Source organism: Nicotiana sylvestris, chromosome 7 (genome assembly GCF_000393655.2).
Source record: "Nicotiana sylvestris chromosome 7, ASM39365v2, whole genome shotgun sequence".
In the NCBI taxonomy this organism is placed as follows: Eukaryota; Viridiplantae; Streptophyta; class Magnoliopsida; order Solanales; family Solanaceae; genus Nicotiana; species Nicotiana sylvestris.
In genome coordinates this window covers 10,472,303-10,544,391 of record NC_091063.1, presented here as the reverse complement: position 1 = coordinate 10,544,391, position 72,089 = coordinate 10,472,303, and the positions used below count along the sequence as shown (strand labels likewise).

General features: G+C 38.2%; 4 protein-coding genes across 4 annotated transcripts; 2 read left to right on the top strand and 2 right to left on the bottom strand.

Annotated features, from left to right (window-relative positions):
- Positions 1-760: 760 nt before the first annotated feature.
- On the top strand, positions 761-1,438 carry LOC138872740 (uncharacterized). Its single transcript, XM_070151155.1, has one exon. The coding sequence runs from the start codon at positions 761-763 to the stop codon at positions 1,436-1,438; it is 678 nt and encodes a 225-aa protein (XP_070007256.1).
- Positions 1,439-41,154: 39,716 nt separating this feature from the next.
- Positions 41,155-45,174, bottom strand: LOC104246241 (organic cation/carnitine transporter 7). Its single transcript, XM_009802010.2, has 5 exons — positions 44,774-45,174; positions 43,578-43,815; positions 41,990-42,476; positions 41,680-41,882; positions 41,155-41,576 (listed from the first exon to the last, which is right to left on the bottom strand). The coding sequence occupies exons 1-5, from the start codon at positions 45,064-45,066 to the stop codon at positions 41,352-41,354; spliced, it is 1,446 nt and encodes a 481-aa protein (XP_009800312.1). The 5' UTR covers positions 45,067-45,174; the 3' UTR covers positions 41,155-41,351.
- A 2,933-nt stretch (positions 45,175-48,107) lies between these two features.
- On the top strand, positions 48,108-53,399 carry LOC104246240 (organic cation/carnitine transporter 7-like). Its single transcript, XM_009802009.2, has 6 exons — positions 48,108-48,755; positions 49,592-49,900; positions 50,760-50,997; positions 51,542-52,025; positions 52,542-52,747; positions 53,026-53,399. Exons 2-6 carry the CDS (start codon positions 49,626-49,628, stop codon positions 53,248-53,250), a joined length of 1,428 nt encoding a protein of 475 aa, XP_009800311.1. The 5' UTR covers positions 48,108-48,755; positions 49,592-49,625; the 3' UTR covers positions 53,251-53,399.
- Positions 53,400-54,231: 832 nt separating this feature from the next.
- Positions 54,232-57,680, bottom strand: LOC104246239 (protein REPRESSOR OF SILENCING 3). The gene is made up of 5 exons (XM_009802008.2): positions 57,342-57,680; positions 56,588-56,839; positions 55,850-56,407; positions 54,457-55,744; positions 54,232-54,365 (listed from the first exon to the last, which is right to left on the bottom strand). The coding sequence occupies exons 1-4, from the start codon at positions 57,573-57,575 to the stop codon at positions 54,521-54,523; spliced, it is 2,268 nt and encodes a 755-aa protein (XP_009800310.1). The 5' UTR covers positions 57,576-57,680; the 3' UTR covers positions 54,232-54,365; positions 54,457-54,520.
- Between the last annotated feature and the right edge of the window lie 14,409 nt (positions 57,681-72,089).

Below are 72,089 nucleotides of genomic sequence, written 5' to 3'. Positions count from 1 at the left end.
CTGGGCAGCCCTTCAAAAAGGGTATAAAATCCTTACCAAAGGAATCTTGTGGCATCCGACCAAAAATTCAAATCTTGACATTTGGTCAAGTAGATGGATTCATAATGCTCCCAGCCTTAGAAATTGTATAGAAGGCCCTCTCCATAAATCTGATTACTTAATCTCTCTTAATCACCTGATTTTTAATGATCAATGGGATATGTCAAAAATTTCTTTTGACCTCCCCTCTTCTCTAATAAATAAGATCAGGGCTACTCCTATGTCGTTAGATTCAATAAGTAAGGATCGTATGTCCTGGGATTCGAATAGTAATGGCATATTTACATCCAAGTCCTGCTACAAACTTTTAGAGGATAATCACTTGATGATTCAGGATAAAGAGCCTGACTTTAATTGGATTTGGGATCTCCATTGTCCTACTAAAATCAAGTTCTTCATTTGGCAATGCATGCACAATAAAATCCCTTGTAGATATTACCTTCAATATATTGGTATAAATATTGATCCTATTTGCCCTATGTGCAAACAAGGACCTGAGGATGCCACTCACATTTTTCTCCTATGCCCTATAGCTACCCGTTATTGGTCCAGTATTGGTCTAATAATCAACCAAAATAATGTTCAATCAAACTGGTTAGCTATTTTAAGGAATGCTCATCGCCAAGTCAGTCATCAGCATTATGCTTGGAAAAGTATCCTCCCCTTTTCGATTTGGAATCTTTGGAAGAATAGAAACAATAATAATATAAACAATTTGAATATGGATATTAACCCTAGATATGGTTTTCGTCAAATATGGGAATTTCTCTTCTTTACTGATAAAAATCACATACAACAATCTTCAGTTAAGATTAAAATTTACTGGGAAAGACCTCTTCCAAACAAGATAAAACTTAACATTGATGGGGCATTCTTGAAAGAAAAAATTCATATAGGTATAGGAGGAGTTTTCAGAAATAGCTCTGGTAATTGGATCATGGGCTTTACAAAATCTTGCTACACATCATGCTCCATGCAGGCAGAACTATTAGCATTGGAGCAAGGCTTAAAATTAGCGGTGGAGATGCCATTTGCTGCTATAGAAATTGAATCAAATTCAATGGATATAATAAAGATGCTTATTGATGAAAATGGTAGCTCTAATGCATGTTTACTTAACTGCAGATCATTAATGCACCAACTGAAATTCCCCGTGATCAGGAACAATTTTAGGGAAGGAAATGCAGTAGCAGATTGCCTAGCTAAGGAAGCAGTCAAGAATTTCAAGTCGGATAAATGCTACCACCTTGCTTGTCCACCTCTTTTTGTTGAAGCCATCTTGGAAAAGGACATGCAAGGCCTTTATTTTGGTACTAAGCAACTAAGCACCAGTGTTTGTAATAGTTTAGTAACTTTAAACAATAGTAATGTCCTTCGGGGCTATGTAACTTCGGTGTAAGTTTTTGCGTATTAATATATATGCTTCCTTATCATTCAAAAAAAAACTAATATTCTTCTATCTAATTCGCAGAAGAAAGGGCTCATAATTTTGAATGAGACATGTACATGCAAATATGATTTATAAATATGAATCAAATTTATTGATTTCAATAATTATTATCTATCTCTATCACAATTAACCACTATTTCTATGCAGTTATACACCATAAAATTAACATTGACTTACTAGTCATCCTAAGGAATACATATGTTGATCGAATTTCTCTACGGTTTCTACAAAATTCTACTTTCATTCGACAACAACTTCTTGACATGTATGCGATTGTAAAAAAGAGGAGGCTATTGTTTCTTAAACATAAGGCACAAAGTTTAAGATGGATAGCACTTGCAACCATAGCCGACGTTGCTCATATTCATGTATAAAATGTGTTGTTGAAGCATAGTAGGTTCACCATTAATTAGTTTTGAGCTTACATTTTTCTTCTTCAAAATTTTTTTAACTTATTGCACGCTTATTCTAAGAATATCCATATTGCTTTAAAATATTTATACTAATTAGCATGGGATACACGTGCGTTGCACGTGTCCGATAGTTTTGTTGAAATGAAAGAAAATACCTTTTACTACTTCATTTTGTTGAAATGAAAGAAAATACTTTTTCTATATTATGAATAGAAAGTACTTTTTTAGTTAAAATGAAAAAAATACTTTTTTATATCATGAAAAGAAAATATTCAATTATTGAAATGAAAAAAAGTATCCTATCCATAACATGAAAAAAAAGTACTATTAATAATATTTCTATTTAGGGTGGGGTTGGGGAGGGGGGGCCGGGGTGCGGGTGGGTAGGTGGGGATGGGGAAAGGAAAAATATTTTCCTCCAATTGGATGAAAATGAGTTCATGAGGAAAATGTTTTCCAAAACATTTAATCCAACCAAACATGAGAAAATTAAAAAATATTTTTCGAAAAATATTTTCCTTCATGCCAAACACAGCCTTAATCTATATCCATTTTCCTTTATTCTTTTTAATTTTATCAGTTAATGTTGTTTAACCAGTATCGGCTTTACCTTTATCCTAATAACTATTCTTTTATGGTGGAATGGACCCGTGCCTAGCAAGAAAGGGAAAATATAGTACTATATACAAGGTTTTAAATAATATAAAATATTAAATGATACGAACAAAATAACCTAAGTTAGCCATAAAAAAAAATTGTAAGTAGCTTTTATAGCAGAAAATCTAAATCCTATTATCCTTAGTAATCTATATATTTATATCTACTAGTCAATATGCAATATCTATTTGTACAAAAGATGGTAAAACTTCACATTGCATATTTTTTCTACTTTTAAAATTTGTTAGAGTAATAAAATGGAAGTAATTAATGCATATAATAAATTGTCAATGTTAGTGAACTTGTCACGATCCGGATTTCTCACCCTCGGGAGTCGTGATGGCGCCTACTAATGAAAGCTAGGCAAGCCAACTGTTTGAACAAATTATCTTTTTTTCATTTTTAATCCTTTAACAATTACGAAACAATAGCTTATAAACAATGGAGTTTTAAACAAGCGGAAGAAACAATAAAACCATTGGATACATATCCAATACATCATCGTAAACGAAGTCTACCCAGAACTGGTGTCACAACTCCACAGACGGTCTAGAATTACTACAAACAAGGTCTGGAAAATAAATAATACACTATTTCTAAAATATGTAAATGAAACAGGATGAAGAGATAGAGGGAGATGTCAGGGCCTGCGGACGCCTGCAGGACTATCTCGGAATCTCTGACTGGACTGAAGGCAGCCATCCAAGCTAAGCTCTGAATGCTGCTGCTCCGGGATAGTATCAGCACAACCGACCCCATGTGCTGGTAAGTGCCTAGCCTAACCCCGGCGAAGTAGTGACGAGGCTAGAACTAGACTACCAAATAAACATGTGCAGTTATATCATATACAGCGGGAAAAAAAAACAAAAATACACAAATAAGGATAGGAGGGGGACATGCTGCGGGGGAATATCATTTACCAATAGTAACTCAGGAGAAAAGCATAAAGAACAATTTAAAATTTGCGGCAAAAAGAATAAGGAAACTGTAACTAATCAATAACCGCTTTTATCATTTATTATTGCAGCGCGCAACCCAATCCAAATCATAAAAACACTATTGCGGCGTGTAACCTGATCAATATCATTTATCATTGTTGTGGCGTGCAACCCGATCCAATTATAATGTTGTTGCGGTGTGCAACCCGATTCAATTATAATATTGTTGTGGCGTGCAACCTGATCCAAATATAATATTATTGCGGTGTGCAATCCGATCCCAATATACAATTCAACACCAATCACAAAAGAGTCCTAGCAAGGGAACAATAAGGAAACAACACTATCCCGGAAAGGGAATCGATAGTATAAATAAATATGTCCCAGCAAGGGAATAAGCTATAACCAAACGTGTTGTAACATTTAGCTTTACAAAAGAAACCTCAACTAGCACCAGTACTCAACCATAAGAACTTTCCATGAGAATAATCATAATTCTTGTCCAACACAGAGAAATCAACAACTTAAGCATTTGTAGTACTAAGACTCACGTGCATGCTTGACACCAACGTATAGATACTCGTCACTATACCTATAAGTCGTACTCAACAAATAACACATAGCAAATAGGACACAACTCCTAATCCCTCAAGCTAAGGTTAGACCAAATACTTACCTCAAACTTCCACGGCCACTCAAGCCTCAAACACCGCTTTTCCTTTAGAATTCGCCTCCAAACTACTCGTATCTAGTCCAAATTGATTTAATAACATCAATAAATGCTAAAGAATTCATACCCAATTCTTAATTATAGGTTTCCTATCATTTTTCCCAAAAAGTCAAAAATCGACCCCGGGCCCGCTTGGTCAAAACACAAGGTTCGGACCAAAACTCGATCACCCATTCACCCACGAGCCCAAATATGCAATTAGTTTCGGAATCTGACCCCAAAACGAGGTCTAAATCCCAACTAATCAAAAAGCTCTAACTCTACCCAAATTCCCAATTTTCTACCGTTAAAACCTTAGGATTTAAGATAAAAGTTGACGAAGTACATTAGAGAGTTGAAACAAATCAGTTAGTGGACACTTACTTATGATTTGGGAAGAAAATCTCTTGAGAAAATCGCCCTAGGCCTTCTATTTTTGGTGAAAATTTGAAAGAGAAAACGTTGTTATTTTAAAAGACTTCACTACCCGACTCTCGCTCCTGCGGAGCTTGGGTCTCACCTGCGCAAGCGCACGTGCCTAAAATTGACCGCTTCTGCGGAAATGACTAGGCCCGCTAGGGCCGCACCTGCGATAGGGGATTCGCTCCTGCGGAAGCTTGTCCGCATCTGCGAGAGGGCTGGACCGTACCTGCGGACCTATATGCGCACCTGCGAGCTCGCACATACGGTGCTTGACTCGCAGGTGCGGTTACACCAGAACTGATGAAACAATAGTGTTTTTCCTAAGTCTAAACACCTCGGAACCTACCCGAAACTCACCCGAGCCCTTGGGGCTCCAAACCAAATATGCATACTAACTCAAAAATATCTTATGAACTTATTCATGTGATCAAATTGCCAAACTAATACCTTTAACAACGAACTTAACATCAAATTCAAAGTAAAATCTCAAGAACACTTAAGTTCCAAATTTTACAACCGAGGGTTCGATTCACGTCATTTCACCTCCGTTTCTTACCAAACTTTACAGGTTCGGCTTAAATCACATATAAGACATGTATCAAGCTCCGGAACCAAAATACGGGCCCTATACCATCAACTTCCAAACATATTCCATTTCTAAAAACTCATATATATTCCTGAAAACAATTTTCTTTAAAAATTTATTTCTCGGGCTTGGGACCTTGGAATTCGATTCCAGGCATACTCCCAAGTCCCATATTTTCCTACGGACCCTCCGAGACTATCAAATCATGGGTCCGGGTCCGTTTACCCAAAATGTTGACCGAAGTCAACTTAAATTCATTTTAAAGGCAAATTTTATTATTTTCACAGATTTTCACATAATGGCTTTCTAGCTATATGCCCGAATTGCGCACGCAAAACGAGTTAAAGTAAAAAGGAGGTTTTAAGGCCTCATAACACAGAATTTATTTCTAAAACAAGTGATGACCTTTTGGATCATCACATTCTCCACCTCTAAAATAATCGTTCGTCCTCGAACGAACATAAGAAGGAAGTACCTGAGTCGGGGAAAAGATGGGGATAATGGCTCTGCATATCGGACTCGGACTCCCAGGTCGATGCCTCAGCAGGCTGACCTCTCCACTGAACACGAACAGAAGGAAAACTCTTTGATCTCAACTGACGAACCTGCCGGTCTAGAATAGCTATTGGCTCTTCCTCATAGGACAAGTCCTTGTCCAACTGGACAGTGCTGAAATCTAACACGTGGGATGGATCGCCGTGATACTTCCAAAGCATGGACACATGAAACACTGGATGCACGACTGATAAGCTCAGCGGCAACGCAAGTCTGTAAGCCACCTCTCCCACTCGATCAAGAATCTCAAACGGGCCAATGAACCTAGGGCTAAGCTTGCCCTTCTTTCCAAATCTCATCACGCCCTTCATAGGCGATACCCAAAGAAATACCCGTTCACCGACCATGAATGCCAAACCACGAACCTTACGGTCGGCATAACTCTTTTGCCTGGACTGAGTTGTACAGAGGCTATCCTGAATAATCCTGACCTTGTCCAAGGCATCCTGCACTAGATCCGTACCCAACAACTAAGCCTCTCCCAACTCAGACCATTTAATCGGTGACCAACACTGCCTACCATATAAAGTCTCATAAGGAGTCATCTGATTACTCGACTAGTAGCTGTTGTTATAGTCAAACTCTGCTCAAGGCAAAAACTGAAACCACGAGACTCCAAAGTCAATGACATAAGCTAGGATCATATCCTCCAAAATCTGAATGGTCCGCTCGGACTGCCCGTCCATCTGAGGATGAAATGCGGTACTCAACTCAACCCGTGTGCCCAACTCTTGCTGAACTGCTCCCCAAAAATGTGAGGTAAACGGCGTACCTCAATCCGGAATGATAGACACGGACACACCATGAAGGCGGACAATCTCCCGGATATAGCTCTCAACTAACCTCTCAGAAGAATAGGAGACTGCCACAGGAATGAAATGTGCTGACTTGGTCAGCCTATCAACAATAACTCACACTGCATCGAACTTCCTCTAAGTCTGTGGGAGTCCAACAACGAAGTCCATAGTGATACGCTCCCACTTCCACTCAGGAATCTCAATTTTCTGGAACAAACCATCGGGCCTCTGATGCTCATACTTAACCTACTGACAGTTCAAACACCGAGCCACATATGCAACAATGTCTTTCTTCATTCTCCTCCACCAATAATGCTGCCTCAAATCCTGATACATCTTAGCGGTGCCCGGATGAATAGATTACCGAGAACTATGGGCCTCCTCTAAAATCAACTCTCGGAGTCCATCCATATTAGGCACACAAACTCGACCCTACAATCTCAAGACTCCATCATCTCCTAAGGTAACCTACTTGGAACCTCTGTGGTGCACCGTGTCTCTATGGACACACATATGAGGATCATTATACTGCCGATCTCGAATACACGGATGGGCTCAGAAACATCCAACCTCACGAACTGATTGACCAAAGCCTGAACAACCAAAGCAAGAGGTCTCTCACCGATCAAAATATAAGCAAGACTACCCATACTGGTTGACTTCCTACTCAAAGCATCGGTCACCACATTGGCCTTTCCCAGATGATATAAGATGGTGATATCATAGTCTTTCAACAGCTCCAACCACCTTCTCTGCCTCAAATTTAGCTCCTTCTGCTTGAACAAGTACTGTATACTCTTGTGATCCGTGAACAACTCACATGACACGCCATACAAATAATGCCTCCAAATCTTCAACGCATATAATTGAAATACTAGCCCTTTTTAAGGTTTAATTAGGTTTTATATTCATAAAATTGGATCCTGTATTTTTAAATTATTATTTATGTGTTATAAATTATTTTAGCTTTTTAAATTAGTTTTCATAAATTATTTATTATTTTTATAAAATTAAAAGTGAAAAATTAGCTATTTAACTTATATCCAAAATTGGCTTTAAAATCTAGCCCAAATCGAATCCCCAATTCCAATTCAAATCCGACCCTAACCCAATTTTAACCCAATCCCAAACCGAATCCCTACCTACCCATTTGATCATGACCATTGATCATTCAGATCAATGGTCCCCTTTTCCTCTTACCATTTTTAACCCAAAACGACCCCTAACCTAATTCATTTGTTACGGTCCGCCGCCCTTGAATCCCCTCTCCTCTCAAACTCTCTCTGAAACCTAAATCCAACCCTAGCTGTCACCACCCAAACTAACTCTAATCCCCTTCGATCCTCACTCAATCCATGGACTATCATGGCTGTTTGAGATATATATCGGTCTCCTATGTCTACTGGTTGCCTGTTTTCGTGATTTTATGGAAATATCTCGAAGAGATATAGTCCAGACCTTGCTCAATTTCTATCCATGGTCTCTTTCCGGCCATCTATGGTTGTTCGAGTTAGATCCTTGACTTTTCCGGCTAGAACGGTAACTTTTCGAAGTCTTTCTCATTTTTCTGGGTTCTCCGAAACCCTAACTTTAAAGGCTTTCCAATTTTCTTTCAGATCTGTGTTAGATCTGTGTATGTTATGAACCTCTTAAGTGTTTTCCTTAAAGGTTTTACGATTTTTCAAAACAACTCTTTATCTTCAACGATTAGGGTTTTCTCAACCACTTTTAAAAAGATCTCTTCTCCAATTTACAGTGTTGTTTTATGATTTTACTATATTTAAACGATTTGTTATGTTTTCTTCTACATAGTTCATCGTTTCAAAACCCTGGGTATTTTTGTTTTTATTCGGGTTCTGAAACTATCTTTGTTTGTTTTGTATGTATACTTGTTTTGATTAATTTCTTTGTGTTTAGATCCTCTTCTTTGTTGACTGATTCAAAGTTCTTACAATTTTTGACTTGATTATTGTTAAAACCCTAATTTCCTAAAACTCTTCTCACTTGTTACTGTGAGTTCTTAAAGACTTCCTCTACTTATTTTCGTGTGTTGGTCTGATCTCCTTTACCTATTGCTATGTGTTAGACTGGTTTCTTCACTTTGGTTCTATGTGTGAGTGATGACTGTCACACCTCCTTTTTCCGCCCCGAGAGGGTGCAAGGGAGTTTTTTCCAATTAAAGGACAATCGAAACGGGATTTGTTTATTTATTTCAGAGTCGCCACTTGGGAGATTTAGGGTGTCCCAAGTCACCAATTTTAATCCCGAATTGAGGAAAAGAATGACTCCATATTACAGTCTGCGTACCAGAAATCCGGATAAGGAATTCTGTTAACCCGGGAGAAGGTGTTAGGCATTCCCGAGTTCCGTGGTTCTAGCACGGTCGCTCAACTGTCATATTTGGCTTATTTATCTGATTTTAATACAATTATGAACCGATGTGCCAATTTTAACTCTTTACCACTTTATTATTATTATTATTATTTTTAAAAAAAAATTGTGAACATCGTTTTAAAACATGTCTTTGGATTACGTCACATGAAATGCACCCGCAATCCGGAACACATTTTTATTCAATGTTTTAGGATTTAGATTTGGGTTGCATGAAATGCGCATCCGAGTTTAAAAAGGTAAAATTAATTAAATCGCGCCTAAAGAGTCTAGCGTATCATTATTTTGGGTAGGGCCGTGAAATTTGCTAAAACGGCTCCTCCCTAATTCTAAGCGATTAAATGTACATTTATTGAGGGCCCCGCAATCTATACATTTCATTAAGCGAGGCTCATCTCATTTATTTGGACAAATCTTAAAACGACTACATTTTTCTATAAAAATGAGTCTCTAAAATAAAGAAAGAAAATCCTAATTTATTACTAGCTTTTATTATTTTAAGAAGACATGACATGCTAATTGCTTGATTAATACAAATATTGATGAAAAAGGAATTTCACTCTTAATTTCGAAATTATAAATAAAATAAAAATTCAACAACTAATATTCAAAATAAACAAATATAGCTAGATTAAAACTCAGCATTGTTATTTTTTTTTAAAAAAAAATTATTGAGATTAATTATTCACAATCATTTGAAACTAGATTTAACCATAATTACTAAAGCTTATTAGAAACAAGAGCCTGATTAATATTTTATTTCGCTTCAAGCCGAGAGTGTACAATTGTGTACCTGGAAATGGAAGTACAAGAACAAAAGAAGGAGAAGTCAGCAGCAATAATAACACAGCAACAGCAGATTCAGCAACACCGCAAACCAGTAACAACCAGTAGAATAACCAAGTAACAGATTGAAAACTCAGCAATACCAAAGTGCAATCGTAGTCAAAGCAGAAGAGAGACGGATACAAGATGCAGTAGTTTACTGATTTTGAATAACACTCGAGAAAGACAAACGGAAATTATTCAAGTGAAAGTTCAAATTGCATTTTCTCTTTTACTCTCAAAATGTTTCAAGTCTGTCCGCTCTCAAGTGTAAAAATCTGTTTTTTAATGTTCAAGATTTTCTCTCCATCTCCTCTAATTCTTTTTTCTAAATTCCCCCCCCCCCCTTAATGTGTCAAATGACCCTATATATATAGCAAGACAAGTCTTGAATCCCCAACCCGAAATTATTCCCCCAAGGCATGCTTTGTCCCAACTACTTAATGTTTTTTTTATTTTAAACCTTGTCCCCCATGCCTACATTAAATAAATACATCCACCCCAACCCATTACAATTTGTCCCCCATGCTTAACATAAACAAATGCAATATTCCCCTCCACTACATTATGTTTTGTCCCCCATTATGTTAAACAATTATATCAAACCTCACCCCATTATATTTTGTCCCCCATGCCTACATAAACAATTATAATAATGTTCAATTACCAAACTACCCCCATCAGCTCTAAACAATCAATTAATCAAAACTTAACCAAAATATAGCCAAGATGACCAATTTCTCAACAATCTTCAACAACAAATCACATGAACACGATGAACAACACAACTCTAAATTAATGGAAATAAATTAACCATATCGGGAACCAATCCTGGTTAACTTAGACCAAAAATGAATGAGCAAAGAGACAACAATACAAACAACAAAATACATGATTTAAACTAAATCAACAAATCAAAAACATAAACTCACATTAAATTACTCGGATTCAAGAACAATCAAACAAAGTATGAACATGAATTAAATCTATTTTAAACAACAAACTTGACGGATTAAATGACTCAAACAACATTAATAATTTCTGGAAAATACATAACAACATGAAACAAATTGAAGAAATAATCAATTAAATTTCAATTTGAATCTAACAAACATTAAACTAACAAATTTTTACCTAAACAATAAAACAAACATGAAATAAACATGAAAAACAACTAATTAAATTTCCATTTGAAATCTGAAAAATACTTCAACAAAACATATGAATATGAACAAAACAAAAATCAAATATCTAACGATTTCAGATTCGAGAAATATCAAAACGAAATACGGACAAAATAAAACTCAAAATCTACTAACCGGATCGACACGAATATGTATGGACTGTTTCGACAAACCTCGACCAAACGACGACGAACACGAGCCTAAGAAGTTGAAGCCGAAGCAATAACAACAGTTGACGCGGCAGAAGTGATGAAACAGAAGCAGCTGGGGGTTCGTTTGGTTTGTTCGCCCGAAGAAGATGAAGGCAGCAATGGAAGCAGATGGGTCAGTAGGTTGACGGCGAAGCAGCGGCGACGGGGGGGGGCTATGAACTGGACGACGACGAGGAGTTAATGGAGCGGACCGGGTCGACCCGGTTTGAAGTGGACCGGGTCATGGGGAAAGTTGGGCAATTATTTGGGCCTGTGGTTTGAAATTGAAGAAGTGGCCCAATCCGATTTTTCTTTGTATTTTTGTTCTCTTTTCTTCTTTTATTTTTCTAAAACTAAATTATAAAAGTACTTAAATTATTATTAAGAACTAAATTAAGTTATAAAAGTGCAAATTAACTACCAATAACAATTAATGCACAATTAAGTAATAATTAAGCATAAAATTGTATATTTGGACATTAAATGATAAAATTGCAAAAGATGCCTATTTTTGTAATTTTTATTTTTGTAAACAAACTTAATTACTAACAAATTAAATCCTACATGCAAAAATGCGACATATTTTTGTATTTTTTTTATTAATTTAACAAATAAACATGCACAGACAAATACAAATAATTATCCAAAAACGTCACAAAATTCTCAAAATTGCACACCAAGGAAAATCATTTTATTTTAAATTTTTTGGGAGTAATTCTCATATAGGGTAAAAATCACGTGCTTACAGCTGCCCCTCTTTGCCCGAAAACACGAAGGGTTTTCGCGCAAAGATAAAGCGAGCGATTTTTGCCCATCCGAGTACTCCGTGTGAAGCATTTTTTGAAAAAGATTTAACCGAACCTTTGCTTCAAAGGTTTCCTACATATCCCTGGCTAAAGGGGAATCATGTTAATGTAGTTCGGGAAGTTTTGGTAGTTGGGACTACCGTGGGACTGCAATGTTACTGCTGTTGCATGCTGTTATCACTACTTACCGATCTCCTGGTTACATCGTGCTTAAAAGAAAACAAGAAGCTAGGCTAGACTGAAATTTGTTCTTGTTGCCTTGCTTTCTTGTCTACTTGCGTTTCTTCCGGTGCTTTTCATCTTTTTGACACATGCACTTGAGTTTGTGTTGGGACCTCTTGTTGCAACCTTCTGCTTTCCGGTGCTGGGGATTTTTATTGTAACCCTCTGTTTTATTGTCTTCTTACTTGATCTCGAAATGTATTCCTCTGTTATATGGGCGGGCTCCCAACTTCAACTTGAAATGAAAAGACTGAAATGTATGCCTCTGTTCTATGGGTGGGCTCTCAACTTCAACACTTGAAATGTAAAGACTGAAATGTATGTCTCTGTTCTATGGGCGGGCTCCCAACTTCAACACTTGAAATGAAAAGACTGAAATGTATGCCTCTATTCTATGGGCGGGCTCCCAACTTCAACACTTGAAATGTAAAGACTGAAATGTATGCCTCTGTTCTATGGGCGGGCTCCCAACTTCAACTCTTGAAATGTAAAGACTGAAATGTATGCCTCTGTTCTATGGGCGGGCTCCCAACTTCAACACTTGAAATGTAAAGACTGAAATGTATGCCTCTGTTCTATGGACGGGCTCCCAACTTCAACACTTGAAATAAAAAGACTGAAATGTATGCCTCTGTTCTATGGGCGGGCTCCCAACTTCAACACTTGAAATGTAAAGACTGAAATGTATGCCTCTGTTCTATGGGCGGGCTCCCAACTTCAACTCTTGAAATGTAAAGACTGAAATGTATGCCTCTGTTCTATGGGCGGGCTCCCAACTTCAATAACAACTTAGGAGGAAATGCCTCTCCTATGGGTAAAACTAAACTTAGGAGGAAATGCATCTCCTATGGGTAAAACTAAACTTAGGAGGAAATGCGTCTCCTATGGGTAAAAAAGTAAACTTAGGAAGCGCGTCTCCTATTGGTAAAACTAAACTTAGGAAGTGCGTCTCCGATTGAACTTACGAAGTGTGTCTCCTATTGGTAAAACTAACTTAGGAAGTGCGTCTCCTATTGGTAAAATGAACTTAGGAAGTGCGTCTCCTATTGGTAAAGACGTGGAATGTATTCCCTTGTTATACAGGTGGGCGCCTAATGGTAAAGACACGAAAAATGGTATGCCCGCATTATACTGGTGGGCGACCTAGAATATGAAATGAACAGACAAAAATATTCCTCTCGTTATTCAGGTGGGCGCCTGTCTTCAATAACAACTTTGAAAATAAAATCCTATTTGAGGGCGGATGAACCCAACATATCCTCTTTGAGGGCGGATGAACTCGACATATCCTATTTGAGGGCGGATGAACCCAACATATCCTATTCGAGGGCGGATGAACCCAACATATCCTATTCGAGGGCGGATGAACCCAAAATATCCTATTCGAGGGCGGATGAACCCAAAATATCCTATTCGAGGGCGTATGAACCCAAAATATCCTATTCGAGGCGGATGAACCCAAAATATCCTATTCGAGGGCGGATGAACCCAAAATATCCTATTCGAGGGCGGATGAACCCAACATATCCTATTCGAGGGCGGATGAACCCAAAATATCCTATTCGAGGGCGGATGAACCCAAAATATCCTATTCGAGGGCGGATGAACCCAAAATATCCTATTCGAGAGCGGATGAACCCAACATATCCTATTCGAGGGCGGATGAACCCAACATATCCTATTCGAGGGCGGATGAACCCAAAATATCCTATTCGAGGGCGGATGAACCCAAAATATCCTATTCGAGGGCGGATGAACCCAACATATCCTATTCGAGGGTGGATGAACCCAACATATCCTATTCGAGGGCGGATGAACCCAAAATATCCTATTCGAGGGCGGATGAACCCAAAATATCATATTCGAGGGCGGATGAACCCAAAATATCTTTAAGACTTGAAAATGTCTTACCTCGAAAACTTGCTGGGGATTATTTTGCTAGGGATGAATTTTCCCTTTCTTCTTTCCCCATTATGACCCTCTTGAAACTTGGTCGAAAATCTGTCGAAGACGCTTCTACATCTTGATGATCCGCTGGGGATAACACTGATGAAGATAACTCTGCTGAGTAAATATGTTATCTTACTCCTTCCAGAACTACTTCCTTTTTTAGTAGGATGTTTCATTCCTGTGCAAACTACTTCCCTTTTTTCTTTTTTCTTTTTTTTCCTTTTTCCCTTTTTTTTTTGTTTTTTTTCTTTTGCATAGCTTCTTCCTTCGAAGATTACCTCCCTTGAGATTTGTTTTGCCTTTCCCCGAAAGGAACCGCTGAGGATACCGATTTTCACCAAACTTGTGTTGGACTCCTCGAAACTGCTAGGGATAACACTGTTGGGGAATTATTTACTTACCTGTTGAGGGGTAAAATGTTATCAGCTGGGGATAACGCTGTCGAGGATAATACTGCTGGGGGATTCTGATTCCTTCAGAACTAGTGCTTCACTCTTCGGAAGGCTATTGGGAATGATGCTGGCCTCTTGCTTTTTATGAGCTCAAGTTTCATCCTTTTGCTGGTGAACAACTTCCTCCATTGAAACTTATTATGTTGGGGGAAATACTGGTTCTAAGACCACTTCCCTTGAGATTGGCGTTATCTTTATTCTTCCCCGAATGGGTACCTGACTTCCAGAAAATTTTCTAAATGGAAGGAAAATTTTCTGCCCCAGTTTGATAATATCCCTTGTGCATGCATTTCTGGCATCAATGCCATTTCCTTTACCTATTTCAAATCAAACAAAATTTGTTAGTTTAAAACATGGTGGTTGGTTGTGATACTCCTATTGGGATGGTTTTTCCTTTTCTCCTTCCCTGCTCTGCTCTCCAAAACTTGTTGGTGATAATATTATTTGTTGGGGGATAATCCCTTTCTGCTGGGGATATCCCTCTTCTTTTGTGGCATAGTTCGGAAACTGGCATTTCCCCGACCTTTAGTCTCGTATGAATTTCCCCAAATCATGCTCACTGCTTTCCTTGCTTTGTTCACGGGCCTTGGCCTTGAGGTTTATAACCTTGGTTTTGGCAAGGATATCCCTCTTGACACTCATCAATCCTTTTGTCAATTCCCTTTTGTTGGGGATATTTTTTGACATTGGCCTCGCGCTTGTTCCTTCCTGACTTAGACCATGGATTTTCTAATCAGGTCTGGTCTTGCATAATTGAAAAGCTGATGGCAGATTTTGAAGTCATTTCCCACTGGTTCTGACCAAACAGACTCTGCTAGGGAATTTTTCTATGAAAGGAGAAAGATAAAAAGGAACAGAATAAAAGACAAAGGAAAAAGATGACTCTTTAACAAAAGAAAACTATAAATAAAAATCTATCAAACGCCGATACCGACTTTAATAATCATGACATGCACATATGGTCTATCCTCTGCTGTCAATCGTTTTTTGAGATCTTCACTTGGCGATTCCCCATCTGATTCCCAATCTTATTCGACTTGTAGTGCCCGAAGGGTTTTCACTATCAAGCCTCTCTCATTTTGGTTTTTCTCTCAGCTTTCATCGCCTTATGGTGCCTGTGAAGGTTTTCACCGATAAGACTCTCTCATTTGTATCACTTTCCAGCTGGGGATTTGGAGTGTTGCCGGTATGACTCTTTCTGCTGGGGATTAGAGTCCTTTCTGCTGTGGAACAGAATGTTATGTTCACCGGTAAGACTCTCATTTGTCTGACTTGGCATCTTTTGAAGACTGATCAGAAGGTCTTTCTTTGGACCGTAATGTGGGTTTTGGATAGGGCTAGAAAGAAAGGGTATTAAAGGCTCAAAAATGTATCGATTTTGGGTTATTAATTACAACCTTCGGAACTAGATTTATTTACAACAAACGCAACCTTTGCCCCAGTTTCTTGCTTGGGGATATCTTAATTGATTTTTTTTCATTTTTCAAATCTATGACCGAGTCGTGAAGCGCCTACGTATCCTCTTTGAGGAATCAGGTCAAACGTAGTTCTCAATCCCTCTATTTTTCTTGTGATTTTCTTTTGTCTTTGCTATTGTTTTTTCTTCTTTTTTTTTTTGTTATCATTTTTCTTTTCTTTTCTCTTTTTCTTTTTTTCGTTTTGTTGTTTTTTGTTGTTTTCTTTTCTTTCTTTCTTTCTTTTTCTTTCTTTACCTGCCATGCCTGCGTTTTCTAGTCGTTGCTAGTGATTCCGAACGAGGGGTATGAAAGAAGAATAAATAAGGCTCAAAAGGGGTAACGAAGGATAAAGTGTTTAGGTAGCAGAACAAAATGCCTTCGGCATTCCAGTTTTCAAAACATGCCAAGTGCAAACAACATAATTGAACATAGATTTATAGTCTCTTCTGATGGTGCTGGACTTTGACAATTATATTCAACATTTGCTTTTCGTTTGTCATTTTTAAAGCACCGTTGGGCGACACTCTCACTTTCATTATCATGAACGACCCTCATGCCAATTTGGCGAATCTTGCTTTTAAACGGTTTTCTTTGTGTTTTACTTGCCCTAGTTCCACAGGACTCGGGCTCCAAATAATCTCAAACCGTTCTTATTTTCCTTTAAATGTTCTGGTCACCTTTCCGGGGTTTTATGATTAACTTTAAAGACTAGGCCCAACTGTGTGCGCATGTCATGTTACTAGAATCGGCGCTGAACAAAAATGATAAAAGGACTAAACAAAAAGATGAATGAAAAAAAAAAGACCGGATTTTGTATTAGACTACCGGTGAAATGGTTTGAATAACAAAACAAACGAAACAAACCAGAATAAAATCTTAAAATAGCATGGACAAAACTTAAACAAACTGCTATGACAAAAATGGAAAGATAAGGAGGTTTGACACAGGACAAAATCCGAATTACAACCTTAATAATCCGGAGGACACAAATGACAACATAATAAGCCACCCAAAAGCTTCTCTCTTGCTAATAAGGAACGGAGCGTGCTCCCACTTTATCAAAACTAGCATCTTAGCCACTGAGCTTCGCATCAATACTGCCAAGACCAGTACCAACATTCAATATCTCTAACCTTGGTCAACAAGTCCCCAATAAGATTTGAGTGCTTCTGCTATCAGGACTGATCCCCGCAAAGTGTACATCATGATGTGCAGGTAAAGGATTTTGCGTGATATTCTGGGTGTCATTGTCCGGCTTACCACAAACCAACCACCTTGACTTTCCTTGTGATTCAAAACAAAACAGGTTAGAATGGACTCAGGCGGTCCTCATTATTAACAACATCTTCTTTTTCTTTTTTTTTTTCTTTTTTTTTCATTCTTTTTTCCATTCTTTTTTCCATTCTTTTTTTCATTCTTTTTCCCATTCTTCTTTTTTCATTCTTTTTTTTTTTCATTCTTTTCATTTTTTTTTGTCATGGTCGAATCTTATGGAGATTGCCTACGTATCATGACCCCGCATGAATCAGACCTTGCGTAGTTCGGACCAAATGAAAGGTAAAAGCAATGAAACACATTTTTTTTCTTTATCAATTTTCATAATAAAAAAAAAATTGGGTTTCAAAGGTTGAAAGATGACCAACACTCAAAAATCAAACAACCCACATATTCTAGTCAAAAGATTTATAACCTCAAAACAAAAGGCCAACTCCCCTTCTCTGTTTGACAAATGCAATCGAACGGTTATTTTTTGCAAACGTGGCCCCTTCCAAATTTCACATGAATTTTGAGTCCGGGGAGGATTATTTTACAAACTTGTCCGTTCTTTTACGAAAATAACCTTTCGACAACTGAAAGATACTCTAAGGCTACTTCGGCAAGAACGGTTTAAGACGCGACCGAAGCTGGCTCGGCTTATTATGACAAAAATTCAAACGGTATTCACCTGACCGCTGACTCTTTGTTGTTTTTTTTTTTGTTTTTTTTTTGTTTTCAAATTACAATAAAAACCTGGTGTTGCAAACACGGCCCTTCAGCGCCCCCGGGACGAAGATTTTCAAGGCTGTGGGGGTCAACTGGACCAAATCTTAAACATGACCCAAAAGGTGGTTGTTTATGCAAAGTCAGCCTTCCGGCGTCCCTTTCGGGAATATTCGGCTATTTATGACAAAACAGCATCACCTGACTTATTTATGACTCTTTTTATCATTTTTTGAATTAGAAAAGTCAATATTGCAAACACGGCCTTTCAACGTCTCGGGGACGAAGATTTTTAAGGCTGTGGGGGTCAACCGGACCAAATCTTAAACATGACCCAAAAAGTGGTTGTTCATGCAAAGTCAGCCTTCCGGCGTCCCTTTCGGGAACATTCGGCTATGTTTTGACAAAACAGCGTCACCCGACTTCTTTATGACAGAATTACAATTTTGACATGTTTTTTTTATTATTTATTTGTTTTTGGCTATTTTAGCAAAAAGGGGGTTGGACCCGATGAGGGTTGCCTACGTATCTCACATCCGGTGAGAATCAAACCCGCGTAGTTCGGGAAAATAAACTATTTTTGAGAAGACCCTTTTCCATTTTCTATTTTTTCCCGCAACAATCAAACAAACTATTATTTTTCATTCATAACAAACAAGCAAACTAACGAAAAACATAAAATATTCCTTCCTTTTTTTCTTTTTCTTTTTCAAAATCTCGGCAGAGTTTCGACACTACTTGGACATTGGTTTTTTCTAAAAATAAGTAGTTATATCTCTACACTGTTATTTTCTCCTCTTTTTCACGATTTTCTAATTTGTGGAGAATGATGACAACATACAAAATATTTTTGAATGTTCAATGCTCCTTTTTATTTATTATTATTTTTGTTATTATTTTCAAAAGTGTGGCATGGGGGACATAGGGAATTCCAAGACTTCTTGGACTCCCCAAATGGTCCCCATGTGCTTTTCCCAAAAATGAAGCATGGGGGACATAGGGGATTCCAAGACTTCTTGGATTCCACAAATGTTCTCCATGTGCTTTTCCCAAAAATGAAGTGTGGGGAACATATGGAATACCAAGGCTTCTTGAATTCCACAAATGTTCCACATGTGCTGAATTAACATAATGGCATGCTTATCTAAAAAATCGTGCAACTTTCTTATTTAACGTGATCAGCATGATAAGGAGTGTCATTTGTCATCAACTATCATTGGTCCGCCGAATGACCATTTTACCCTTGAATAAATACAATATGTAGCACATAAGATGCCTTAAGATGGTCTATTATTTTCAGGTTGCTTGTCCTCGACGGACCCAACCCCTGTGTTGAGTCCCCTAAGTCAGATGCACATGATGCAAATAAACGTTCCTACTAGGGATCCGGCATGAAGCTGAGTTATTCTAGGTTCAAACCTGGGTATGTGTTCTAGACAGTGTACCCAAGCGGACAACTCGAATCGAGGAGGGGGCTACGTACCGGGACCCGCGGGGTCGTCCGGCTTTGTAACTTGTCCGGCCTCTTTCTTAGTTCAAGGTATGACACTAACAGAATAGGGAGTCTCGACCAGCGAGCTTCTCCCCGGAGGTAAGAAGAGAATGGTTTCGGCACAGTTTATATACAATTCAAATAATATCAAAGCGGTAAAAGCATCATTTAGCACATTGAGCCCAAACATATAACAAAATCAGATAAAACCAAATATAACAATTTATCTAAGCTCGAATTTCTAACCCTGAACCAGTGGTTCTGGGCATTTATCCCCAGCAGAGTCTCCAGAGCTGTCACACCTCCTTTTTCCGCCCCGAGAGGGTGCAAGGGAGTTTTTCCAATTAAAGGACAATCGAAACGGGATTTGTTTATTTATTTCAGAGTCGCCACTTGGGAGATTTAGGGTGTCCCAAGTCACCAATTTTAATCCCGAATCGAGGAAAAGAATGACTCCATATTACAGTCTGCGTACCAGAAATCCGGATAAGGAATTTTGTTAACCCGGGAGAAGGTGTTAGGCATTCCCGAGTTCCGTGGTTCTAGCACGGTCGCTCAACTGTTATATTCGGCTTATTTATCTGATTTTAAATACAATTATGAACCGATGTGCTAATTTTAACTCTTTACTGCTTTCACTATATTTTTTAAAGGAATGTGAACATCGTTTAAAACATGTCTTTGGATTGCGTCACATGAAATGCACCCGCGATCCGGAACATATTTTTATTCAATGTTTTAGGATTTGGATTTGGGTCGCATGAAATGCACACCCGAGTTTAAGAAGGTAAGATTATTAAAATACGCGCCTAAAGTGATTAGCGTATTATTATTTCTGGGTAAAGCCGTGGAATTTTGCTAAACGGCTGATCCTGAGTTCTAAGTAATTAAAGCATACATTTGTGAGGGCCCCGCAATCTATGCATTTTATTTGGCGAGGCTCGTCTCATTTTATTTAAAAGGATAAACTTACAGTGACTACATTTCTTCTATTAAGTTTGTCTCTAAAAGAAAATTTCTCAATTAATTACATGCTGAAAAACGTAACTTATTAGTTATTAAGTTACGGCTAATGTGAATGGAAAATTGCGATCGAGTTTGTACAAAGAAAAATTACTTTCATTCTATATTCTATTATTCAATAATACTAGAACATGAGATAGATAATAATATCAAAACAACTTTGATTAATTTAAACTAATATCATTAGATGAAGAAGTTATACATATGCAACCCCATTACTCATTAATCAGTCAACTACATTTTTATACAAAGGAAGGAAAATTTTATTCAAACACAAATCTAAGCAAAAGGAATTCAACAGGAACAAGAGCTTGATTAATATTTAATTTCGCTTCAAGCCGAGAGTGTACAATTGTGTACCTGGAAATGGCAGTACAAGAACAAAAGAAGGAGAAGTCAGCAGCAATAATAACACAGCAACAGCAGATTCAGCAACACCGCAAACCAGTAACAACCAGTAGAATAACCAAGTAACAGATTGAAAACTCAGCAATACCAAAGTGCAATCGTAGTCAAAGCAGAAGAGAGACGGATACAAGATGCAGTAGTTTACTGATTTTGAATAACACTCGAGAAAGACAAACGGAAATTATTCAAGTGAAAGTTCAAATTGCATTTTCTCTTTTACTCTCAAAATGTTTCAAGTCTGTCCGCTCTCAAGTGTAAAAATCTATTTTTTAATGTTCAAGTTTTTCTCTCCATCTCCTCTAATTCTTTTTTCTAAATTCCCCCCCCCCCTTAATGTGTCAAATGACCCTATATATATAGCAAGACAAGTCTTGAATCCCCAACCCGAAATTATTCCCCCAAGGCATGCTTTGTCCCCACTACTTAATGTTTTCTTTATTTTAAACCTTGTCCCCCATGCCTACATTAAATAAATACATTCACCCCAACCCATTACAATTTGTCCCCCATGCTTAACATAAACAAATGCAATATTTCTCTCCACTACATTATGTTTTGTCCCCCATTATGTTAAACAATTATATCAAACCCCACCCCATTATATTTTGTCCCCCATGCCTACATAAACAATTATAATAATGTTCAATTACCAAACTACCCTCATCATCTCTAAACAATCAATTAATCAAAACTTAACCAAAATATAGCCAAGATGACCAATTTCTCAACAATCTTCAACAACAAATCACATGAACACGATGAACAACACAACTCTAAATTAATGGAAATAAATTAACCATATCGGGAACCAATCCTAGTTAACTTAGACCAAAAATGAATGAGCAAAGAGACAACAATACAAACAACAAAATACACGATTCAAACTAAATCAACAAATCAAAAACATAAACTCACATTAAATTACTGGATTAAAAATGAACTTCAAAAAAAGATGGACATGAACTAAATATATCTTTAAACAACAAACATGACGGATTCAAACGATTCAAACAACATTAATAATTTCTGGAAAAACATAACGACATGAAACAAATTGAAGAAATAATCAATTAAATTTCAATTTGAATCTAACAAACATTAAACTAACAAATTTTTACCTAAACAATAAAACAAACATGAAAAACAACTGATTAAATTTCCATTTGAAATCTGAAAATTACTTCAACAAAACATATGAACATGAACAAAACAAAAATCAAATATCTAACGATTTCAGATTTGAGAAATATCAAAACAAAATACGGACAAAATAAAACTCAAAATCTACTAACCGGATCGACACGAATATGTATGGACTGTTTTGACAAACCTCGACCAAAGCTCGACCAAACGACGACGAACACGAGCCTAAGAAGTTGACGCCGAAGCAATAGCAACAGTTGACGCGGCAGAAGTGATGAAACAGAAGTAGCTGGGGGTTCGTTTGGTTTGTTCGCGCGAAGAAGATGAAGGCAGCAACGGAAGCAGATGGGTCAGTAGGTTGACGGCGAAGCAGCGGCGACGGGGGAGGGGGGGCTACGAACTGGACGACGACGAGGACAAAGAAGAAGATGGCGTCCGGTTTAGAATGGACCGGGTCATGGGGAAGGTTAGACAATTTTTTGGGCCTGGGGTTGAAATTTGAAGAAGTGGCCCAATCCGATTTTTCTTTGTATTTTTATTCTCTTTTCTTCTTTTATTTTTCTAAAACTAAATTATAAAAGTACTTAAATTATTATTAAGAACTAAATTAAGTTATAAAAGCGCAAATTAACTACCAATAACAATTAATGTACAATTAAGTAATAATTAAGCATAAAATTGTATATTTGGACATTAAATGCTAAAAATGCAAAAGATGCCTATTTTTGTAATTTTTATTTTTGTAAACAAACTTAATTACTAACAAATTAAATCCTACATGCAAATATGCGACATATTTTTGTATTTTTTTTATTAATTTAACAAATAAACATGCACAGACAAATACAAATAATTATCCAAAAACGTCACAAAATTCTCAAAATTGCACACCAAGGAAAATCATTTTATTTTGAATTTTTTGGGAGTAATTCTCATATAGGGTAAAAATCACGTGCTTACAATGACTACTTGACCTGTTGATTGCCATGTTTTGAATGGGTTCTTTTACGACCGAATCCTTAGCCTACTCGTGTTATTGTTGTATGTTTATCTAGTTGCTTCTTTTGCCAATATGTTTGGCCTTGCATGTCTGATACTCCTGTTCATTCTTTCCTATTTATATGTCGAAGTGCAGAATTATGACCCCTTTCTTGATTGATCTTGATTTCCTTAAGTTACGGTTTGGTTGCAAGGTTTTCTTATAAACCCTCAATTTTACTCATTTGTTGATTCCCTTCCTTTATTTGCTGTGATGTTTCACCCTGCTACATCCTTTCCCCAATTAAGTATATTCTGTACCTAAACTCAATTGTATACTCTATATTCTTACTATCCCTTATATGGTCAGAAATCAATCTTCCTCAAATTGATTTTCTTTCCTTAATTATCCCTGTTAGTATCCGCTAAGTAGTAATTCCTTTATTAAAAGGAAGCACTTGTATTAATAGGATTCTGATTGTGATTAATTTCATATTTGTGTTAAACTTTTACTTGTTACCTTATTTTCTACTCGTTTTCAAAGCTATAAATACTCTTCCCTCTCTTCTCTAAAGACACGGACAACTAAGTTCAGAATACACACACACATTCAAACTCTCTATTCTTTCTCCACTACTTGTGCTACTGCTTTATCTAGCCGGCTGAAAGCCAAGGCTAGATTGTGGAACTCTACCCGCTTTATTTTTTGCACTTTGCTTCATTGACTGGTATGTCCTAGTTTAATTTTAGCTTCAACAACAACATGCTTCTTTATTATTCAGTCTCTCTCATTCTTGATCTACTTCTGCTTGTGGTTCTGTTGTGAAACCTACATTTAAGTTACATTATCAGCATGCTATAGTGTCTCCCCTTCCCCTTTAGATTAATGCACTCCCCTATGTGTGTTTCAAGGCATACTTTATCAGTCGTTTATTGCGTACTTGCCATCCTGTGAGTCCCAAGTCCCTATCCCTTCAATGTGTTTATGTTCTTTTTGACCAGTTTTTGATTGTGCCAGTACCAGTTATTGTTGTATTGTCCAACTAGTCCTAAGACTCTTGATGGGGCTATGTGTTTACATCAAATATCCTCTATGTCCCCAACCCCTCTACTCCCCTATTTGTAACTGCTGAAGTATGTACTCCTCTCTGAATTTGTTCTGTGTGTGTTATTGTTACTCTTAGTCCCTTTCATTTTCGAAAACTATTTTATTAGGCAATCATTCTGCTGTTTTACAAACTCACTTCAAACATGTTGTTTCTAAAAACTATTTTCTAACTCAACTCCTGTGAGTCTATGTCCAGCACTCTCACATGCACTCTTCGATTATTAGGTTTTGCCCTTCTTGTGTGAGCCTTGCTTTGGGACCCTGAGCTCCCTCTGAACCTAGACACATAAGGGTTGGTTCTTCCACACTGCACTTACTATTGGTTATGCAATCTGGGTGTGAGCACTGCCCGGGATCCATTGAGGCCCTTAGGGAACTCTAACATACCCAGGTATGAGAATGGTTTTGGAACAGTATTGATATTTGAAGTGGTTTATTGCATAACTCGGAGAGGAAGTCAGGATCAGACTTCCTATGACTGTAACTTCTTATTTTTGCATTTCTTATGTAATTCTATCATAGGGTCTGTAATAATTTGTAAACAAGTATTGGGGTAGCTAGTGAAAAAGGGATGGAAAATATGCATGCCATAGTTGTTCAAGGGTAGAAAATATGTTATTAGGTTTATATTCCAAGTTGTGCAATAGAAATCATGTTTAGGATTCATACAATGCATTAGAAATCATGTTCTTAGGATTCATATTGCCTGCTTCAGCATCTCATTCATTAATCCATGTCTTATGTCTATTGCTTAGAAATCCTGCTCCTAAGGCAATAACAATAATGGTATAAAAGGCCGTTATTTCAAAGATTCTCCAATTCTTGTATACATTTAGAAAGCATGCCTTAGGGATTCTGTTTTCAACAACCCTGCCATTTGCATGTGCACACTAGGTACCATGTTCTAGGATCCTATTTGCATTTTTTTTAAAACGCCTAGTTAATTACTTATTCAGGAGAAGTTAGTAATTTTCACATTGTGTTTTTTGAATAAAATTGGCAACAATCTATGTGATTAGAACATCATGTTTTAGGTAATCAAAATAATCTCCAAATTGTCTTAATGACTTGGAAAAACTACTGCATATCACTCTACGCCTAGGCAAGCCTTAGGTAATTACTTAAATAAAGTTGGAACTACCTTTGTTTAATCATCAACTATCACAACCAGCAGGCAGGCCTGATTTGGACTTCTTTTTTGAGTCATGTGAAAAATCTGGTTCTGAGTTAAACACCCTACTTAGGACATTAAATTCAGACCTTAATTGTGTATAAATCATGTTGTCTATGTGCACTGTTTGTGGAGGTATAACTGAGCATTCTACTTGCTTATATGTTCTCCCCCCTAATTGCAGTCTTATATGTTTTTGTATGTCGCTTTATTATTTTTGCCTTTAAACGTGAGGGTCTACCTAGAACTTCCTTCTTATAGGAATAGGAGTCCTAAATTCCTATGGGACTTATAGGAATGGGACGGGTAACAGCATGCAATAGAAGTCGAAACCAACCCTCGCTTTAATTACCTTAACGGGGTGGGAAAGGGTAGATATGAATATGATGACCGAGGCGCTAATACCACATGTATCCCCTCTTCTGAGGAGTATCATATCGGGTATTGCATTGATGTGATGCATATTACAAACAAACCTAGGACACCCCTTTATTTTTATAAGTACGCTTAGATTATAACTCTTTTCAAAACCTAGCTTTTATTAATCGTTTTTCAAACACTTGTATACTTTAACTTAAATCCCCCATTATTTGAGCCCCTACTTGCCTACTTGCTAATTGCACAAATTCACAAAAACTGTCTGGCTGGGAACCACACTAGTGAATCCTGAGGGGTGCCTAACACCTTCCCCTTAGGATAATTTCAAGCCCTTACCCTATCTCTGGTTATCAGACATAGTTGTAGTTGAACCTTATAGGTGCCCTAACGCACCTTAAAATCATTAGGTGGCAACCCTTCAAATACCCAATTTGAAAAAAGAAATGAGACATTACACCCCATGAATGTCGAAACCCGGACCCCTCCCCGCGGAGGGAAAAAGAGGGCGCGATAGCATGGCGACTCTGCTGGGGATATTTAGGCTTTTACCATTTCAGATTGTTCTTGTGAATTTGTACCCCTACCTTATGTGCAATTACTTGTTTAATTCCTTTAAGCATTTAATTTCTTTTTCCAAAGCAAACTCACATATCTTTCTTGTTTAATTCCTTTATAACTGCTTTAAATTATAAAACTACTGTATTTATCGCTTTCTTAACGTGCAAATACATGTCAACATGCTTTTAATTATTGCATAATCATGCTCGACATCACACTCAACTCTTGCCAAACAAATACTATAGCAACGCTTGATGAGTGGTTGTGCCCTTACTATATCATTACCCCTCTAAATTCGGAAAGGCTTATTTGTGGTAAAACTAGTCGATCAGTGGTGCAGTCAACAATTATGTGCCTTCCCCCTTGAGTTGTCTGCTCAAGGGTACCAATCTAAAATCCCATAGAAACCTTACTCTGTTTAAATTGTGCATGTATCATGGTCAAACCTAGTTGGATTAGTTATGTTATCCACATAATGATCCTTTAAGATAGCCTTGTCCAAAAATCCACCGGGTTTTCCTAAACCCAAACGGACATCATCACTTTCTGTGCATTTATTTGGAGAACTAAATGCTTTATGCTAATTGTTGATGTTAAATAGTCAAGTCCGGTGGGGGTATGGTCTTAACCTTTTTTGTTTTGCAGAAAATGAAGAACGAAGTCCCCAGCTTTGGTATGGTTAATACACTCTCACTCCTGCTAAACTAGTGGAGGAATCTTCCGTCAAATGACCAAATCAACGAATGGAAAGAGAGGGCCACCAAATTCAGCGAAACGCTAGAATATCTGGAATACAGCCTATTGGAATTGGAAGGAAAGGTGAGGAAGAGAGTCACGGATTACCAGAACGCTGAGGGAAATGAAGGAGAACATTTGGAAAAGGCATTTTTACTAGTGAACCTACGTGAACTGGAGGATTTGATCAACGAGAACATTCAACCTGAGGAAGGTCCTTCTCGGACCAAATAGATAGGAATTTACTTTCTCGCTTTATGAATGTAATAAGGCCAATGGCCATTAGTGACTTTATTTCTTATTTATTTAGTGTCGTTTTGGGATTCGTCTATTTCTATCAATAAAATGAGGCATTTAGCATTATAAGTTCTCCAAATCAATTTATTGCTAGGCCTACCTCGGGCACAAAAAGGTTCCCAAATTAGGACACGATTTACATTCCCGCGCTATGTGTTTAAATATTGCAATACTCTTTATAATCCTTACTAACTTGATTGCCTTTTGTTTTTATTTTTGTTTTTATTATTCCCCTCCCTAAAGGTTAGTTCGTACACTCTGGCATCATCATCTTATTCCATGAAATCCAGGGGCCCTCCACCAACTCCTCCTCTTAGTCCTGTTAAAAGCAAGAACAAAGGCAAGATAGAATATTTGAACAATGTTAGGAAGGAGAACCCAACTGAATGGGTTGATGCCACTAATGGCCATGGTATTCGGGGTTCCTAATGAGAATGTGTCACAACTTGAACAGAAACTGCTAAAATTTCAAGAAGAGCTCGATCAGGTTCAAAATCTGGCAAACCTGTCATTTTCCCTCAGCACCTCGGATGTCAACTTCCCCAACACTCAAAACCCTACACCTCCTCAAAATATCCCAAAACAACAAAATCATCCCGCTTCGCACCATCACAATGCTCCACCAAAGAACCAATGTAACACTTGCCATACCCCAAACAACACTCCCCTACTCATCCCAGAACCTCAGAACTCCACAAACGACCATTTCCATACCATACACCAGGCCACCATAACACTCCTATCTGCATGGAGACCATGCTACACTCCACCTAACCTATCTCATGCACACCTACGTCTGATGAAAAGGATCTACTTATCAGTAACTTGGCCGAGGAACTTAAGAAATTGACCAGCCGGATTCAGGGCATCGAGGGAAGCAAAGGAGTCGAGGGGCTGAACTACGAGGATCTTTACATACAGCCTGATGTCAAATTACCTGAGGGGTACAAACCTCCTAAGTTCATGTTTGATGGTACGGGTGATCCAAGGGTCCATCTAAGGACATATAGCGACAAGCTGGTTGGAGTAGGGAAGGATGAAAGGATTCGCATAAGCTATTCACGAGGAGTTTGAAAGGAGATGCATTATCTAAGTACATCAGCCAAGATCCCAAGAAATAGTCAAGCTGGGTAGGCATGGCATCTGACTTTATGGACAGATTAAGGTTTAATATAGAGAACGCACCAGATGTGTTCTATATAGAGAATTTAAAGAAGAAGCCCACAGAGACATTTCACGAGTATGCTACTCGCTGGAGGTCTGAAGCTGCTAAGGTTAGACCCGCCTTAGAAGAGGAGCAAATGAACAAGTTCTTTGCCAGGGCCCAGGACCCATAGTATTATGAACGACTGATGATGATTGAGAACCACAAGTTCTCCGACATTATCAAATTAGGTTAAAGAATTGAATAAGGTATCAAAAGTGGTATGGTTACAAACTTTGAGGCCTTGCAAGCTACAAATAAGGCTTTACAGTCTGGTGGTGTGTCCAAGAAAAGGGACGTAAGGGCCGTGATGGCTGCACAAAGGACCAAATCTCCCTTTAAATACCAAACTTATCTAACACCTCCACTCACATACCAGCCAACCCCGAATTACCAAGCACCCTCACCCTCATACCAAACTCCGCCACCAACTTATCAGTCATCTCCACCCCTTACATATGTTGTACTTCACCTAGATATTCCCAACCCGCTCATGTCTACTAAATTTATAATGCTCAACCATCCCATTATCAATCACCCCCTGCACACCAAAATTTCCCTAGACCCCGACCTAATTTTGATCGCAGACCTTCAAAATAATATACAACCATCGCTAAATCTATCGACCAGCTGTATGAAAGACTCAAAGCTGTTGGTTATATCACCCTCATCCCTGCTACAACTCCTGACAATCCTTCTTAATGGGTTAACCCAAACAAGTCCTGTGCATATCACTCAGGCATGAAAGTGCACAACATCAATGAATGTTGCTCCTTGAAAGACAAGATACAGTCCTTGATTGATAACAAGATCATTGTGGCAAAGGAACCCGCACCAAACATACACAACAACACTCTGCTAGACCATAATGGTGGAGGTATCCATATGATTAAAATAGAAGATGACTGGGATCCCGAGGGATCAATCGGGTTGATCGCGAAAGGTGATGACCCAAAGAAACCGACAATTACTCTCAATCCAATCATAGTCCAGATCCAGTCATCTGAGGACGTTGAGGTGAATATGTATGTACCTCTCGAGTTTGAAGAAGTGCCATCCGCAAAGGCACCGGCACCAAATGAGGTTGAATTCATGTCTCCGACAAGTGCACCTGTACTATTTGAGGTTGCAGTCTTGCCACCCAAGGCACATGTTCCATTTGAAGTGAGGATAGTCGCGCCGATCCCAGTGAATATGTCAACCATGTAACCATTATATACAAATGTTATACCTTGGGACTATACAGTCGAGGCAAGAAGGAAGGGTAAGGTCAGGGTTGAAGAAACTGTCGCATCACAGGGTATGACAATTAGGGTTTTCTCAACCTCTTTTAAAAAGATCTCTTCTCTGATTTTCAGTGTTGTTTTATGATTTTACTATATTTAAACAATTTGTTATGTTTTCTTCTACTTGGTTCATCGTGTTAAAACCCTATGAATTTTTGTTTTTATCCGGGTTCTGAAACTGACTTTGTTTGTTTTATATGTATACTTGTTTCGATTAATTTCTTTGTGTTTAGATCCTCTTCTTTATTGACTGATTTAGAGTTCTTACCATTTTTGACTCGACTATTGTTAAAACCCAAATTTCCTAAAACTCTTCTCACTTGTTACTGTGAGTTCTTAAAGACTTCCTCTACTTATTTCTTTGTATTGGTCTGATCTCCTTTACCTGTTGCTATGTGTTAGACTAGTTTCTTTACTTTGGTTCTATGTATGAGTCATGACTACTTGACATGTTGATTGCCATATTTTGAATGGGTTCTTTTACGACTTAATCCTTAGCCTACTCGTGTTACTGATGTATGTTTATCTAGTTGCTTCTTTTGCCAATATATTTGGCCTTGCATGTCTGATACACCTGTTCATTCTTTCCTATTTATATATCGAAGTGCAAAATCATGACCTCTTTCTTGATTGATCTTGATTTCTTTAAGTTACAGTTTAGTTGCAATGTTTTCTTATAAACCCTCAATTTTACTCATTTGTTGATTCCCTTCCTTTATTTGCTGTAATGTTTCACCCTGCTGAATCCTTTCCCCAATTAAGTATATTCTGTACCTAGACTCAATTGTATACTTTATATTCTTACTATCCCTTATATGGTCAGAAATCAATCTTCCTCAAATTGATTTTCTTTCCTTAATTATCCTTGTTAGTATCTGTTAAGCAGTAATTCCTTGATTAAAGGGGAGCGCTTGTATTAATGGGATTCTGATTGTGAATATTTCCATATTTGTGTTACACTTTTACTTGTTACCTTATTTTCTACTTGTTTTCAAAGCTATAAATACCCTTCCCTCTCTTCTCTAAAGACACGGACAACTAAGTTCAGAATACACACATATTCAAACTCTCTATTATTTCTCCACTACTTGTGCTACTACTTTGTCTAGCCGGCTGAAAGCCAAGGCTAGATTGTGGAACTCTACTCACTTTATTTTTTGCACTTTGCTTCATTGACTGGTATGTCCTAGTTTAATTTTAAAGCTTCAACAACAACATGCTTCTTTATTATTCAGTCTCTCTCATTCTTGATCTACTTCTGCTTGTGGTTCTGTTGTGAAACCTACATTTAAGTTACATTATCAGCATGCTATAGTGTCTCCCCTTCCCCTTTAGATTAATGTACTCCCCTATGTGTGTTTCAAGGTATACTTTATCAGTCGCTTATTGTGTACTTGCCATCCTGTGAGTCCCAAGTCCATATTCCTTCAATGTGTTTATGTTCTTTTTGACCAGTTTTTGATTGTGCCAGTACCAGCTATTGTTGTACTGTCCAACTAGTCCTAAGACTCTTGATTTATCCTAGCCAGTACCAGTTATGTGTTTACTGTCAAATATCCTCTATGTCCCCAACCCCTCTACTCCCATGTTTGTAACTGCTGAAGCATGTACTCCTCTCTGAATTTGTTTTGTGTGTGTTATTGTTACTCCTAGTCCCTTTCCTTTTCGAAAACTATTTTATTAGGCAATCATTATGCTGTTTTACAAACTCACTTCAAACATGTTGTTTCTAAAAACTATTTTCTAACTCAACTCCTGTGAGTCTATGTCCAGCACGCTCACATGCACTCTTAGATTATTAGGTTTTGCCCCTCTTGTGTGAGCCTTGCTTTGGGACCCTTGAGCTTCCTCTGAACCTGGACACATAAGGGTTGGCTCTTCCACACTGCACTTACTATTGCTTCTGCAATCTGGGTATGAGCACTGCCCGGGATCCCTTGAGATCCTTAGGGAACTCTAACATACTCAGGTATGAGAATGGCTTTGGAACAGTATTGACATTTGAAGTGATTTATTGCATAACTCAGAGAGGAAGTCAGGATCAGACTTCCTATGATTGTAACTTTTTATTTTTGCATTTCTTATGTAATTCTATCATAGGGTCTGTAATAATTTGTAAACAAGTATTGGAGTAGCTAGTGAAAAGGGATGGGAAATATGCATGCCATAGTTGTTCAAGGGTAGAAAACATGTTATTAGGTTTATATTCCAAGTTGTGCAATAGAAATCATATTTAGGATTCATACAATGCATTAGAAATCATGTTCTTAGGATTCATATTGCCTACTTCAGCATCTCATTCATTAATCCATGTCTTATATCTATCGCATAGAAATCCTACTCCTAGGCCAATAACAATAATGGTATAGAAGGCCGTTATTTCAAAGATTCTGCAATTCTTGTGTACATTTAGAAAACGTGCCTTAAGGATTCTGTTTTCAACAACCTTGCCATTTATATGTGCACACTAGATACCATGTTCTAGGATCCTGTTTGCATTTTTTTAAAACGCCTAGTTAATTACTGATTTAGGAGAAGTTAGTAATTTTCACATTGTGTTTTCTGAATAAAATTGGCAACGATCTATGCGATTAGAACAACATGTTTTAAGTAATCAAAATAATCTCCAAACTATCTTAATGACTTGGAACAACTACTGCATATCGCTCTACGCTTAGGCAAGCCTTAGGTAATTACTTAAATAAAGCTAGAACTACCTTTGTTTAATCATCAACTGTCACAACCAGCAGGTAGGCCTGATTCGGATTTCTTTTCTGAGTCATGTGAAAAATCTGGTTCTGACTTAAACACCCTACTTAGGACTTTAAATTCAGACCTTAATTGTGTATAAGTCATGCTGTCTATGTGCACTATTTGTGGAGGTATAACTGAGCATTCTACTTGCTTATATGTTCTCCCCCCCCAATTGCAGTCTTATATGTTTTTGTATGTCCCTTTAGTATTTTTGCCTTTAAACCTGAGGGTATGCCTAGAACTTCTTTCTTATAGGAATAGGAGTCCTAAATTCCTCGTGGACTGATAGGAATGGGACTAGAAACAGCATGCAATAGAGGTCGAGACCAACCCTCGCTTTAATTACCTTAACGGGGCGGGAAAGGGTAGATATGAATATGATAACCGGTGCGCGAATACCACGTGTATCCCCTCTTCTAAGGAGTGTCGTACCGGGTATTGCATTGATGTGATCCATATTACAAACAAACCTAGGACACCCCTTTATTTTTATAAGTACGTTTAGATTATAACTCTTTTCAAAACCTTGCTTTTATTAATCTTTTTTCAAACACTTGTGTACTTTAACTTAAATCCCCCATTATTTGAGCCCCTGCTTGCCTACTTGCTAATTGCACAAATTCACAAAACCTGTCTGGCCGGGAACCACACTAGTGGATCCTGAGGAGTGCCTAACATCTTCCCCTTAGGATAATTTCAAGCCCTTATCCTATCTCTGGTTATCATACATAGTTGTAGTTGAACCTTATATGTGCCCTAACGCACCTTAAAATCGTTAGGTGGCGACTCTTCAAATACCTAATTTCCAAAGAGAAATGAGTCATTACACCCCATGAATGTCGAAACTCGGACCCCTCTCCATGGAGGGAAAAAGGGGGCGCGACACTGACCACTTGAACTGGGTCAACCTGGTCATTGAGGCTGCAATAGACGAAAACCCCTCCACAAACCAATGATAGTAGCCTGCCAAACCCAAGAAACTCAGGATCTCTGCAGCTAATACAGGTCTAGGCCAGTTCTTGACTGCCTCTATCTTCTTTGAATCAACCTGGATACCCTCTGCTGATATAACATGACCCAGGAATGCAACTGAACTCAACCAGAACTCGCACTTTGAAAACTTGGCATACAACTGACTGTCCCTTAAAGTTTGAAGAACCACTCTAAAATATTGGTCGTGCTCCTCTCAGATGCTAGAATAGATCAAAATATCATCAATGAAGACTATCACGAACGAATATGAGTAAGGCCTGAACACTCGGTTCATCAAATCCATAAAAGTTGTTGGGGCATTTGTCAACCCAAATGACATCACCAAGAACTCATAATGCTTGTATCGAGTGCGGAAAGCTGTCTTAGGGACATCGGATGCCCTAATACTCAACTGATGGTAGCCAGATCTCAAGTCAATCTTCGAAAATACCTTGGCACCCTGAAGTTGATCAAACAAATCATCAATCCTCGACAATGGATACTTATTCTTGATTGTAACCTTGTTCAACTGTCACTAATCTATACACATTCTCATCGATCCATCCTTCTTCTTAACAAACAACATCGGCGCACCCCAAGGCGAGACACTAGGTCTAATGAAACCTTTTTCAATCAAGTCTTGCAACTGGTCCTTCAACTCTTTCAACTCAGGCAGGGCCATACGATACGACGGGATAGAAATAGGTTGAGTGCTTGGAGCCAAATCAATGCATAAGTCAATATCCCTGTCGGGTGGCATACCCGGCAGGTCTGAAGGAAATACCTCAGGAAAACAATAGGCACAGAATCAATAGAAGAAACCTCGACACTAGAATCTTGAACATATGCCAAATAGGCCAAACACCCCTTCTCGACCATATACCGAGCCTTCATATATGAGATAAAACTACGGGTAGAATGACCAGGAGTCCCTCTCTACTCTAAAAGAGGTAAACCCGGCAAGGCTAAGGTCACAGTCTTGGTATTACAGTCCAAGATAGCATGGTAAGGTGATAACCAGTCCATCCCCAATATGACATCAAAATCAACCATGTCCAGAAGTAACAAATCTACACGAGTCTCAAGACCCCCAATCACAACTATACACGAATGATGGACTCGATCTACCATAATATAATCATCCACTGGTGTAGACATATATACAGGAGCACTCAAAGAATCACTAGGCATGACCAGATACGATGCAAAATAAGATGACACATAGGAGTATGTAGATCCGGATCAAATAAGACTGAAGCATCTTTGCTACAGACCAGAACAGTACCTGTGATAACTGCATCGGAAGCCTCAGCCTCAGGCCTGGCTGAAAGAGCATAACATCGAAGCTGGGGCCCATCACCCTGAACTACATCTCTGGGACGGCCTGATGCTGGCTGGCCTCCAACTCTAGTTGCCTGACCTCCACCTCTAATACCTCTACCCCCCACCTCTAGCACCTCTACCCCCCACCCCTAGCTGGTGGAGCGGGTGGTGGAACACCTGGCGCCTGAACCATAGCACGGGAACCCTGCTGCTGCGACTGAATACCCACCAATCTCAGACAAGCCCTCCAGATATGACCATACCCACCGCACTCAAAGCACCCACCTAAGTGCTGTGACTGAGGAAACTGAGACTGACCTTGGCGACCTGAATGACCACTCCGAAAACTTTGGAGCGGCAGTGCAGTGATAGGAGCTGGTGGTGCACTGTAGGGCTGTTAATCAGAATACTGCATATGAGAACCACGGCCACCTGAAGCGCCATGAGAAACCTAAAGTGCTGACTGAAAGGGTCTAGGAAGATGGCCTCTACCATACGAATCCCTGCCTCCAGACGAGGCACCACTGAATATTCCTGAATGACGAGGCCTCTTATTAGACCCCTGACCACCCCCTGTGATAGAACCATCTCAACTCTCCTGGTCACATTGGGCGCCTCCTGAAAAGAAATCTCACTCCCCGTTTCCTTAGCCATCTGAAGTCGAATAGGCTGAATGAGTCCCTCAATGAACCCTCTCACCCTCTCCCTCTCTCTCGGTGGGAAGTATGATAAGAGCATGACGGGCCAAGTCAATGAATCTGGTCTCATACTGAGTAACAGTCATAGAGCCCTACTGGAGATGCTCAAACTGCCTCCAATAGATCTCTCTCTGAGTGATAGGGAGAAACTTCTCCAGAAATAGCTAAGTAAACTGCTCCCAAGCCAAAGATGGCGATCCGGTTGGTCTAGCCAAATAATAATCCCTCCACCAAGTCTTGGTGGATCCAAATAAGCAAAAAGTAGAAAAATCGACCCCATTGGTCTCCACTATCCCCATGTTCCTGAGAACCTCATGACAGCTGTCTAGATAATCCTGGGGATCTTCAGAAGATGCACCTCTGAAAGTAGTAGTGAAGAGCTTGGTAAACCTGTCTAATCTCCACAAAGCATCATCAGACATAGCTGCTCCATCACCGGTCTGAGCTACCACACTCGGCTGAACTGCTCCAACTGGCTGAGCTACTGGAGTTTGAAACTGGGGAGCCATCTGCTCCGGAGTGCTAGTAGCAGGAGTCTGGGATCCTCCTCCGGCCTGAGAGACAGCTGGTGCTACAGGAAGCAAGCCTGCCCGGGTGACACTCTCCATAAAGCCCACTAGACGGACCAGAGCATCCTGGAGTACCGGGGTAGCAATGAGCCCCTCAAGGACCTGAGTTGGGCCTGCCGGAACTGCCGGGGCCGGAACCTCATCATCAAAGTCAACCTGAGGCTCCGCCGTTGGTGCTGCTGCTCTAGGCTAAGCTCTGCCCCTACCTCGGTCTCTTGCACGGCCTCGGCCTCACCCTATTCCCCTCATGGGAGCTACTGTTGGGGGCTCGGGCTACTGATCGGTGGATGAGAAAGCGCTTGTTTTCGCCATCTGCGAAAGAACAGAGTAGAAATTCAATTAGCATTGAGAAACCAAACCACACTACAGGAAAGAATAAATGTGAAGTTTTTCCTAATCCTGTAGCCTCTGGGGGATAAATACGGACGTCTCCGTACCGATCTCTCAGACTCTACTAAGCTTGTTTGTGAGTTGTGAGACCTATGTAACCTAGAGCTCTGATACTAACTTGTCACAACCCGGATTTTCTACCCTCGGGAGTCGTGATGGCGCCTACTAATGAAAACTAGGCAAGTCAACTATTTGAACAAATTATCTTTTTCTCATTTTTAATCCTTTAACAATTACGAAACAATAGCTTATAAACAACGGCGTTTTAAACAAGCGTATCCAATACATCATCTTAAACAAAGTCTACCCAGAACTGGTGTTACAACTCCACAGACGGTCTAGAATTACTACAAACAAGGTTTGAAAAATAAATAATACATTATTTCTGAAATAGGCAAAATACATAAGTTGGCACCCGAACAATGGACTAAATACCTATTACACACTTTTTGTGGGCAAAAATAATATTACACACTCAACCTTTTAAAAGTGTGTCTAATACACACCGCTTTTGACCAGGACTCAGCATGTGTAAAACACCACGATAGAAGCGCGACTACTAATAAAAATATTGTCTAATTATTTATTTAATGCCATGTGTCTGCAACTTCCTCATCTTCCCCACCTTCCTCTATCTCTCTCTTCCGCCAGCCAAAACCGACCAGCCAACACCTCCCCCCCACCAAATCCCTTCTTTTTCTTTTTCTTTCTGATTTCCTCTTAAATATACATATTTTGCATTAATCTCAAGCTTCCAATCTATTTCCATCTCCCGCCTCCTTTTTTATATATTTGATTTCATTCATATTTAATACAATTTTGTCATCATCGCAAATTTTTCAATTAATATAACGCTTTTTTCCTTGTGAGTAATTTCGGCTACATCTATCGCGTGCATCTGCCTTTTCCTTAAATTTTGCGGTTATCTATCTCAGATTTAAGATTCTTAGCTTCTCACGTTGAAGAGGAGGCTGAATTTTTTATTTTGAAAGTTGGTGGTGGCAATGGCAACCATGGAAATGACAAACAAAATTTTGGAAGAGAACTATAAATGAAAATAGTTTGTTTATGTCTTTGTTGATGTAGATAAGCTTCAATGGATATGGTACCCAAGCAGTTGTAATTTTCAATCTACCTTTGCCATTGTTGCATTTTTTTTTTGAACAATGGCCTTGTTGTGGTGATGATACGGTGGTGTGAGCCATGGCTTATTGGCTTTTGATGTTTTTATTTCTTTCTGGGATTGAATCACTTGGGCTCCTAATTTTTGGGTTGAATTGTGTGTTCTAGTTTTTTGGGTGGTCCATGGAGGAGGAGATGGAGGTGGAAGAGATGGGGTTGGAGAAGATGAGGGTATATGTGTAATTTTATATTTTTCATTTTATTTATTTTTATGTTAATGACACGTGTCATGACCTTATTGGTGCGTGACATTACCCATATTTAGGTAAAGTGGTCAAGAAAAAAGTGGTGTGTATTTGATACACTTTTAAAAGGTTGAGTGTGTAATATTATTTTTGTCCATAGAAACTGTGTAACAGGGATTTGGTCCATTGTTCGGGTGTCAACTTATGTATTTTGCCTTCTGAAATATGTAAATGAAACAGGATGAAAAGATAGAGGGAGACGTCAGGGCCTACAGACGCCTGCAGGACTACCTCGGAATCTCTGACTGGACTAAAGGCAGTCACCCAAGCTAAGTTCCGAATGTTGCTGCTCCGGGATCTGCATACAGTGCAAAATGTAGTATCAACATAACCGACCCCATGTGCTGGTAAGTGTCTAGCCTAACCCCGGCGAAGTAGTGATGAGGCTAGGACTAGACTACCAAATAAACCTATGCAGTTATATCATATACAACGGAAAATAAAACAGAAATAGACAATTAAGGATAAGAGGGGGACATGCTGCGGGAGAATATCATTTACCAACAGTAACTCAGGAGAAAAGTATAAAGAACAATTTAAAATTTGCGGCAGAAAGAATAAGGAAACTGTACCAATCAATAACCACTTTTATCATTTATTATTGCGGCGCGCAACCCAATCTAAATCATAAAAACACTGTTGCGGCATGCAACCCGATCCATATCATTTATCATTGTTGCAGAGTGCAACCCGATCCAATTATAATATTGTTGTGGCCTGCAACCCGATCCAAATATAATATTATTGCGGCCTGCAACCCGATCCAAATATAATATTTTTGAGGCGTGCAACCCGATACCAATATACAATTAAACACCAATCACAAAAGAGCCCCAGCAAGGGAACAATAGGAAAACAACACTATCCTGGCAAGGGAATCGACTGTATAAATAAATACGTCCTGGCAAGGGAATCAGCTATAACCAAACGTGTTCTAACATTTAGCTTTACAAAAGAAACCTCAACTAGCACCAGTACTCAACCATAAGCACTTTCCACGAGAATAATCATAATTCTTGCCCAACACAGAGAAATTAACAAATTAAGCATTTGTAATACTTATTAAGAACACAACGATTTCAATTTAAGACTCACGGGCATGCTTGACACCAACATATAGATACTTGTTACCATGCCTATACGTCATACTCAACAAATAACACATAGCAAATACGACACAACTCCTAATCCCTCAAGCTAAGGTTAGACCAAACACTTATCTCAAACTTCCACGGCCAACCCAAGCCTCAAACGCCGCTTTTCCTTTAGAATTCGCCTCCAAATTACTCGTATCTAGTCCAAATTGATTTAACAACATCAATAAATGCTAAGAATTCATACGCAATGCTTAATTATAGGTTTCCTATCATTTTTTTCAAAAAGTCAAAAATCGACCCCGGGCCTGCTTGGTCAAAACACAAGGTTCGGACCAAAACCAGATCACCCATTCACCCACGAGCACAAATATACAATTAGTTTCGGAATCCGACCCCAAAACGAGGTCTAAATCCCAATTAATCAAAAAGCCCTAAGTCTACCCAAATTCTCAATTTTCTACCATTAAAACCCTAGGATTTTAGATAAAAGTTGACGAAAGACATTAGAGAGTTGAAAGAAATCAGTTAGTGGACACTTACTTATGATTTGAGAAGAAAATCTCTTGAGAAAATCGCCCTAGGCCTTCTATTTTTGGTGAAAATTTGAAAGAGAAAATGCTGAAGTTTATTTTAAAAGACTTCACTGCCCGACTCTCGCACCTGTGGTGCTTGTGTCGCACCTGTGCATGCGCACGTGCGGAAAATTGACCGCTTCTGCGGAAATGACTAGGCCCGCTGGGGCCGCACCTGCGATAGGGGATCCGCTCCTGCGGAAGCTTGTCCACATCTGCGAGAGGGCTGGACTCGTAGGTGCGGTTACACCAGAACTGATGCAACAGCAGTGTTTTTCCTGAGTCTAAACACCCTGGAACCAACACGAAACTCACCCGAGCCCTTGGGGCTCCAAACCAAACATGCAAACTAATTGAAAAACATCATATGAACTTATTTGTGCGATCAAATCGCCAAACTAACACCTTTAACAACGAATTTAATATCAAAATCAAAGAAAAATCTCAAGAACACTTAAGTTCCAAATTTCACAACCGAGGGTCCGATTCACGTCATTTGACCTCCGTTTCTTACCAAATTTTACGTGTTTGGCTTAAATCACATATAAGACCTGTACCGGGCTCCGGAACCAAAATAGGAGCCCGATACCATCAACTTCCAAACATATTCCATTTCCCAAAACTCATATATATTCCAGAAAATAATTTTCTTTAAAAATTTATTTCTCGGGCTTGGGACCTCGGAATTGGACCCAAGGTTCGGGCATACACCCCAGTCCCATATTTTCCTACGGACCCTCCGGACCGTCAAATCACGGGTTCGGGTCTGTTTACCCAAAATGTTGACCGAAGTCAACTTAAATTCATTTTAAAGGCAAATTTTATCATTTTTCACAGATTTTCACATAATTGCTTTCCGGCTACACGCCCGGGTTGCGTACACAAATCGAGGTTAAGTAAAAAGGAGGTTTTAAGGCCTCGGAAGACAGAATTTATTTCTAAAACTAGTGATGACCTTTTGGGTCATCACTGAACTAATATTCGAATTCAAGACCAAATTGGTCATTGCTTGTCCCTCCAAAGGATCACAATTTAAAAAAAAATACATATAATTTGTAATTGCATTAACTTTATTTAAAAAGTACAAACATGTTATATGGTCGTATCTTTCTTAATATTCTTTATTCTTTGTGTATATTTGTAATTTCTTTTTCATTAATATCACTAAGGTAGTGTCACTCGTAAACTATTAAGTGATAAATCTTATTAGTATCTACTTCGGCTATCTTGCATGAATTACACAATTGCTCTATCTACTAAGGCCCATACAGATGTGTGCCTTATTTGCTCTTGAATCATATTGGTGAAGTGCTGTTATCTGCAGTTTCGTAGGAAAATAGGATCAACACTTTCTTAAATAAAGAACATGGAAGAGGATCATCAGTGGATCTTGAGATTTCACCACTAAAAGGGCAGCCTGATGCACTAAACTTCCGCTATGTGCGAGGTCCAGGAAGGACTAGATCACAAGAGTCAATTGTATGCAGTGTATTTATGTACCAGTTACGCTAAGGCTCCCAATCTGAAATTTCACCACAGAGTCGGATTGAGATAATGGGTATTTTAAATAATAAATAGCGGGTTTAACTTATATACATTGATAGTGTATTAATGATTTAACACGAAATTCAACATGAATAAAGTACCAATATAACTTAAGAGTGCTGCAGCTGTAATAGATAAGCCCATTTCTCTCCAATGTGGAGAGCACATTAATACAAATACTAATTGGTATGCAACTTTCTACAAAGAGACATGATCAACAAGTTCACGTCCCTTGGTCTCAACTGGAAAGAGCAGAACACTAATTGCTGATAAAATTAAAACCACTTCAAATAAAATGATTGCAGCCATTTGATGGCAACCTCTAACCAATTGCACTGCAACTAAAGGAGAGACCATCCCTGCAATTCTCCCCACAGAACTCGCAACTCCATAACCAGTCGTTCTCACTGAGGTTGGATAAATCTGCAGAAAAGAGATCAAAATAAGTGTTCATGTCAAGAAATGGAATGAGTCAGACGATGAATTACACTAGGAGTGCTTCAAGATGGAAAAGAGTGACACTCACCTCTGGACAATAGACACCAGCAAGGGTGAAGGTTCCTATGACCCATATACGAGCTCCGAATAGCAATACTGTACTTAGAACCTCATTCTGAGGTACAACAAGCGGAAAAAGGAATAGGAAGCCTAAGACGTACATCAGTGCCATTGAAAATTTTCGACCAACTTTTTCCACCACTAAGACTGAAAAAAGAAGCCCAGGAAGTTCTGAAAGACAAAGGGTAACTTAGATTTACAAATTGCATTCAAGCCAATGCGAACTGAGAGGAAATAACTGAATTGCAATTTTACACAAAAAATGAAAACAGAAGTACCAGCAAGGCTAGTGATGAACACATCTCTATAGAGGCCCGTGTGCTTTTTTGCGTTCAAAGCAACTGAGAAGCATCTATTTTCGCCAGCGCTTAACTGTGATGTCAGCAATATAATGCCATAATAGGAAAATGAATTCCCGAAATAAACCACCCACGTGAGGAGGGTAATTCGTCGTAGCCTTGGGGATAAAAGCATTAGAAATGATGACAATCCTGTTTTAAAATTGGAGGTTTTGTTTTTTCCAGGGGAAAGCAATTCCTCATTCAGCTCATGAGTCACTTGATCAGTAACAAGAATTCCAGGGGGAAGTTTTGTCTTATTGACAATAGCTATTCTCCTCAAGATATCATGTGCATCGCTTATTCTACCTTTGGCACATAGATATCTAGGAGACTCTACTGTAAAAGTGTACAAGAAAAGTGCTGCAAATGATGGAATAGAGGATAAAGCCAGTAACCACCTCCAACCTAGGCTTGGCATGATAATCTGCAAGAAAGACCAAGCAAAGTAGCAATAAGTTTTCCAACGTTTACCTGAGCACAAACAGTATGAGATGCATACTCTACTTTGTTTTCATAGTTTCTCATTTATCACTAATTGATGGGAGCTCTACAGCTCTGTCAACAATAAAAAACCACAGCAAATTGTGGGAGAAAGTGATCAACCACAACTTATCAGGTCGATGACCTGATGTCCTCATACAGTCATCTATGTTCTGGTCGAGCTCCTCGAGCTAGGGCAGTCAGACCAAATTTAGGAGAAATCTTATAGGTTAGTCAGTGAAACTTTTCTCCTCAATCCCTCCCTGATCCTTTATTTGAATTAGTTTTTCTTGGCGAAGATTTAAGACATGGTTTTTTTGGGGAGGAAAGCATTGTGCTGACAAGTGCCGACACAATTGGGTGAAAAACATGTGCTTATTTATTTTGAGATATAGAGTACAATTATACTAGAAACTTCTTAGAGAACTGGAAATAGAGGTAGAAGTAGAAAACTGTTATAAGAAAATATTCACAAGAAATCAAACAGAAAGAAGTGTGTTTGTTCAGTGTGTATACATATACATACACACCACTTTTCAGATCATGCTTACCCTTCAAAAGAATGCAAACAAAGATGGACATGTTTTTAATTTATAAAGAAAAAGAATTTGCATAAAAATATCACTTTTAAAAATTATAAATTGGAAAAAACAAAATACTCTTTTCTTGTTAACTATAAGCAAAAAGCGGATCTTATTCACTTATATACGTGTTCCTTCACGTATTTGAGAATCGTTACTCAGACATCCCTTATCCTAAAGACATCATTTACACATACAGCACCTTCCACATTTGGATGATAGACTTCTAGTCATCCTTTAAAATCTGCACGTGGACCTCAGGGAAAGCTAATTTCAAGAAAGTAAAAAAGATGGATAGTTTGACCAGCTAATCCATCCTAACTTAAGCTCATCTGAGTTGGCACGAATTAACAAAGGGGACCAGGTGAGTGTAGATAAAATGATAATCTTGTGCAAAATCCTGAGAAGAGGAGAATGATTTCTTCAGATAAGCAGTGCATATCACAAGCAAATTAAGGATGTACCATTGCCAATAAAGCCTCAAGTATTGTTCCAATTGTCCAAAAAGTTGAATAGATAACCATCCATGTGCCCCTGTTTTTAGAAGGCACAAATTCAAGAAACCAAGATCCATATACAGGCCCACCACCCAGACCAATTCCGACCAGCATACGAAGAATGAGCAGTGATATATAGTTTGGAGAAAAGGAACTCAGAAATGCAGATATGGTAGTCACTATTGCCACAGTCAGAAGACCCTTCCTGGTGATGGAAAATGAAAGTGGATAATCATTTTCAGTGCACAGATATGACAAACTTAAACCAAAGAACTATTGAGCAAATGCATCTATCATTTATTGAACAACTAAGTATTGCATTTAATAACCACGGATTAGCTCAAGTGGCAAAAATTGAGGGACTTGTGACTTAGGTCACATGTTCGAGCCCTACGTCATACGAACTAAGCCTGGTATTTATATGGAGAAGAATAGAGGAGTGGTCCATCATCCCCAGTTTCAAAGGCGGTGCGGTTGGTCCCGTATGGATTTCTCGTTCATAAAATAAATATTGCATTTGGTAACCAAATTCATCAACAATAACAATAGCAGTAAAGAAAAGCTTGAGAAAACATTTAAGGCATTTAAGAAACTGATCAGGTTCAAGTTGACTGACCTACAGGCTACAACTATAATCACTCACAATATGATTATTTACTAGCCACATAGCCCTTTATAATCAGAGGCGGACCTATGCTATACAGAGGGGGTCACCGGCACCCATAAAATTCGGCAAATATTTCATATATACATCTATATGTCCTTAGAAAATAGTAATATATTAGTAGTGGACACCCTAATTTTAGTTGAATCCAAAAGTGCACCTGCGACTTTCAAATCTTGGGTCCGCCTATGTTTATAATATTCCCTCTATTCCAATTTATTATCAGTCCGTTCCAAATCAATTAACTCAAAACTTTTGATTATACTTTTAATGAGAAGCTTTTATAGCCGCATAAATGTCAAAAATCACGAGTTTCAAAAGTGTTAAAGCCACAAAAATATTATGGTACATTTTTGAAAAAAAGAGTAAGAAAAACACAAACTTTTCACTATGTCTAATTGAAACAAGCCATAAAAAACACAGCCCGGTGCACCAAACTCCCGCTATGCGCAGGTAGGGGGAAGGGGCAAAAATACTGAGAAAAGGAAAAAAGGCTTGCCTTCTGCCATAGTTGTCAGCAACAAGACCCCAAAAGTAAGCACCAATGAGCATTCCAGAAAATACAACAGTAGTAATAAGACTTTCTTGGGTAGAAGAAAGTCCCCACTGAGATTTAAGAGCTGGTCCAATAAAAGAAAGAATCATAACTTCAACAGCGTCAACCATAGATCCAAGACCCGCATAAACCAACACCAAATATTGGAATTTGCCAAAACCCAATGATGTAAGTGCTTCATCCAGTGTGTACACTAGTTCATGATCTTCATCCTCTTGCTGCTGTTGCAGTGCCATCGCAAAATTTTGGTCAATGAATCCAAGGAATAAAGCAAATTGAAGGTGAAATGTTTGTTCTTTTATAAATCCATTTTATTTGGCAAAATACATAGATCCTAACTACTTAAGGAGGAAATGACAGCCAAATCGACGGTTCCTAGATTCCCGGTACTCCTCTTGGGTCAAACCCGTTGCCAAAAACTTACTCACATCACTTGTTTATACCTAATTTACTAATAATTAAGTAATTTTATTAGGTAAAAATATATAATTTATTAATCATAATTAAGTGAGAGGAATTTATTTGAGAATATTTGTCATGCACTTATAAGTATGAGGTAAATATAGAGTTCGAATAAGTATTTACTTTAGTAAGTACTCTCCAACTTTAACTGTTGTTGTGGATTCGAGTCATCAAGTAAGTTAAGTGGAAAGCTCGTGGGAAAGGATTCAAAATTGTGATTTTTTACTTTAACCAAATTTTTTATTAATTTATCCATAATATAATTTTTATTCTCAAAATACTCTTCCAAAATAAAACTCGTAACTCCATCCATTTTATTTCAATTGTTTTTTCTTCTATTTGTAAAGATACTCTTTTATTTATATTTTTATAAATATTCATATTCTAAAGGTATTTTAGTCATTTTAATAAAAATTGCTATTACTACATCAACTTTTTATTTTTAATTTCAGTACTTATATACAAACATATACTAACTATTTAAATGAAATGAACCTTACAAAAATTGAAATGAAGTGAGTATCATACTATCATGTTAATCGTTTCCTTTTTTTTCGAATAGCTATAATATTTAAACTAAATTAACATTTTAAATTCAGTGTATAATTACAATTTACAATCATATAAAATGAACCGATTCCAAACTCATACTCGAGACAAATAAATGGTGACAAAAAGAAAGGATTGGGTAGAACGTGAGAGAAAGAGAGAAAGAAAGAGAGAGGAGGACCGACAAGGCTTGGTGGTGGAATGGTAAGTACTCCTTATCCTTAACTAGAGGTCTCAAGTTCGAGCCCCTGGGTATGGAGTCGCCTTTGTTAGGGAACGTTTTATATTCCAATGTGGGATTTTTCGGCACGAATCTAAATCTAGTCAGACACCAATGTGGGTAACGAACACCGAGTGGGAAACAAAAAATAGAGAGAGGAGGAGATAAGAAACGAATGACATGTGTTGAAAACAAAGAATTTAGGAAAAATGGAAAAGTATAATAATCTAAGTGAGGTCAATTTCGGAGTGCTGAATATTAATGGAATCTATGACACAAATAATGACAACTTTGATGCTATGAAATGTTTTATGATTTTTCAAAAAATATGTGCAAATAACATAAAATAAAAACTTAATACTAGCATATATCAAGGGCAAGTTGTAAAATAATAAACGACAAAATACGAAAAAGACATGTTTAAATCAAGAAATGATTTAAAAGGGAGAAGTGGTGGAGGTGGAGGAGGCCATGGTGGGAATGAAGCCAAAGGGGGAAGTCGTTTTGATATAAAATTTTATTTTATTTATTATTCTTGATTTCGAAGTAATTTTTTCCTGATGATTTGGCATTGCATAACAATTTAGTCCAATAATTGGCAGAAAATAGCCTATCTTTTAGCATTTAGCACACGTAACCTAAATTTAACATTTAATGATCTTCTCTCTCTTCTAATGGTCCAACCATTACCCTAAAAATAGGCTTTTCTTTTCTTTTGTTAGAATTCAAAAATATTTCAAGATTTTTTCCCAAATCTCTACAATCTTTTTTCTAGGTTTTTAAATTATTTCTCACAAGCATTAAAAATTATAAATATAGTTTGTATATCATAGTGTATATCCAAGTGTATAACACAAATAAATTTTATTTTTTGTATATCATAATGTATAACATGTTAAATAACGTGTATACCAATATATACATTATAACTTTATTTTTCTTCTTTGTGTATATCAAAAATTTATTTTCCTTCGATAGTTGTCTATAATTTATTATTATCTTTGTATCCAAGTGTATCACAAAAAATTAATTATATTATTTGTATATCACACTGTATAATACATAATAAAACGTGTATATCAAAATATATATCACAAATTTATTATCCTTCTTGGTGTATGTTAAAATGTATATCAAAAATTACTTTCCTTCCTGCATATACCAATGTATAATATATAATTTCTTATGAATACATACATATATATATATATGTATATATATATATGTATGTTTGAACCTCGAAGAACTGTATGCACATATTAATTTATCGCTCTATATTAAAGCTTCGCTCCTCTGAACTTGATGGGTAATACTGAGTAAACCAATGGTAGAGTTAATCCACCATTTTAATCTCATTTGGAATAGGGAGGGAGGGAGGGAATGGAGGAGGCAGCAAGGCAGTGAACAAGAAGGGGGAGGGGAACCAGCGAACAATAAGAGGGAGAGCAGCAAACGGTTAGGAGAATAAATAATAAAATAGGGTAGTTTTTAGGATTTGGCTATAAAATGCTAATTATTTGAGGCTACTTTTGCCAAAATCTAATATAAGGCTAAAAATTTGCCAATTCCCCTTATGAATTGCCATCAGGTGTCAATTTTTCTTTTTTCCTTCCCTTGGGTAGTACTTTCTAACGAAGTTGATCCGTTTGGATCTTGATCCATGATACTTCCTCCGTCTCAAATTATATGTCATATTTTTCTTTTACACAACCCTTAAGAAACATTAATTAGAAGGAACTTTTGATTATTTTATACTTATTTATGTCTTAAGATATTATCTATCTTTATAAAATATTTATTCTATTTATGTGTCATCTCCATCTTCAAGAACAATTACTACTAAGTGTAAAATGAGAAAAAAATAACTAATTTTATCTTGAACTTCTAAAATGACAAATTATATAAAATAACTAGTTTTAGAAAGCGCGACAGATAATATGAGACGGAGAGAGTAGTTTTTTTAATCTATTTTAACGATCGAATCTCTTTATTAAAGGGAAAATGGGTGCTTCGGATCCATGATAGCCCTTTTATTTTTTGACGATTGGATGTCTCTATGAATGGAAAAAGGGTGCTTCGCATCTAAAAATAGCACATCTAATGCATCAGCAGCTCGACCAATCTGACACAAGTAATTGAGAATGATACCAACTTATTTACATTTCTTTTCCTCTCCACTGTGGAGAGAAAACTTCAATACAAGTACAATGAAATAAGTCCAAACTTTAGACAACAAGATTATCAATTAGTTCCCTACCCTTAGTCTCTATTGAGAAGAGCAGAACACTGGCTGCTGATAAAACAAGAACTGCTTCAAAAAATATGATTGCAGCCATTTGATGGCACCCTTAATCATCCTAGCGTGCGCTACCGGGGCGCCGCTAACCTCCACAGAATCTCCTTCGGAATTTTATTGTACGCCCTTTTTAAGGTCAATAAACACCGTATGCAAGTCCTTCTTACTCTCCCTCCACTAGCCTCCTCACCAGATGGATAGCTTCCGTCGTCGAACGGATAGAGCTGCATAATAAAGCATATTAAATTGACAAACTGAAGTCTGTAGACGAGGTTTTAAGCAGCGTTTGCTTCTAATGAGCTATTGGCCCCTGAAAATTCAGCCCAAACTTTAGCAGTTAACAAATCAGGATACATTTGAGATGGTTATTCTACACCAAAATCAGAAAATCAAGAATGGTAACTCATCTACACAATAACATTTCCACTCTTTTTTCAAATCCAATACGTGATTTGGCAAATATATACATTAAATCATGAAGTCAACTTTCTTATATATGCATTAAGTTTGGCGGACTGAAACCGGAATGACTTTTCATGTCTAAAAGTTGCATGATGAAAAGTGATTTTTTTCTCTATTGAATAAAAATCTCAGGACCTTTTCAGAGAATATAAGTGAAAAGGACCAAATATGATTTTTATCTTTTATTTACACTTTGTTTCTCCTTCTCCCCTTGGAAAACTCACACAGTTGTTTTAAATTTTCAAATCAGCAGTATAGTATTCGTCTAATCTAAAAAAATTGTTCTATTTTTCCTTTATAGATCGTCTGAAATTTTTATTCAAATTTACATACCACAAAGTTAAAATATGATGCTAAATGTTTTCAACATGTGCTTAATCAGTATTCATATCTTTAAATCTTCTCTTAAATTGTATCAATATAAACAGATGTAGAAATTACCAAACGATCATTTGTTTAGTGCCCGTAAATTTTGGAGCTAAATGAGTTTAGTGGTAGGTGCAAATGCGCTTTCTTCACCCCATTAAAAAATATCTGTGACATTATGCAGCATGAATCATTCATCCAATACTAAACAAATTTTCAGCTTATTTTATGTATCAGAAAACTATATGATTGCAGCAACTTTTAACTTTCATATATGGAATACTATATAATATAATGGAATGTAGCACGTCAGTTTGTTATTAAATATTGCTAATATAGATGGATTCAATTTTAATTTTGCTTCGACTCACTCAAGTAAGTAGCTTATTCCTACCTTGTGTGGAAGGTTAACTCTGAACTCCAATCATCACTAGACGGAGATGGCACGGCAAGAGGAGCAGGATGTATATACAGTGGATGAAGCACTCACATCACTTGGTTTTGGGAAATTCCAGTATTTGGTTTTGTGTTATGCTGGTCTTGGTTCCATGGCTGAAGCTTTTGAAATTATGATTCTCTCATTTATAGGACCAGTGCTAAGGTCAGAGTGGGAACTTTCTCCTACTCAAGAAAGTCTTATAACAACTGTTATTTTTGCTGGTATGCTCATTGGATGTTATTATTGGGGCTTTATCACTGACAATTATGGAAGAAGGCAAGCCTATTTTCTCCTTATTTATCCTTCTTTTTTCATTTTTACTTGAGCCGAGAGTATATCGGAAGGAGCATCTCTACCTTCTCAAGGTAGGAGTAAGGTTACGTACACACTACCAATTTGTTATTGGTGTTTGTCTCCTTATCTATCATGATGAATAAATTTGAACAAGCATAAAAGTGGAGAAGTTTGTACTTTGGTTTAGTTTATTATTTTGGGATCTGGGATGTTTCCCAAAAAAATAATCAGTTGTGGGATGATTGAGTCTAGCAATAGCTCAGCTGAGCTAGCATAAGTTCATACTTTTTGGTGTGTTTGGTATAAAAGAAAATATTTTTCGTAGAAAATGTTTCTCAAAAGATAAGTGATTTTCTTACTTATTTTCTTATATTTGGTCTTTTTCAAACATGCTAGAGAAAAGTTTTTCTCGAGCTGATGGTCTATCGGAAACAGTCTCTCTACCTTCACAAGATAGCGGTAAGGTCTGCGTACACATTACTTAGAGTAGGAGTGGAACAAATGTGATTGGATGGGCTTATGGGTGGGCCGGGTTCTAGATAGGGGTGGGAGTGAGGGGGTGGGTGTGGGGTGAGGGTGTTGGGGGTGGGGAGGAGACAATCAACTTGGAATGTTTCCTCATTTTTAAGGAACTTATTTTCCTAGAGTGAATATTCAACCAACCAAACATGAAAAAATTGAAAGTATTTTTCACACTAAACACTCCCTTAAGTGAAAATTTAAGGGTATTAATCAACAAATTAAGGATGTTGAGGAGAAGATAACAAAATCATTATCTTTGGTTTAATTTGGCACACCACTTCATTTTGAATGACCATCTATTTTCATTTTTCTTAACCAGGAATGGTCTTCTGAGAATTGCAATAGTGACTGCTGTGCCTGCAGTACTGACTACATTTTGTCCAAATTATATTTGGTTTCTCGCTCTACGTATGATGGTTGGATTTGGCGTAGGCGGAGGTTATGTATACGGATCTTGGCTTCTAGAATTTGTTCCTTCAAAAAATAGGGGCATGTGGATGATTATCTATTACGCGTATTGGACAATTGGAACAATACTTGAGGCTTTATTAGCAATGGTACATCCGCTGCTTGTGCTCCCCTTAATCTATACTCTTATAGTAGCCAACATTTCGTTAGATAAATACTTACCTGCACCCGATGTTTACACCAGATGAAGCAATTCAAGTTTAGCAGTTAAAAATTAAAGCGGGAATACATATGACTTAACCATATGCTTACCTGTACTCAGTGTGCTAATCCATGAAGTTGGAAAGGGGCAGCCTGGTGCAGCCTGCATTCACGCAAGGTCCCGGAAGGGCCGTACCCCAAGGAGTGTGATATAGACAGTCAACCCTAATGCAAGCATTAGTAGCTGCTTCCACGGCTCGAACCTCTGACCTATAGGTCACATGGAGACAACTTTACCGTTGGAAAAAGGGGCAGCCCGGTGCACAAGGCATATCTAACCTACTGCAAGCATTAGTGGTTGCTTCCACGGCTCGAACCCCTAACATATAGATCACATGGCTCCCCATCTGCTAATCCATGAAGTTGTTTGTGAAAAAACAAAGAAAGTAACGCTTGAAAAAACTTATGGCATTCTCCTGGTTTCTGTTGCAGGTGATTATGCCAACATTAGGTTGGAGATGGTTACTGGCTTTATCATCAATACCATCATTTGCAGCACTTTTCTTGTACATTTTTACAGTAGAATCTCCAAGGTATCTATGTGCCAAAGGTAGAATAAACGACGCGTATGATATTTTGAGGAAAATAGCTGAGGTCAATAAGACAGAACTTCCCCCTGGAATGCTTGTTTCTGATGAAGTGACTGACCTGAATGAGGAATTGCTTTCCCCTGGAGAAAACAAAACCTCAAGTTTTAACTCAGGCTTCTCATCGCTACTGATGCTTTTGTCCCCCTCGTTACGAAGAAATACCCTCCTCATATGGGTGGTTTTCATTGGAAATACATTCTCATATTATGGCATTATATTGCTAACCTCACAGTTTAGCAGTGAACAAAGTAGACATTCATCAGTTGCTTTGTATATGAACAATGATCAGAGCCTCTATAGGAATGTGCTCATCACTAGTCTTGCAGGTAAAAACAATGTTGTTTTTCCTTCATTTCATCTAAGTTGCTCAAACACGGCAGTTTAGGTGTCGTATCCGTGTCGACGCGACACTAGTATGGGTGTGAGTATGGGATCCGTACTGGATTTGGTCAAATAGTTTTGGGTACTTTGACCATGACGGATGGAAAAACTCGAGACGATATACAATTTGATTCCCGAAATCATAACCAAAACTAGGGTTAATTTGAAGAAAATAGCATATCTTATCTAGGAAATAATTTGCTTATCTACAACTTGAAAATTAAAAAGAAATTTATACTTTACAAGCTATACGTAAATATTCACAAATTTTTCAGACTTAGGAGATTTTTTTTTTAGAATTATTGTTAGCCGCATCCCCGCACCCGTATCCGTACTAGGATTCATATCTCCGAATCTTAGAATTTACATTTCGAAGGATCCGACCTCTAGATCCGGAGCAACTTAGCATTTCATACATACGACTAATCATTCAGTTATTTGCTTTTTTTTTCTACTTTCAGAGATTCCTGGGCTTCTTATATCAGCTATAATGGTGGAGAAAGGTGGTCGGAAATTTACTATGGCACTTATGTATATCTTCTGCATCCTCTTCCTTTTACCGCTTCTTATGTCTCGGCTTCACGAGTCTTTAACTACGACTTTACTATTCGGGGCACGTATGTTAATCACAGCAAACTTCGACATCTCATCTGTCTACTGTCGAGAGGTAACCCTCGCCCCTTAGCATAATGCAATTCAGCACACTTTTTGTTGTGCATATATTAAGATGTCGACTGAAGGGGTGCCTTAGAGCAACGGTAAAGTTGTCTCCATGTGACCTATAAATCACGAGTACATCAAACCCCTTGGGGTGTGGCGCTTCCTTGTACCCTCCGTCAATGCGGGATGCTTTGTGCACCGGGTCGCCTAACTATAAGAATCTAAGCTTTTTAAACGTCTGTTTAGAGAATTTTGTTTGTCAATATAATATTCTTCATTATGCAGATATATCCAACGAGTGTAAGGTCAACTGGTATTGGAGTGGCAAGTTCTCTGGGAAGAATAGGGGCGATGATTTCTCCAATCATAGCTGTGCAATTAATAAGGGATTCTCATCAAATGGCTGCAATCATATTTTTTGAAGCAGTTCTTGTTTTATCAGCAACATGTGTTCTGTTCTTCCCAATAGAGACCAAGGGAAGGAAACTGATTGATACTCTTGTTGACTAAAGTTTGGACTCGATCTATCTTACTTGAATTGAAGTTTGCTCTACATTGGAGAGGGAAGCAGAGAAAATAGGTTACTTGTGTAAATATTTCACTTCATGAAACTACTCTTGGTCTGATCATGAAATAAAAGTTCTTATTTTTGGGTATAACCATCTGATATGCAAAACTCATTGGCTCGACTAATTCAGAACTCAGTTGTTCCTAAAGTATACCATCCAAACTATGGTTAAAAACAAAATCCCTCACTTATAAAAAAAAATAATCCTAGTAATAACTAATAAACGAGAGATCACTTGGGCACAACTATTCCTCCCTCGTCACCCTCACACCCCAAATAAGAATATTTTACGTAGAGCTCCTGGTATCAAGACTCACAAGTCACAACCATCAATTGGAGTCTCACAATCACCCTTTATCCAAAAATAAAAAAATCACGTGTTTGCAAATGAAAAAAGATCAGGCTCACACATGAGAGAATGTACTAAAGTTATAATTAAGTGATTATACAAATTTTATAAATTTAAATAATAAAAAAACAAAAACAAAGTGGGATTACACAAATTCAACAATTTTGGCATTCAGGTGAGACGTTCAGCTGTTACTAGTCTTTTCTCAAGTCTTCAACATTTTGTTGGTCAAGAATTATTCATCCAACATTTCTCTTAAAAAAATAAAACACACACACACATTGCCTTCCCGAGATGGCTATACAGACTAAAACATTGCCTTCCCGAGATGGCTATACAGGCTCAATTACAGAATTCTGCAGTCTCTTCAATCCAAAGTCATATGACAGCTTCTCAAAATTTCTGCTCTGTCCACTCAAATAAAAGTTTGAGATCAACAACCAAAATCTGTATATTCTATGTTTTAGGCATATGACAAAAATCAAAGGAATCTCATAGTGCTATGGTATTTAGTACTTCGCTTGACATATTATAAGAGCTGCCACAGTTTAGCACCCGCAATGACTTTTTGCATGCGGCCTTCATAAGACTGGTGCCAAAGGAACAATCATTTACCAAACGCTCTGATATCTTGATATCTCTGCTTTTCGAAATACGCGGCATCTTCTCTTTATAACTTTCCATAAGCATACTACAATGCAACACAGGCTACAGACAAAAGAACATCCATATATAAACTTAAAATGGAAAACTGTAGCTTCAAGAATAGGACAACTGACTTGAAATTAGAATTACGCACCTAATGCATCGTCTACGTAACTTGAAGCAGTCACATCTTACAAGAAGCTATTCTGAAATCTCCACTACTTTTTCTCGTTAGCCTTCTTCTTGAGTGACCCACTCAGTGCTGCTTTTGTTTTTGTCCACTCTTTCATTGAAGCAGCACTCCTCATGAAAGAACAAGTATCGCTGAAGCTAGTATCTCCTACAAATGCTTGTTTTGATGCAGATAGGTGTTTCTTTTCAGGAGTTGGAGCCAAGGCTTCATTCATTACTTCTCCTTTCTGCTGATAATTATCCAGATGTGGAAGCTCTTTACTGAGATGAACATTCTTCTGCTCCTCTACTATGGTACCCCCACTGCTAGTTCCAGGGACACTGAGAGCATCAGCTTTGGTCCCTTCCTCAGATGTAGAAGTATCTTGGAAATCGCTTTTACCCGTGCTGCTACATTTTTGAACCTTTACAGTCACTCCCATCACTGCCAACTCTGATTTTGGATAACTTAGACCAGGCAAAACCTGTGAAATGCTAAAAGAACTGGTGGTATCACGAACCAACTGTGTCCACGATAATTTTTGTCGCCATGCAGCACCTCTGGCATAAAGATCCACAGGGCCATCAACATTGTCAGTTGCATCTTCAGCAACTTTACCCAGCTCTTCATGCTGATCTGATACTTTCTCATCTTTCTCGCCAACACATTCAGAGCCAGACTGCATCTCTTTACCAGGAATAGCACTTGGCAGAACATCTGATACACTGAACATAGCACCACTACTTGCTCTAACGAGATCTTTTTTGTCATGCTGATCTGATACTTTCTCATCTTTTTTGTCAGAGAAGGACACACTAACACCTTCAGAGCCAGACCGCATCTCTTTACCAGGAATAGCACTTGGCAGAGTACCTGATACACTGAATGCAGAACCACTACTCGCGCTAATGTGATCTTTTTTGTCATACTGATCTGATACTTTCTCATCTTTTTTGTCAGAGAAGGACACACTAACACCTTCAGAGCCAGACTGCATCTCTTTACCAGGAATAGCACTTGGCAGAATATCCGATACACTGAACGTAGCACCACTACTTGCACTAACGAGATCTTTCCATGGAGACTTCTTTGGCAATGTGGCACTACTATTTTCTGAAGGTGCTTTTCTCTTTGCTTCAGGTTTAGATGGCAAAGTATGTGCCTCGCCATCTTCATCTTCTGCAGGTGCTTTTCTCTTTCTGTTGGAAGACATCTTCCTTCCTTGCCTTTGTTTATCTGTAGCAAGTCGTGATTCCTTGGATAGCAAATTCTGGGGGCAAACATGCACGCACAAAAGGAACAAGAAAACTGAGATACTAATACCTTGTTTAGAAAGTGTAGGGAACGCAAATGTAGAACATAACAGAATATGAACCTGAAGAGCTGCGATTGCTTCCTGGGTTGGATCTTTGAACATAGTGGTTTTATCATTTGCACCAGCCACTACATTTATAATAAGGTTATCATCATCTTCGTCCATTTCTTGGTCGACAAAATTCTCATTAGCTTTCATTGCTTCCTGTGTTGGATCTTTTAACACAGTGGTTCTATCATTTGCACCAGCCACCACATTGAGAATGAGGTTATCACCATCTTCCATTTCTTGGTTGATTAGATTCTTATCATTCTTCAAATGATCAACTGTAACTTTTGAGCCTCGAACTACCTTAGATGATTTAAAACCCCTAGGAGCCTGCTCAGAGTAGTTCTCTCGCTCAAAAATTTTGTTCAACACTGAGTTCATAATGTTCAGCTCTTTCTCATCGATTCCAACATTCTTTGAGTCATAATCAACAAATGATTTTTGCTTGGTTGTATGAGGAGGACCAGAGTGCTCTTCACAATCACAAAAATGGATAGGTAATGAAGGAACGTCCACTCGCTGAAAACTGTATTTGTGCTTGCCAGTTCCTCTAAAAGGCACTGATTTTAACTGTACAAAGAGATTCCAGAAGCATGATTTTTGACATAAAAGAGGCATAGCCTTACTAAATGAGAGAGCATTCAAATGTAAAGCATGAATATCCAAGTCATCTTTCCCACCATATGTAATTCAAGAATAATTGCATCCAGGAAGCATGTCATAACCAAGCACAGGGAAATAAGGATTTACCTTTCCTAACTTAGGGAAGTACATCCGAAGCTGCATTTCGTCCATCTTGGACCCTTTCTTCTGATATCTAAGGGAGTTTATCATTTCAGCTGCAGTAGTGGCAAGATGGGCATCTTCTTCTGTATCGGGAAGATGGGCAGAAGTAGTGGCAAGTGCAGCATCTTCTTCCCACTCACGTTTCAAACGAAGGAAAAAATGCTCCTTTGCCTTCTCTATTCTAAGTCTTCCACCTTTCCACATGCATCCATTATACTGCAGATCAAATTGAATTACGGCCAATAAGCATCAAGATAATACAATTATGTAGAGTGTTGGCTATTGCTGCAAGTTCAACGTGATTATATAAATTACACATATGAAAACCCTTATACAATAGACAACAGTAAGCACTAAAAAATACTACCCTCCCCATATCACTTGTGGGATTACACTGGGCTTGTTGTTGTCTTGCACAGCACCTATTTATCTAAGAATTTAAGTTATATACACGGACAGTGCATTGAATTTTTTACACTAGCAGTGTAATTTAACCTGTTATAGCAAGCTATTTGCCACTTACTCTAGGCTACCCATCAATATAGACTACCGTCCAATTATCTTTGAAATGACCTCTGTAAAATATTTTCATAGAACTTAAACTCTTTATCTAATAAAAGCAAGCAATTTACCATACACCTTAGAGCACAGCAAAAAGTTAGCTGAGTTACTAAGAAAAACAGCTAAAATAAAGATTGAAATCGAGAGATATTTATACCGTGCTGAAAAGCTTGGCTAAGGATTTATCGGAAGAAGGAAGTAAATCCAAGTAAGCAAAGCTGCGGCCTTTGGTTCGAACGATGTCCATAGATTCCACTTTTCCAAGTTGTGGTGTTGAGAATGTCTTCTTCAAATCCTCCGCCGTTACACTTTCGCCTAAACCTCCTACATATATCCTTATGGTTGATGACTCACCGCTTTCGGCCTTCGCCATCTCTGCCGGTACCTCCATGTCCAACGCAACAAGCTCTGGTCTAAAACCTAATGCGCCTTTGTTGAGGAAAAAGAAAGGGTAAATTACAGTTTCCACACTAGAGTTTGCAGCTGAATCATAAACCCCCCATTTGAACTCCTTTTCCTTTGGTTTATTTATATTAAATTAAAGAAGAAAAAATAATCAGATAGCTAACCAACTAGACTACGCTATACAAATGTTTAATTAATTTATTACATGAAATTGGAATTAGACATTGTTTTATTATCTGGATTATTTTTATTTTTTCTTGATTTAAATTCTACTTGATTAACTTTCAATGTCTTTTCAAAAGACGCATAAAATTGTAATTTTATACTAAGATAATTTAACAACCATAATGTAAAGTATAAAGTTCTTATTTTCTTAAAAATAGTAGAGCCATAAAAAAAAATATTATCTTTTGTTATAAATATATTATATTATGGATGTTCATTTAGTACTCTATTATAAATAAGCTCCCTAAAGAAGCTTATCCATATGAGACTCCGCCGTAAATATGTTTATCTATTTAGTACTCTATTGGAAATAAGCCTCCTGAAGAAGCTTATCACTTCGGTACTCGGTTATGGATAAATATTACCCAAGGTAGAAGATTATCCATACCGGGTATAATAAGTTTATCCCTTCGATACTTCGTTATGGATAAATATTACCCCCGATGGAAGATTATCCATCCCGGATACAATAAGCTTATCATTTCGATACTCCGTTATGGATAAACATTACCCCCGGTAGAAGATTATCCACACCTGATACAATAAGCTTATTCTTTCGATACTCCGTTATGGATAAACATTACCCGGGTAGAAGATTATTCATACCTGGTACAATAAGCTTATCCTTTCGGTACTCTGTTATGGATAAACATTACCCCCAGTTGAATATTATCTATATCTGGTACAGTAGCAACTTACACAACAGCTTGCAGTAGCAGCTTACATAGCGGCTTCATTTCTTCTATAAATAGAGGAGATTTCAGTTTATTATGTACATTAGTTGAAGTTGAATAATATATCAGTTTCTCTATATACTTGTCTTTACTTTATAGCCTTTATTTTATAACACGGTATCAACACGAGACTTTGCCATCTCGAGAAAATACTTTGAAATTATCTGAGGTACAAATTTTCTTTTTCTATATAATGTCAGATCTTTCTAAACTTGAATTTGTAGCCCTGGATATATCGGGCAAAAACTACATGTCTTGGGTGCTTGATGCTGAAATTCATCTTGATGCGATGGGTCTGGCAGACACCATCAAGGATAAAAATCAGGCATCAAACCAAGACCGTGCCAAAAGCAATTATATTCCGATGCCATTACCTTGATGAGGGCCTGAAAATGGAATATCTTATTGTTAAAGATCCAGTCATATTGTGGAATAATTTGAAAGATAGATATGACCACCTGAAGATGATCGTTCTTCCACAGGCACGTTATGTTTGGACTTATCTAAGGCTACAAGATTTTAAATCTATAAGTGAGTATAATTCTGCTATGTTCAGAATTTTTTCCCTAAAGAAGACAGAGAAAAATGATGAAGCAAATTTTATTTCTGAAGATAATTTAGACTTCATGCATTTGGATGTAGCTGATTACCTTGCACTCCTAGATGGAGAAACAAGTCATGTGATCGGTGGTGAATCTGTAGAAATGTAAATATTTTAATTTTTGTTGTTTGTAATAGATGGTATGATTATGTAATTGTTATACATAAATAAAAGTTATGATTTAATAATGATGTTTAGTATAATATATCTTATTTATGTCATTTTGAAGAATATGGATAACATTATTAGATCAACTTAAACTCTAGTAGAGTTTGCAAGAAATATACAATCACCAGAAGTGGTTATATTTCATATATCTCATTGTAACTATATTTTGTTAACCACCAGAAGTGGTATATGCCTATGATCACCAGAAGTGATAATTTAGGTTTTCTATGGTTACAATTGAAGATAAGCTACATAAATATTCTCTATATTAAATGTATGTCTCGATTTGTGTTACACCCCATATTTATGTGCGTGAAAGTATGCCATAAATAAATTGATGAAATCTCGGAAATGAGATATTGTATCCCACATTTTTGTACGTTAAAGTTTCGTCATAAGTTAATCGACGTAAGCTCGAAAATGAGATTATTTTGAAATTATAAGTATTATGCTATGTTAAACAAGGGATAAGTAAGTTCTTGAAGGTGAAGGGTAAGCAAATCGAAGAAAATGAGTTTCGTCGAAAGTTGTCATTTTGGAGAAAAAATTACTATCCGAGCTATTATACCCGGTATTTATGGACTAGTACCATGAAAGGTACCATATGACCATAATAGTAAAATGCATAAAATATATTTAAAATAAGTAGAATTTAGGTAATTTGAGACAATTCTTAATTATGCGGGTAATTGGTTAATTTTTGGGTAACGAAATATTACCTAATTAACTAATAAGTGGATAAAGATCAATAAATTTCACTCCCAAAATATGGCAGTCAGATACATTACAAAGAAATGACTAAGATTCATTCTTATTAGGTGGCATATAGTCACACCTTTACTACACTTTCCAAGACATTCAATTATCAAAGAGATTTCAATTAGAAAGTGGAGGAGAAAACGTTATTATTTTGATAACTCTCCAAAATCCATTCTCAAAGTCATATCAATCAGATGCAAATTCATTTTCTAATATTCTCAACACCAAAGCATTACAATTGGAAGGGGAAAACGTTTAGCAATTCTTCTTAACCAAATAATTCCAACAAGATTTAGCAACATAAAATTTTGCGGTTTTAAGGGAGTACGATGTAATCTTTTTCAAGAACATCATACTGGTTTTTCCTTACTCCGGGTATGTTAAGTCTAAGCTTTTTTTTCATTTTAGCATAATCTCGTAATTACACAAGTTTGATAACGAGACATAAAGAAATATTCATATCCCGAAATTTACGTATATTTTGCTAGTCTCGCAAATCACATATATTTTCCTAGTTTTGTAAGTTACCATATTCTTCTTATCAGGACTGCATATTCAGTTGAGTATTTTCTTCTTCCGGTCAAGAGAGCAGAAAGTTTATATATATACAGTATTAAAAGTATTTCATTACCATCGAGCTATAATCGATGGGCAGGCCTCTATTGGGCAACCTCTTATCAGATGGTAAGTTATATACCGAGCCTATTGTGGCTGAGCGCCTATGAGAAAGCCCAGTTGGTTGAGATACAGAGCCTAGTATGGCCGAGCGCATATGAGCGAGCCTACTACGACAGAGCAATTATATATATATATATATATATATATATATATATATATATATATATATATATATATATACCGAGCCTTATAGGGCCGAACTTCTATTTTACTTACTATATTGAGAGGGTTGAGTCAATATCAGCAGACAAGCATATCTTCAGATTATCTTTGACTTCTAGCTACTTGCACTTATTATATTATCAGATCAGTTTCAGCTTTCAGTATATTGCCTTACATACTCGATACATTATTTCGTACTGACGTCCCTTTTCTGGGGGCGCTACATTTCATGCGTGCAGGTTCAAACAGATAGATGGGTAGGCCTCCTCATTAAGTGTTGCCCGAGTTCAGCTTGATCGATGAACTCCATGCCTTTCGGAGTTACTGGGTCTAGAGCTTTATGTACATCTTGTGTATATGTGTATATATGTTATGAGTAGGTCGGGGACTATTCCAATCACAGTATATCCACCTGTAGAGGCTTGTAGATATATTTTATCAGTTAGTGCAGCATGTTGGGCTTGTAGGCCTGGTATGTGTATTTGGTTGGTTTGTCAGCTACAATAATTATGACGGTCTTGTTGGCCTAGCTTTATAATGATATTTAGTCAGCATTTGCAGTTTTCTTGCAATGTGGCCCATGGCCAAAGTATGACATCACATGTTCAGAGTTCCTTGGTCGCAAGCTGATATGCAAGGATAGGTGAGGCACCGGGTGCCGATCTCGTCCCCAAGGTTCGGAGCGTGACAGAAGTAGTATCAAAGCAGTTCTTTCCTAGGGAGTCTACAAGCCGTGTCTAGTAGAGTCTTGTTTATGGGTGTGTTGTGCACCACACTAATAAGCAGGAGGCTATAGGGCATTTAGGACTGCCATTCTTTCTTCTTGCACTAGATCGTGTGGTAGAGCTCACTAAGAATTCAGATTCCGAACTTCTATTTTATTCGTAATAAGATTATGCCTACATTCATAAAGACGATAGATAAGAGATATAGATATGGAAGTATTGAGTTAGAGGAACTCGATTTTGCATCTTGCTTATGATGAGTAAATGTGAGGTCTTCAGCAGATCATGCGTGTACTAAAAGGTGTACGATTCTTGATAAGGAGCTTTTAGGAAAGAATAATTTTCCACTCTTACGGTAAAAAGGAATAACGGAATCGGGAGTTAGACACGAGTGGCAGTAAGTAAAATAAGCAATGTGAAGAATGGTACGAGGTACCCAATTAATAAAGATTATCATTATTTACCATTCGAGAAGGGAGATATAAGCATTTTGAATTACCTTCAATAGTAATAGATGTACATACAATCGACCACACCTATCTTAGTCATGCCCTATGGGAGCTAACGGATATGGTTTAAGAAAAGGGCAGGATAGCAGGATCCGGCTGGGGTTAGAGTAACCCAAAATAATGAATGGATGGTTTGCGTTAGTTGACATTTCTGAAGGATATTACAAAGGTACTAATGGACCTCCTTGTGAGATACCAAGATGGTGCACTTTAAAATAGTACAGCTAGATATGAGTACTACAAAGACGTGCACCGGAATCTCGGAAGGGATAAATATTACTTTAGTATGGATCCCGTCCCTAGTAGAGAAAGAATATTTGAAAATTCGAAGAGCAAATAGATGGAGCAAGGGAAGCTGAAAGTAAAAGAATATTTTGTTCGAATTTTCAGAATAAAGTGATAGATAGAAATATTAGCAGGGAAGTACGAAGAGGGATAATGAAGCATTATGAGTAAGACGTGATACATGGATGACAATAGTAGATAAAAAATGACAGTATTACAAAGTCTATAGTCAAGTGAAGGAAAATACGAGAGGTGACATGCTTAGAGATAATAAAAGAGTATAGCCACAAAGTCATATCCTCATTATGAGAAATAAGTTCGTAACTCCAATGTGACTACCAGAAGAAAAAGTTATACCTCAGAATAATAGAAATCTGTATGGGCTGGTGAACAAGATAAACTAAACATGAATTAGAGACTGAGTGATTTAATAATGGTCGACATCATGAGAATTTCATATTCCGTTTCAGCGATAATAGAAAAGACGACAGAAGAATAACCTTTAAAGATCATTCAGGAAGACGCCTCCGTAAAGAAAGCAATATAAGTAAATTAAGCTCAAGGGACTATATGTGCCAGTTACACTAAGTGTCACCATCGCGAGTTGGGAATTTTGTTATCCTTGGTACAGAAGAATTACCGCAAAGCGAGTAAGGGTCATTGATAATGTGAAAGACGTCAAAGATGAATATGAAAAACATCTATAGGCAGATCGACATAGATTCAAGTCTTAGTACTCTCCAAAAGGGGGGAATATGGAATGACAAAGGAAGAATACGATAAAAAAATGAGAAAGGGATGATATTGAACTTATCCAAATATTATAGATACGCTATGATTCCAGAACGTTACGTAAGCACGACATCAAAAAAAAGAGGAAGTAAGGGTTCTTACCCGAGATGTTATTGATAGAAAAGTCGCCAGTACGTGAGGTAAGTTAAGATAAAGAAATAACCCAAGAAAGATTACGCAGAATAAGGATATGAGAATGGGTCGACGAGTAGTTAGTAGTTGATTCAGGAAGAGCCTAGTCATGACTAGACAAGAAGTTACAGAAAAATCAGCGGATCATGCAAGATAAATGTAGTAAACCCCAACACAGAGAATTCAGCCTCACAGTAATATCATTATAATACTTGAGATATATTCAAATAGGAGTTGGGGTAGTTAAAGGTATCGTATAAGTGTTATGGAGATAAAAGAAAGTTCCACTGGGAAGACAGTCAAAATATCAGTTCAGAAGCAACTCTAAAAGCACAAGGGCATAGAGGTAAGCAACTACGGATGGTTCTAGGTAAGGAAGGACATCAAAAGGGTCCGTAATAAGCTCACAGCTTTACAAGAGTCAAGGGTTCTCTCTAAGTACTACAACGAAAGACTAGTTGAGGAAATAATGAAGATGGCTTCAACCTGAGCATAATAACTTAAAGAGGAAATGGTCGTGTAACAACAAGTCTCACAACAACATTGTAAGCACTCCAAAGGAAAGTGGCACCTACCATGGCCAATGAATGAGAAGTGAAATTAAAAGTAATATTCGAGATCATATGAGTTGCACGAAAACTCAAGCATGTGTGGGAACTAAAGTAAGCTAAATATGCATGCAACAAGGAGGCAGAAAGACCAGGAAAAGTAATAGCTTACGTTAAAGAAAGCTAAAAAGGAATGAAATGAATTATTCGATCAATGATCCCGAATTAGCTATGTTACGAACGTACTTAAGAGTTCGGATAAGCCATGCAGCATATATGTTGACAATCATACAATCGTAGAAGACTCTGGTAGAAGTTAAAAGAAATAATTGAGTACATGTCATAGACAAAGGATTGAATTGTTAGAAGATTGTATCCTGAATATTCCATAGCGTCCATGAAAGGGCTAAAGTAATACCATGAGCTGCAAACTGGAAGATGGCTTAAGCCTACATAAAGGCAGATCAGAAGGAAGAGGAAACTAAAGAGTTGCATCAACGAAGTAAATCAGGATTCTGATTATTGGACCCAGAAAATTTTAGAAATCGTGTTTGAGAATATTGCAGAATTACTCTTAATATCAAAGGTATAAGAGAGATAGTACAACAACTATATTCTATAACGGCTCTATGATAAAGCCAGTTAGAAGAAGTACCAACCTCATGAGAAAACAGTATGAAGCTCCCACCGAATCGTGTATACCCCAGAGGTGCAGTATCATAATAGAGCTTCAAGTTGTGAAAATGAATTATACCTTTGTTGAAGGGAGGTCATGAAAAAGGTAGAAGATACGATACAAGATTTGAAGGTAAGAAAGGTAAAAGTGAACAACGTGCGAGATACTCAAATGCAGAAGGTTGTGAATAGTCCATACTACGAATAAAAGGCTAGAAGCAGGGGGATTCAGTATCCAGGAATGATAGCAATGTCGTCAGTGGCATACCTTCCAGCCTATGAGTTCTAGGTACCGAGAGATCTAGCCAAGAGAGTAAAGGAGTTAGAGATGAGGTGATGTATCGCTTGATGTTCTAGAATAACTGTGACGACCCAAAAGGGTCATCACCTATTTTTAATTGAAATCTATGTCTCTGAGGCCCTAAAAACCTCATTTAGAGTTGCCTCGATTTGTGTGCGCAGTCCAGGCGCGTAGCCGGAAAGCTTAAATGTGAAATCTTGTGAAAATTGCTAAGTTTTGACCTCGAAATGAATAAATTTGACTTCGGTCAACATTTTAGGTAAATGGACCCGGACCCATGATTTGACGATCCCGGAGGGTCTGTAGGAAAATATGGGACTCGAGCGTATGCCCAGAATCGAATTCCGAGGTCCCCAGCCCGTGTTATGAATTTTTAAGTGAAATTGTTCTCTGTAAATGTTTAGAGAAAATGAAAATGAAATCTGATTAGAAGGCAATGGTATCGGGCCCGTATTTTGGTTCCGGCGCCCGGTACGAGTCTTATATATGTTTTGAATCACTCTTGTAAAGTTTGGTCAAAAACGGACGTCGTTTAACGTGATCCGGACCCAAATTGGAAAAATTGATATTTAAAAGGAAATTTGAGAAATTTCATGGATCTTGAGGCTCAATTCGATGTTCATGATGTTATATTGGTGATGTGATCACACGAATATATTCGTAGGGTGTTTTTAAGGTAGTGTGCATGCTTGGTTTAGAGTTTCGAGGGCTCGGGTGAGTTTCTAGTAGGTTCCGGGATGCCTTAGGCTTTAGAAGATCAGATGTTGCAGGTTCAGGAATTTTGACAAGTCTCTGAACCCTCTTGCGCAGTCCGCGAGCAATCGCGTGTAGCCGCGGAGGGTCCATCGCGGCCGCGGTCGCCTTGAGCGGTCCGCGGTGGGTATTGTGCGGCCGCGGTCGGCTTGGTGCGGTCCGCACGGGGCAATGATCCGCAGGTCTTCAAGGAGCCTGCGCGGCCGCGGTCCTTCTTGCGCGGTCCGCGGTGGGAACTTCATAGGGGTATAAATACACGTGAATTTCAGTTATTTTACACTTTTCAAAACCCCAAAACATAAGAGACGATTTTCCAAACAACTTTTCTTCTCCGAAACGATTGGTAAGTGATTTCTAACTTATTTTCTTCACTTCTTAACATCTTTTAACATGATTTCAACTTCAAATCAAATATTTTCATGGGGAAATTGGGTGATGTGGGTGTCACACCTCCTTTTTCCGCACCCAATAGGGTACAAGGGAGTTTTTCCAATTTAAGGACAATCGGAACGGGATTCGTTTATTTATTTCAGAGTCGTCACTTGGGAGATTTAGGGTGTCCCAAGTCACTGATTTTGATCCCGAATCAAGGAAAGGGATGACTCCATATTACAGTCTGCGTACCAGAAATCCGGATAAGGAATTCTGTTAACCCGGGAGAAGGTGTTAGGCATTACCGAGTTCCGTGGTTCTAGCACGGTCGCTCAACTGTTATATTCGGCTTGATTATCTGATTTTATACATGTTAAACCTATGTGCAATTTTTAAACTCTTGACCGCTTTTATTATTATTTTTTACAAGAATTGCAACGTCGTGAAAATATATCTCGAACCACGTTACATCAATGCACCCGTGGTTATTGACATATCTCGACTCGGTTGAGATTTGGATTTGGGTCACATAAATGTGCACCCGAATTAAGAAAAATAACTTATTAAGACGCGCCTAAAGCAACTAACGTATTGTTATTTGGGGAAGACCGTAAAATTTGCTAAACGGCATGACCCGAATTCTAAGTATTTCTAATATATATACATTTAGAGGGCTCCGCAGCTTCTACATTTTTTGTTTGTCGAGGCTCGTCTCATTCATTATTAAAAGGATTTACAACGTCATGGAAATGCATCTCGGACCACGTCACAATCAATGTACCCGCGATTAGAAACGCATTTCGATTTCGTTGAGACTTGGATTTGGGTCACATAAATGTGCACCCGAGCTTAAGGAGATAAGATTATTAGATGCGCGCTTAAAAGAGACTATCGCGTTATTGTTCTGGGAGGGTCGTGAGATTTGCTAAACGACCTGCCTTGGAAACTGGATGCTTCGATATATACATTCAACGAGGGCCCCGCAGCTTGTGCGTTTTTACTTAGCGAGGCTTATCTCGTCCTTATTTTAAAAGGATATCCTATAGCAACTACGTTTCTTGTCGCGTTTATCTTTACTAACTGAAAACAGAGATAGCCCTAGTTAATTGCATGCTTGAAGGTTATTTATAACAGGATTCAAAATGCTTTTACAGAATAAGAAAATGTGGCTACACGCGTGGATTGCTGATCGAACATTATGGGCCCAAATCCAGCTCATGCGAGATGGGCCAGACCCGGGCCACTGTTCATCTGATGCGGACCTGCTTGGTCTGTTTCTACCTGGGCTCGACCTCCATGAGGTTGAGACCGTAAACTTATGTTCTTTGTTCTAAAGGTGTGGCCTATCAATAATTATAACAAAGCAATTTATCAAAAGGAGATGAACTTAGCTAGTAATGGATAATTTCATGCTTGGCATGTATTAAACGATATGTTACAATTAAACCAAGTATGGGATACGACCTATTGCATTGGGAATATTTTTACCTAGCAGCATACATATACAACTAACATTCAATCACCCTACATTGACATCTACTAGGAGTGTAAGCTACCTTCAGTATCCCAAACAAAAATGTAAGCTATTATACACTACATGACAATTTAACACAACAGTCCATGTATATAAAAAAAATCTGCAGATCTTCTCTTTTGCATTCATGCTCAAACTTTCAAGTTATATTGGGTAGTATTAATTGTGTACCTGGTTGGGAAGACAAAAGAAGAAAGAAAGGATCAGTTGAGTAGTACACAGCAAACACAGCAGCAGTAGTTAAACAGCAACAACACAGCAACAACCAAAACAACCACGATGATGAAACTCAACAAGTGATCGAGCAATGAACAGACAATCCCAGAAAACATAGTAGAGAGATAGCAGGAAATCCAGGATATCGAATGTAACAGCAACAGAAATCCAATAACCACAAAAAAAACTCGGCAAACAACCAACAGTAAACAACAAAGACAGCTTGACCACCTTGAACTCTTACACAGTTTTCAGACAATACCCATTCACAGTATTCTGAAATTTGTTTCTGTTTTTCCTTTTCAGTTTTCTTGCTCACAGAATCTCTTTTTTAGACTAAAGAATCTCCAGCCCCCTTTAAGTTCTGAAAACAGCTTATTTATAAGCCAAATAACCCAGTGCAGCTAAGCTGCCTGGATTCTGCCAATTAGTCTGCCCATACCCCTTAGTTTCCCATGCCTAAAAGCATTTTCTTGGAATCCTTAATCAGCCCCCCCATGCTCTGTCTCATTACTCTAATCAAGGGTTATGGGCTTAATTAAGTATTCATTTAATTCACATGCCCTTGTGTTTTGTTCCCCATTAATAGTATTTTAATTGGCACTTGACATCTTTATTCAATCCTGAACACTTAGTCAGATTTCCTAGTTCGAATCCCCCCTCCCACAGCTAACAAACCAAACTATAATCAGCCCAAACAAACCTTCACAAAAATCAGCCAGTAATTGGATGTGACACTAACCTAAATCAGCCAGTTAGGTCGTTTGTTATTTAACACTGTGAAACTAACGTCAAACATGTGACGAGTCGACTTCGCGAGTTATAACGTATGCTAATTAGTCGCTAATCAACTAAACTTAAAACAAAAACAAGCTGAGTGTTTCAAGCCTTGTTCGGACAACAATGGAACTTTACAAACATAATTAGTTGACGACGTCACTCAGGTCGACTATACAAGCTATCATACGTAACAATTAAACGACTAACAAACATAGGCTAAACAGGGTAACAATTTATTTCAAAAACTCGGGACATTTAATTATACAGTTATAAGACTTAACTAACCGACAATATCAATCAAAGCGATTAAGCATCTTATAACACTCTACTAACATTCAAGAAAAGAAATCGACCAAACAAAAAGGGTCTTTGAAGACGGACAGAGAATAATCAACACAGACTAAACAAAACATAAACATATGCATAACACCTAAACAAAACACAAGACAGGGCGATTACATCGGAAACTTACCTCAAACGAAAACAGGTTTGTTTTTTTAGGGTCCTTGAACTCAGATTTGGGATTCGACAAGTTATGCTTGTATTTGACCGGAACCAAAGATAGTTAAGGCCTGAGGGATGTTAGGGGAGTGACCAGGGTGAATATGGGGTGGTTTGGTATAGATCGAGTCTTGTCTCGAATCTTCAAATGAAGATTCGAGAAGGTGGGAGAGGATTCGAGGCTAGGGGGTAACAGATTTGGGTTCGGGGTGGTGAGATGCTTCAGGTGTGTTAAGGGGGTGGTCACCGGCGTTCATGCCGCCGGGTTCTGCTGGAAGGGAAGCCAGGGCGGCTGCTAGGGTTTCGGGGGGTTCAGGGTTTGGTGAAGAAGATGAGTGAAGGGGGGTTCGGATAGGGGGCGTGGGGATAGAAGGCTTATATACGATCTAGGGGTTTGGATCTGGGCCGCTAGATCGGATGATCTCAGCGGCTTAGATCCGATGGTGAGGGGTGAGACGGGGTCGTTTGGTATTAAAACGAGGTCGTTTGGTTTAAGTGAGGGGTTGGGTTAAGCCGGTTATTGGGTCGGGTTTGGGAACGGGTTGTTAAAGGGGGGGTCCTGGGCCGTTGGATTGGCCTGGACGGATGGCTCAGATTAGACGCCTGAAACGGCGCCGTTTGGGTAAATGAGCAGTCTGATCAAGACCGTCCGTTTGAGTCAGATCAACGGCCTCAATAGGGACGCTGATACGGCGTCGTTTGAGTCCGTACTTGGGCAGGCCTGGCTTGGACTGGATGGTGGACGTGGTTTGGGCCTACTGTTTTAAATTTTGGCCCAATCCGAGTAGCCTCATTTTCTTTTCTTTTTATTTTATTTTATTTTAATTTAAACACAAAATTCTTAAATAAGACAAAGTAAAATTATATACCCACAGATTAACATTTAATAAAAATCAACCAATGATAAGAAACATTTATGCATATATTTTTGATTTTCTTTTTTGGAGTAATTCCCGTGAAGCAAAAATCACGTGCTTACAGCTGCCCCTCTTTGCCCGAAGACACGAAGGGTTTTTGCGCAAAGATAAAGCGGGTGATTTTTGCTCGTCCGAGTACTCTGTGTGAAGCATTTTTTGAAAAAGATTTGACCGAACCTTTGCTTCAGGAGGTTTCCTACATATCCTGGGCTGAACAGGAATCAGGTCAATGTAGTTCGGGAAATTTTGGTAGTTGGGACTACCGTATGACTATAGTGTTTGTTGTTGTTGTGCGCTGTTGCATGCTGTTATAGGATGCTACCGCTCATCGATCTCCTTGTTACATTGCTCTAAAAAGGAAAAACAAGAAGCTAAGCTAGACTATGGATCATGAGATCTCATCTATCTTCAACTTGTTCTTGTCGCCTTGCTTTCTTGTCGGCTAGCTCTTTCCTCCGACGTCTTTATTTTGTGGACTTGGGGGATGACACTGGTCTTTTGCCTTTTCTGAATGCCAGTTTTCATCATTTCGCTTGATCTGCTGGGAACATGGCCCTCTTCTTTAAGCCTTTCAATGGTTTTTTCAGTGGTGTGGCTTTCTTCATCAAAATTTGTTATGTTGGGCATGCTATAACGTTCCTAGGCTGCTTCTTTCAAGACGCATCCCTTCTTCCTTTTGAATCGCGCGCTTGCCTTTGCAGCCTTCTGCTTCTTGGTGCTGGGGATTTTATTGTTTCCTGCCCGGGGATCTTTGCTGTAACCTTCCGCCTTCTGGTGGGGTTACTGATTCCAAATCTGTAATGTAAGACCAAAAAGTTGTTTAAATGCAAAATTACGAAATGCATTCCCGCATTTTACTGGTGGGCGACCTAGAGCTGAAAAGTATTCCCGCATTCTACTGGTGGGCGACCTATAGCTGAAAAATATTCCTGCATTTTACTGGTGGGCGACCTAGAACTTAAAAGTATTCCCGCATTTTACTGGTGGGCGACCTAGAACTTAAAGTATTCCCGCATTTTACTGGTGGGCGACCTAGAACTTAAAGTATTCCCGCATTTTACTGGTGGGCGACCTAGAGCTGAAAAGTATTCCCGCATTTTACTGGTGGGCGACCTAGAACTGAAAAGTATTCCCGCATTTTACTGGTGGGCGACCTAGAGCTGAAAAGTATTCCCGCATTTTACTGGTGGGCGACCTAGAACTGAAAAGTATTCCCGCATTTTACTGGTGGGCGACCTAGAGCTGAAAAGTATTCCCGCATTTTACTGGTGGGCGACCTAGAGCTGAAAAGTATTCCCGCATTTTACTGGTGGGCGACCTAGAGCTGAAAAGTATTCCCGCATTTTACTGGTGGGCGACCTAGAGCTGAAAAGTATTCCCGCATTTTACTGGTGGGCGACCTAGAACTGAAAAGTATTCCCGCATTTTACTGGTGGGCGACCTAGAACTGAAAAGTATTCCCGCATTTTACTGGTGGGCGACCTAGAGCTGAAAAGTATTCCCGCATTTTACTGGTGGGCGACCTAGAGCTGAAAAGTATTCCCGCATTTTATTGGTGGGCGACCTAGAGCTGAAAAGTATTCCCGCATTTTACTGGTGGGCGACCTAGAACTGAAAGTTTTAAAATTGTTTCCTCGTTCTTCCGAGAAAATTTTTGACAATCGGCAGAAAATTTTCTGCCCCAGTTTTGGGGATTTCTCTGGCATCGCGTCCTGCTGCCATCATCCATCCTTTGTTTTCCTGCAACAGACAAAAAAATTTAGTTAGTTTCAATCATGGTGGGAGGAGGTGCCTTTCCAGTGGATGATTTTTCCTCTCTTTCCCTTTTCTTGCTCTGTGCCCCCATAACTGGTTGGTGGACAAAGTTGCTTGCTGGGGGTTTCTGGCCTGCTGGGGGTTGGTTTTCAATTTATCCCCTTTTCTGCTTTCTCTTTACAGTACATGCTGTGGGAGTCTGCTTTTACTCCCGAAACCACTCCCTTTAGGAGTTTACTTCCTCCAAAACTGCAGGGCACAACATTGCATTGCCTGGGGATAGCCTTTAGGACTGTTGGGGTTATCCTGCATCGGATGAATCCCCCTTCGGTCTCTGGTATTAAGCTTTGAAAAATCCTTTTCAAGACAAATTTTTAG

Bases quoted from the DNA above. Each gene is read 5' to 3' on its own strand.
- LOC104246239 (XM_009802008.2), bottom strand. From the start codon at position 57,575: ATGGAGGTACCGGCAGAGATGGCGAAGGCCGAAAGCGGTGAGTCATCA. The intron at 56,840-57,341 runs GTATAAATATCT...TTTGATCTGCAG, and splicing joins TAGCCAAGCTTTTCAGCACG to TATAATGGATGCATGTGGAA. The intron at 55,745-55,849 runs GTTCATATTCTG...GTTTGCCCCCAG, and splicing joins AAGCAATCGCAGCTCTTCAG to AATTTGCTATCCAAGGAATC.
- LOC104246240 (XM_009802009.2), top strand. From the start codon at position 49,626: ATGGCACGGCAAGAGGAGCAGGATGTATATACAGTGGATGAAGCACTC. The intron at 50,998-51,541 runs GTACATCCGCTG...TTTCTGTTGCAG, and splicing joins TTGAGGCTTTATTAGCAATG to GTGATTATGCCAACATTAGG. The intron at 52,748-53,025 runs GTAACCCTCGCC...TTCATTATGCAG, and splicing joins CATCTGTCTACTGTCGAGAG to ATATATCCAACGAGTGTAAG.
- LOC138872740 (XM_070151155.1), top strand. From the start codon at position 761: ATGGATATTAACCCTAGATATGGTTTTCGTCAAATATGGGAATTTCTC.
- LOC104246241 (XM_009802010.2), bottom strand. From the start codon at position 45,066: ATGGCACTGCAACAGCAGCAAGAGGATGAAGATCATGAACTAGTGTAC. The intron at 41,883-41,989 runs GTACTTCTGTTT...TTTGTCTTTCAG, and splicing joins GTTCATCACTAGCCTTGCTG to AACTTCCTGGGCTTCTTTTT. The intron at 41,577-41,679 runs GTGAGTGTCACT...TCTTTTCTGCAG, and splicing joins CTGGTGTCTATTGTCCAGAG to ATTTATCCAACCTCAGTGAG.